The sequence below is a fragment of the Rattus norvegicus genome, chromosome 15 (genome assembly GCF_036323735.1).
Source record: "Rattus norvegicus strain BN/NHsdMcwi chromosome 15, GRCr8, whole genome shotgun sequence".
Taxonomy (NCBI): Eukaryota; Metazoa; Chordata; class Mammalia; order Rodentia; family Muridae; genus Rattus; species Rattus norvegicus.
The window spans coordinates 52,778,002-52,850,090 of record NC_086033.1 but is presented as its reverse complement, the minus strand read 5'-3'; the positions used below and the strand labels follow the sequence as shown (position 1 = coordinate 52,850,090).

Here is a 72,089-nt window from a genome sequence, read left to right as displayed (position 1 = left end):
AATTATATTCTATTTATATGTGTAAGGGTCTGTGCCCAGGAGCACAGTGCCTACAGAGGCCAGAAAAGTGCATAGGGTTGCCTTCTGATCTCCTGACATAAGAGCTGGAAATTAAACTCTAGTCCTCTTCAAAACCAGCAAATGCCCTTGATAACAGCCATTTCTCCAACCTCAGGACATTCTCTATAAAATGGAATCTTTCCAGATGTTTCTAACAAGATGAAAATTTACCATGGAAAAAATATGTGTTCCCTTTAACCCTTTTTACCACTCAGAGATGATAGTATGCCCAAAATCCACACTGAGCCACCTGAGATTATATGAGCTGCCAGGGTGCTGATGTTCTGAGATAGCAGGTAGATATTAACGATATGCTACTTAAGAGGCTGAGGGATAGACCAGTCAGTAGGCAGCACTGACTGGTCATTGAGTAAGCATAAGGATCTGAGTTTAAAACCCCAGGACCCATGTATTAGATATGGCTGTGCCTTACTGTAAAACGCAGTATTTTCTGAGAGACAGAAACAAGATGATGTCTGGGCCTTTCTGGCTTCCAGCCAACCTCTAAGTTTAGTTAAAGACTCTGTCTCAAGGGAATAAGAGGGAAAATGATAGAGCAGAACACTCAACATCCTCCTCTGGCCTTGTATGCATGAATAGGGATACACTCACACACAAACACACACACACACAAACACAAACACACGCACATGTGCATAGACAACACATACACACAGTACACTGAACACAAATAGGGTCTTACCAGCTAAACTTCAAGAAAAATCTTTATACATTTGTCAGACAAGATTAAAATAATTAATAACATAACTTAGATCAAGCATATATGAATATATATGCATAAATATCTTTGTCAATAAAGTTAAAAAGTTAGGTATACTCTACTTAGAAATAGATCTGTGGATTGATTTGCCACAAACAGACATGCTAAGACTGAAGAAATATCATGAAGGATATTCAATTATTTATATTTTGATACATTAATAAAGAATGTTAAGCACTATTTCATCTTTAAATTAATATTGCTTATTTCTCTCATATACATTTTGTATCATTAACATATATAATATGTTATTACAAATCATATGCTAACATTTGTAAAGGAAACCCAACATAACAGTCTAAAGATGAAATACTTCCTAAAATATATGATCATACATGAAAAATGAGATGACACATGACATAAATAATCTGACAAATAAGAAAATATAGACTTATAGTAGCTACTTTTCTGGTTGCTGTGACAAAATGCATGCTCAAAAGCAGTTTAAGTGAAGATTGGTTCATGGTTTGTGCTACACTCCATCATGGTATAGAAGGCATGATGACAGGACAGTGATGTGACTGGTCACACCGTGTTACAGTCAGGAAAGACAGTGGGAAATGGTGGTATTCTACTCTCCTATTTTATGCAGCCCAGGAATACCAGTCTATGGGATGGTGGCACCGACATTCAGAATGGGTCTTCTCTCTTCAGTTAAATCTCTCTGAAAATGCCCTCACAGACCTATCCAGGGGTGTATTTCCCAGGGGACCCAAAACCAGTTCAAGATGACAGTCAAGATTAACTATCACAATATTATATACAATATATACTGATTGTTGTATATAACATTATATATGCTGATTGTTCTTAAGACAATGATCCATATGTCATGTCATGTCCTCACTCATTTCCTGTGGCTCCTTCCTCTAAGATCCTTCAAGATCAGCACACAACAATCTTCTTTCACCCAAGAGGATCCAAAAGTCATTTTTGAGAACAGTGGAGTGATTTAAAGAAAGAGAGGAACAAAGTGGTAGCCACCAGGAAAACAAAGTCAACCCTTCTATTTCATCACTAAACGACTACAGTAGTAACCTGTCAGGTTCAGATGTAGGCCACACTAGAACCCTGGGCCATGAGCCCCAGGGATCCAATCAGTAAACGTAAGTAACGCTTCAAGTTCTCAGCTAGAGGACGTGGAAGATCGGAGAAGATGATCTTGTAGCCTTCAAGATTGTTGCTTAAAAATCTGTCAGGTAGATGCACCTACAACATCTCCAGAGATAAAGAGCATGAAGACAGTGGATTCGTGAGATTATAGAGGAGAATAAAAGGATAGGGAAAGCCTGACTAGAAATGCCAACTTTCCCCTGGGTCTTATATGTCATCCTGGAGTTATAGTAAGAAAGAAGTCTCCATGGCTGTGAGGAGTTGACTGTATTTCCAAGCATGGGGCTGTCGGGGAAATCTGCTTATAGAAGCAGGTAATGGTTGATACTGCTGCTATGAAGTACACTTATACTCATTCAGGTTCTAAATACAGCTATGTGGCAAGATATCTTTGCAGTATGTCAAATATCCCCTGGAGTGCTTGGAAGGAGATATAGATGTACCAAATGGCAATACTCCATAAAACTAACTACCTGGGAAATTATGTAGGAAAAATACATGTGATACCAGTGTTCTATGTGGTGAATAAGTTAGGATAAGCTGTAAATGAAAATATTGAATAGGCAGTGTCTATTAGCCTTTTGGTCCACAATTGAAATCACTGGTTAAATGCATCCTCAGTGCCTCAGTGCCACCAGCCATGGTGATTATGCCATGCCACCAGTCCCATTCTGTTCCATCCCAAGCCAGCAGTGAGAATTTAGGTTTGAGCTATATGACCCCCTTCCCCTAAGTATTTTATCTGGTCACCACCTCAGAATCTGAGACTCTCAGAGTCTGATGACTCTCAGACAAAGTTCCAAAGTCTCTGCTCCCACAAGCGGATCTCTAGAGTGGATCTCTAGTGACAAGTCTGGGTTTTTTTCTCCTTCCACAAAGATAACAGTGTGCAATCAATAAAAGAGTTGGGAAGTCATTACACTAAACAAAAAGGAATGAGCCATATGTTAAGAAATACAAACATACATTAAAGTAAGTCTTCACATCCTCCTCTACATAGGACGCTTAGCTACTTATCACCTATGCCTATCTCGATGATGTCACTGAGGAAGAAGGACAACGGGAAACCCCAGCTCCACCATGATGCACACAGATAACTACTGTCATGCAATCTCTTTATTGCCTTTCTTATCATCGTCCTTAGTTTATCTGTGTTCCACACTCTACCTATAGATGGAATTCTTCTCACCCATGCCTATAATTGCCATAAAGTTTCTCTCAACTATTTTATAGGTTTACTCTCTACTGACTTCTTTCCTATTTTGGGAGGAGGGAAAAAGAAAGAGGGAGGAAGGGAGGGAGGGAGGGAGACAGACACAGACAGAGACAAGAATAAGGCAGGAACGGAGGGAAAGAGAGAAAGACAGTATATGTGTGTGCCCACACAAGCATGTGTGCTGTGCTATATCATATATATATATATACATATATATATATATATGTATATGATACAACCTACAGTAATCCCAATGAGTCATCTTGTTTTATTCAAGCCAAATCTACCTATGTCATGATTCAATGACAAAGGTGATAGCATCCAAATTCCTGGACTGAATTATGCCAGATGATTAACCTCAAAACCCAGACTCTGGAATGCTTCAAACCATGCTTGCAATTCTTTTGAGGCTAACATGACACAATAATGAAAAAATCTACACCTGAACTCAAATAGTGAATTACATCTAAAATGAAGGCATATTAAACCATTGTATCAAATTATTTCCAGACTGTGTATATGAAGCATATATGAAACATACATGAACTTCTAATTTTATTTAATAAGGAATTAAGAACTTCATATGTTCAAAAGTAAGTTCAGATTTCTGTACTTCTGTGTCCTTCTCAAATTCAACATGACCAAACTAAAGCTTCAAATTCTTGCCCATCAAGACTACTGTCTCTCCTTCATTTCTGTCAGTGACAACCCTCCCCTTTTATAACTCTATCCCAAAGCATTAGAGTCAGTCTTATGTTATTCTTCATTCACGCACTATATCCAGTCTGTCAGACCCTTCTCCTGCCTCCAAAATATACCCAAAATCTAACTATTTTGCACAGTCTCCACTGATAACCTCTCTGTCCAAGTCAACAAAATGTCCTTTACATACTGCAATCGTCTCCTGACTGGTGTCTTGGCTCCTCTACTTCCCAGTTCACATCTTCTTAGCACAGCAAACAGACTGAACTGTCTATGAATACGACGTCATCCAGACCTAACTCCTCCAGTAGTGGCTCACCATGCCCCATGTAAGTTTGGGGTCCTTGCAGGATCTGTTCTAGGCTAAGCACAGACACACGTGGACTTCTATCACTTTCTCTTCCCATTTGATTCTGTGGTACCTTGGAATTGTTGATATTTTAGAGCATATCAGACATATTTTGTCTTAGGGCATGAGCTCAGTCTATTGTTGCCTATCTCTTTGATTTCTTTCTTATGATTATACAATGATGTCCTCCTTCAAGGCACAATGTGATTCCAATCTCACCTGCTTTTCAGTTAACCCTACAACAGATAACTTGCAGCACCCCCCAACACTCTTGCTGGTCTTCCTCTTGCTTTTCTCCTTTGGATTCATTACTATTTAATATATTACATGTAGTTGGCCCTCCACACCCTTGGGTTCAATGCCTATGGATTCATCCAATAACACATCAAAAGCATTTGCTAAAAGGACTGGAGAAATGGCCCATTGGTAACAGTACTTGAACAAACAAGAAGATGTGAGTTTGAATTCTAGTACTACCATTAAAAATAGATGAATATGGCCACACATACACTTAAACTTTAGCATCATGGCAGATGGCGACAGGATCTCTATGACTTGTTGGCTGCCAGCCTGGCTTTAGGTTCCTTGAGATATCCTGTGATAAATGAATAACATAGAAGGTATCAGACACATGACAATCTGCTTGGCCTCCCATGTACATAGGTACAAGCACTACACACACACACACACACACACACACACACACACACACACCTCAAAAGAAATAAGAAAAGTATATGGTAAATAATGTACTAAACATGAACAGACATTCTTTTCATTATTGTCATTATTTCAAAAACAATGAAATCTAAAAATTCTGCACACAACATTTGCAATGTATTATGGACACTCTTAGTCTAAGGGGACACTTAAAGAATATGCAAGCTTTATGTAGGTTAGATGCAAACACCACACCATCGAATATAAGGGTTGGACACATATGAGTTTCAGCATCTCTAGGAATTCTTAGAACTCTAATACTAAGGAATGCCTGTATGTTATCTGTTTGCTTTCTTTTGGTGTCAATTTATGTTACTAGAATATAAACTCAGGGAAAGCACAGAGTTTTGCTCTTTTTTTTTGAGGTTTGCTTTTATTAATTGATTTACCCATAATGCCTACAACCTATGGTCAGGAGTGCCAGGAGTACCTGTGGTCAAATATACTTATTAAGCGAATCACTGTGTGAGCATGTAGTCTTCAAACATAGCCTGCAGTGTGAAACAGCAAAGTAATTATGTCTCAAACAGAAATGCACCTTCTAAAGAAGTCCCAGTGTAGGGAACAGAAGAAAATAAGAAAATATGTCTCATATACAACAAAAACAAGAGAGGACTTTGGCAGTTTGGGATAGCAGAAGTAGAAACTGCAGGAAAACCCACAGCAGCCAAGTTACATGCCACATTTGATTGAGTACTGTAGAAACTCAAATAAGCTAGATAGCAATCTTCTAACAGAAAGGGGGAAATACAGGTATTAGGGATGGATGTGACCCGATTCTTTTATGCATAAAAGCAACATAAAATCATATTTTACATATGCTTTGTTTATGAAATATATTTGCATTCTCTTCCTGAAATAAAAAGTACTTAAAACATTCTCCAGGCCACTGGATTCAATAATAGAAAAATGCTGAGGAGATGGGGAACTCTGAAGCCCTATGATAAGCATTAAAACCAAATAGAAATCTAAATAATTTTGTGTGAAGAGTGGTTGTAAAATTGATGAACAAGACAAACAGAATAAAGAAATAGGAAGCAGAATTACGCAAGCTGTAAGAAACACTGGTCAAGAAGTCAAAAGCTTTACAATGCCTTAGCTCTTAAATAGTAAGAAATATAAAAATGTCTCCTAAAGCTTAAAGATATCTAATACTCTTAATTAAAAACAGGATATTAACTCTAAAATGGGAGATTTTCAAATTTTTAAGGTATAGATGATAAAAGTAAACTATGAAATGTGTTTCACAAAAGTGTGATTAAAACGGCTGTGAGGCACAACATTTAATAACATCTAATAAAGTCAAAAGATTTATATTCCATTCAAATCTCTAGTGTTCTTATTTGTATTTAATTTATTTGATCAAAGACTACAAATATTTATTGAAAAATATCCCATCATGTTTGTGACCTTGTGACACAGATAATTTCTGCATTTTTGATGTGTATTTCAGATCATCTTTATGAAGTAGTTTTTGTTGAATAATAGAGAGTATTTGACTCAACTCTCACTTCTCAAAAAAGGTGACCAGGGATGAAGGTAAAGGATGGAGCTTCAATAGAAAGGCTTCATCTGAGATGAGATATTAGAGATCAAGGAGAAAAGATTGAGAAAGTACAGATAACCAAGGCCAGGGGTGTGGAACGTATAGGAGAAAGATCAGTCTTGTTGGGTGGTGTGGGAAAGGTTACTTCAGGATGCTCAAAGGCTTACAGCAAGAGCTGAGGACAAGTAATGAATGCCAACCTGTTTGGGGTAAGCAGAATACCCTGCCCAGTGGCAAGCCTGAAGATAATGACAGTGATGACAGCCACAGCCAAGTCTCTCCAAACAAGAGGGAAATCAACAGCTTCCTCCTGGGTCTCAATCAGAAATATGTTGCTCTTGCACAACAAATGCTCATCAGCCTCAACAGTTCTTTGTCTGTTCTTTGTATTAACATATACATATTAATATACATATATAACATATATTATGTATCTTAAGTTTATATTGCTAGAGAAAGCTCGATGACCAAAGGAGTATTTATTCCCAAATAATCCTACCTCATGTTGAGTTGACATAAAAATTAGCCATCAGTGTGTGTGTGTGTGTGTGTGTGTGTGTGTGTGTGTGTGTGTGTGTGTGTGTATGTTGTCCAGTATATATTGCAGGCAAGCCTCAGTTGTAGGTTTCTGAATTCGTACTTGGGTGATACTGTTGCTTTCTTTCCTCCTCCATTGGCTTCTAAAGTTCCTTCAGCATCATAAATGCTACTCAATAGAAGTAAACTGTCTAGTTGGTACTAATTTCTCCATGTTCATTATGAACCCCAGATATCAGCTATAAAACTACAAGCTATTATGTTTTCTGTGGTGAATTTTTTTTATCTTTATTAACTTGAGTATTTCTTATTTACATTTCGATTGTTATTCCCTTTCCCAGTTTCCAGGCCAACATCCCCCTAACCCCTCCCCCTCTCCTTCTATATTGGTGTTCCCATTCCCATCCTCCCCCCATTACCACCCTCCCCCCAACAATCACATTCACTGGGGGTTCAGTCTTGGCAGGAACAAAGGCTTCCCCTTCCACTGGTGCTCTTACTAGACTATTCATTGCTATGAGGTCAGAGTCCAGGGTCAGTCCATGTATAGTCTAGGTATTGGCTTAGTCCCTGGAAGCTCTGGTTGGTTGGCATTGTTGTTCATATGGGGTCTCGAGCCCCTTCAAACTCTTTCAGTTCTTTCTCTTATTCCTTCAATGGGGGTCCTGTTCTCAGTCCAGTGGTTTAATGATGGCATTTGCCTCTGTATTTGCTGAATTCTGGCTGTGTCTCTCAGGAGAGATCTACATCCGGTTCCTGTTGGCCTGCACTTCTTTGCTTCATCCATCTTATCTAATTGGGTGGCTGTATAAGTATGGGCCACATGTGGGGCAGGCTCTGAATGGGTGTTCCTTCTGCCTCTGTTCTAAACTTTGACTCCCTATTCCCTGCCAAGGGTATTCATGTTCCCCTTTTAAAGAAGGAGTGAAGCATTCACATTTTGGTCATCCCTTTTGAGTTTCATGTGTTCTGTGCATCTAGGGCAATTCAAGAATTTGGGCTAATAGCCACTTATCAATGAGTGCATACCATGTGTGTTTTTCTGTGATTGGGTTACCTCACTCAGGATATTTTCCAGTTCCATCCATTTGCCTATGAATTTCATAGTCATTGTTTTTGATAGCTGAGTAATATTCCATTGTATAGATGTACCACATTTTCTGTATTCATTCCTCTGTTGAAGGGCATTTGGGTTCTTTCCAGCTTCTGGCTATTATAAATAAGGCTGCTATGAACATAGTGGAGCATGTGTCTTTGTTATATGTTGGGGCATCTTTTGGGTATTTGCCCAAGGTAGTTCACTGTCCAATTTTCTGAGGAATCCCCAGACTGATTTCCAGAATGGTTGTACCAGTCTGCAATCCCACCAACAATGGAGGAGTGTTCCTCTTTCTTCTGTGGTGAATTTTTATCTTGCTTTGGTCCACTCATTTATTATTGTGCTCTTTCCTCCTTATTGAAATAGGAGTACTTATTGTGTGCCACTGTATACTAGAACTATGTGGTTTCTTTTATGATGTCATAAGGACTTACAGCTAAGAAATAGCCTTGACTCTCAGAAGAGGCTTGGCCTATGGCATTTTAAACAACGTTGAAACTGTTGAAGACTACAGGAACTTTTTTACATGGTTTGAATGGATTTGGCACTGAAACCATCATGGGCTTAAGAGATAAGAGGGGAAATGATATGTTGACACATCAGGTTGACAAGGAGTAAGCTTGTTGACAATTTATATCAATTATCAACCTAATAGAACCTGGAATCACCTTTAAGACAAATCTCTAAGCATATATGTGAGGAATTTTCTATATTGGGTTAACTGAGGAGGTTATGTGTATAACACCATTTTATGGACTAGCTGAACAAAAGCATTCATCTCTCTCTCTCTCTCTCTCTCTCTCTCTCTCTCTCTCTCTCTCTCTCTCCTAGCTGTGGATATAATTTTTGTTGTAAAAATATATAATTAAAATGTATAGTTGTCTTTTTCCCCGCTAGGTCCAGCACCTCAGTGCCCCAAGATATCTGCTAGATATCTTGGCAGAAACACATCCCAACTCCACAGTGGCCCAGTCTCTCTTGCCACCACACACTTCCCTTCACTCAAACCGTCACATAAAAGAACACACAACACAATAACCTTTGACCCAAATGGTAAGATATAATTGCCCACTTAAACATACAAAGCCTGGTACCATCCATCCTTTAGGAACATTAATAACAACCTGTAAATACACAGAGTAGAATCTTAACATCGCCTGCCATGGCTTCTTACCATCTCCTCTCTCCTTTCTCTTCTAGTTTCCTCCTCTTCCTTCAAACTTCTCTCCCACCCTTCCTTCCTTCTCCTCCAATGACAGGCCTCCTTCTATCCTGTACCTGCCCCTCACCTGTACTTTACAAATTCAGTGGGGAGGTTCTGGTGAACTCACCTGAGTGTGACTAGGCAGCTGTCCTTGGAGCAGTGGAATTAGCATCAAAATACAGATAACTTCAGGGCAAACCACAACATATAATGTGACATCCAGCCCCAAACTCCACCTGCCATAACTTTCCTACCATAATGAACTGTACCCTGGAACTTTGAGCCAAAAGAAACCCTCTTTAGTTGCTTTTTTTTTACCAAATTGAAAGAAATAACTAATATATGGGGGAGATGGAACTAATCAATTAAAAAACATAGTCATGAATCACTCCAGATTGAAGGAACCTAGAAAGCCAAGAGAGGTATGTACACCTTGAGTTCCCTGGCAAGCTCCTCTTGTCATAAAGGACATGATTGGGACTATTAACAAAGCTTCAGATGACTTTCTGAGTAAAAACTGATGAAGGTTGTTAGTGCTGGATGGTAATATGTTCCCATGTGTTAAAAAAGATTTCAAAATGAAAAATTTACAAAACCATACATCAGTGACTTATCAATCCACATTTAGAATAGCAATAAACATTTTTTTCACAATGAGTCAAGTTTTACATACATATTTGATATTGCAGATATGGAGCTGGCAAGTACCACAAAGACAAACATGAAATACTTCAACCCACTTTCAACCTGATCTGGGCTTGTCACACTTATCCCACACAGTGAGTGCTGCTAGTCCAAGCTCCAGCTGGCCTTCAGGGTGGAGGAGGTACTAAAAGCAGTCACTAACAGCCAGCATTCAACTCTTCTGTTTTTGGTGCAGAAAGCAACCACAGAAAATGCTTAAACAAACAAGAGTGGCCGCACTTGTGAACACAGCCTATACTTTGCATACTTCGAGTAAGGGCTATGAGTGAGTTACTTTTCCAACACTATGGGGGAATGTCCAACAGTCCCGATAAGAGGGAGCAAAGACAGTTCAGATCATAACTTCAGCGGTTTCCAATCCATCATGGAAGACCTGAAAGAGTGGCTCAATTCATGGCAGCAGAATGTAGGAGACTGTTCCGATTACAATGGCAGACCAGGAGACTGAGAGAATGGCTGGAGGCTTTAAAGTCTCACCTCATAATGACCCACCTCAGCCCCATCTTCTAAAGCCCCAGCCTTCCAAAATGGCACTACCATCTGGGAATAAGAATTCAAAGAACATATCTATGGGGCACACTTCAGGTTTAAACTGTAAGAGGGTGTTTTTTATCACCCAATTAGTGTGTCTACAAACCTTCAAAGATCCAGGCTGCTTACTTTTCTTCTCAGGTCCAGAAATCTCTCCTCATGTTTTGATCATCAAACATGCTGTTCCTGGCTAATTTTATGTCTCCCACCTGAAGAAAAACAGGGATCAGTATAATTATTTATTTGCACTGCTATTTCTTTGGACTGTATGTGCATTAAACAGTGGAGGACTTCTTACCTCCACAGTTCCCTAGGATATACTGCTGTATTTAATGCTGTTGACATCATTCCATAGGATGCTGCATTGTTTACGTGCTGCCCTGAACACCAGCTTCCAATAACTCTCGGAGCTGTTACAAGTGCCTCGCTGAGGATGATCATAAATGCAAATCTTCCCTGAGTATACAGGAAAATGTAAATGTTAACTCATTTTCTGGCTGTCTTAGATTTACAATTGGAATTTTGTAACATAAGTGGAGACGTGCATCTTCAAACTATATCTCCTCTTGAACTTTGGAGTCATAATTACCGAGTTCCTGGTACGCAATCTGCTCTTTTGGAGTGTTTCCTGTATGCCCACATTCCTATGCTGCTATCAGGGTGGAAGGCAGGCAAGGGGGCCATGGTCAGGGTAAGAGAAGCATTTTTCTTCACAGCTGGAATGCCTACCTCTCATTAGACCAGCTTTAAAACCAAACGACAGAGCCCAGTGTAAGCACATAACACAGAGCAAGAAAGCATCACCAAGGAGACTACGAGAGGAAAGAAGTATAGTTCCTATTAGCTGCCTACCCTTTGGCCTTCCAGACAGATGGATCAGAGAGGGATAGCAATGTGGCCTGGGTACCAACATAAGTGCAAAAGATGCCTGCCATACGCCTGTTGTCTAAATACACTATGGAATGGAAGCAGTACCACAGGCAGAAAATATTTGGACTAGAGTTTCCATGAGGCTTGACCCCAAGACCTGGAAATGAACCACAGGTAAATTGGAACCCTATACTCTTTGACATGCATAGAAGACTCTATAGAACATATGACAGTATTGTAGTTCCTGTGGCTCAATCTTAATCCTAGGAATGCCGTGCTAGGCAGCAGAAGAAAGGCATCTACTAGAATCGTCTCTCTGGTATAAGAAACCATGTCAGAGTGAGAGTCCTATGTCTATTCGTGCTATCACTTCAACCTTATACATGAGAAAAATGGTCAGATCACCTCAAAGAGGACATAAAATTCTTGGGTCTACTTGGTCCCTGACCCAGGCTTGCAGCAGACTGTGTTGCCAGCCCCAACAGAGATGAAGGGTCAGTTTTCCAAGCCTACATATCAGTCTTTGCCACATCCCAAGGAAATTATCACAAAATATAAGACAAATTGAATTAGAACAGACAGACCAGCACTATGGGGCGCAGGGGGGTGAAGTTATTAATTCCTGCCTAGAAAGAAATGAGATTAGCTGAGTGAATTTAAGCAGAGCCTTTAAGCAGAGATGACCTGTGAACATTTGGGTATAGTTAGCAGAGGACCTGCATGCTGGAGGGACTGGCAGTGACCTCCCCTTGAGGAAAGGAAGGGTGAATAGTGAACCTACATGGCCATTTGGGGGTCAGAAGTACATCATCCTATGAATACTAGAAAATTCTGGGAAGGACTAAACATTGCATTAAGAAGGTGGCTGAGAAACACTGAAGGGAGAAAATAATTTGAGGGCAAAGAGTTCATCATAGAATGGCAGAGGCAAAGTGAGTTGTCAGTTATGTGTCATGAAGAAAACATTCTGAGAAATGCATCATTGGGTGACTTTGTCATTGTGCAAACACCATAGACAGTACTTATATTACATAGCCAACTACACACATAGCACCTTGCCTAGCTGTGTGTTCGCATAAATATAATAATATTTATATTTAATATTATATTTATATTTAATAATATTATATTTAATATTAATAAATATTAATTTAATATATTTAATATTATATTTATATTTAATAATATAATAATAAACATATAAATAAATATGTTTATGAACATCTATTATTTTCTTTTTTTTTGTTTTTGGTTATCGTGTCTTTTTTTTTTTATTAACTTGAGTATTTCTTATATACATTTCGAGTGTTATTCCCTTTCCCGGTTTCCAGGCAAATATCCCCCTCCCCCCTCCCCTTCTTTATGGGCGTTCCCCTCCCCATCCTCCCCCCTTGCCGCCCTCCCCCCAACAATCTAGTTCACTGGAGGTTCACTCTTAGCAGGACCTAGGGCTTCCCCTTCCACTGGTGCTCTTACTAGGATATTTATTTCTACCTATGAGGTCAGAGTCCAGGGTCAGTCCATGTTTAGTCTTTAGGTAGTGGCTTAGTCCCTGGAAGATCTGGTTGGTTGGCATTGTTGTACCTATGGGGTCTCGAGCCTCTTCAAGCTCTGCCAGTTCTTTCTCTGATTCCTTCAACGGGGGTCCTATTCTCAACTCAGTGGTTTGCTGCTGGCATATGCCTCTGTGTTTGCTGTATTCTGGCTGTGTCTCTCGGGAGAGATCTACATCCGGCTCCTGTCGGCCTGCACTTCTTTGCTTCATCCATCTTGTCTAATTGGATGACTGTATATGCATGGGCCACATGTGGGGCAGGCTCTGAATGGGTGTTCCTTCTGTGTCTGTTTTAATCTTTGTCTCTCTATTCCCTGCCAAGGGTATTCTTGTTCCCCTTTTGAAGAAGGAGTGAAGCATTCACATTTTGATCATCCATCTTGAGTTTCATTTGTTCTAGGCATCTAGGGTAATTCAAGCATTTGGGCTAATAGCCACTTATCAATGAGTGCATACCATGTGTGTTTTACTGTGATTGGGTTACCTCACTCAGGATAATATTTTCCAGTTCCAACCATTTGCCTACGAATTTCATAAAGTCATTGTTTTTGATAGCTCAGTAATATTCCATTGTGTCGATGTACGAAATTTTCTGTATCCATTCCTCTGTTGAAGGGCATCTGGGTTCTTTCCAGGTTCTGGCTATTATAAATACGGCTGCAATGAACATAGTGGAGCATGTGTCTTTCTTATATGTTGGGGAATCTTTTGGATATATGCCCAAGAGAGGTATAGCTGGATCCTCAGGTAGTTCAATGTCCAATTTTCTGAGGAACCTCCAGATTGATTTCCAGAATGGTTGTACCAGTCTGCAATCCCACCAACAATGGAGGAGTGTTCCTCTTTCTCCACATCCTCGCCAGCATCTGCTGTCACCTGAGTTTTTGATCTTAGCCATTCTCACTGGTGTGAGGTGAAATCTCAGGGTTGTTTTGATTTGCATTTCCCTTATGACTAAAGATGTTGAACATTTCTTTAGGTGTTTCTCAGCCATTCGGCATTCCTCAGCTGTGAATTCTTTGTTTAGCTCTGAACCCCATTTTTAATAGGGTTATTTGTTTCCCTGCAGTCTAACTTCTTTAGTTCTTTGTATATTTTGGATATAAGGCCTCTATCTGTTGTAGGATTGGTAAGGATCTTTTCCCAATCTGTTGGTTGCCGTTTTGTCCTAACCACAGTGTCCTTTGCCTTACAGAAGCTTTACAGTTTTATGAGATCCCATTTGTCGACTCTTGATCTTAGAGCATAAGCCATTGGTGTTTTGTTCAGGAAATTTATTCCAGTGCCCATGTGTTCCAGATGCTTCCCTAGTTTTTCTTCTATTAGTTTGAGTGTATCTGGTTTGATGTGGAGGTCCTTGATCCACTTGGACTTAAGCATTATACAGGGTGATAAGCATGGATCGATCTGCATTCTTCTACATGTTGACCTCCAGTTGAATCAGCACCATTTGCTGAAAATGTTATCTTTTTTCCATTTGGTGGTTTTGGCTACTTTGTCAAAACTCAGGCGCCCATAGGTGTGTGGGTTCATTTCTGGGTCTTCAATTCTCTTCCATTGGTCTATCTGTCTGTCTCTGTACCAATACCATGCAGTTTTTATCACTATTGCTCTGTAATACTGCTTGAGTTCAGGGATAGTGATTCCCCCTGAAGTCCTTTTATTGTTGAGGATAGTTTTAGCTATCCTGGGTTTTTGTTATTCCAGATGAATTTGCAAATTGTTCTGTCTAACTCTTTGAAGAATTGGATTGGTATTTTGATGGGGATTGCATTGAATCTGTAGATCGCTTTTGGTAAAATGGCCATTTTTACTATATTAATCCTGCCAATCCATGAGCATGGGAGATCTTTCCATCTTCTCAGGACTTCTTCAATTTCTTTCTTCAGAGTCTTGAAGTTCTTATTGTACAAATATTTTACTTGCTTGGTTAAAGTCACACCGAGGTACTTTATATTATTTGGGTCTATTATGAAGGGTGTCGTTTCCCTACTTTCTTTCTCGGCTTGTTTCTCTTTTGTGTAGAGGAAGGCTACTGATTTATTTGAGTTAATTTTATACCCAGCCACTTTGCTGAAGTTGTTTATCAGCTTTAGTAGTTCTCTGGTGGAACTTTTGGGATCACTTAAATATACTATCATAGTATCTGCAAATAGTGATATTTTGACTTCTTCTTTTCCGATCTGTATCCCCTTGACCTCCTTTTGTTGTCTGATTGCTCTGGCTAGAACTTCAAGAACTATATTGAATGAGTAGGGAGAGAGTGGGCAGCATTGTTTAGTCCCTGATTTTAGTGGGATTGTTTCAAGTTTCTCTCCATTTAGTTTAATGTTAGCAACTGGTTTGCTGTATATGGCTTTTACTATGTTTAGGTATGGGCCTTGAATTCCTATTCTTTCCAGGACTTTTATCATGAAGGGGTGTTGAATTTTGTCAAATGCTTTCTCAGCATCTAATGAAATGATTATGTGGTTTTGTTCTTTCAGTTTGTTTATATAATGGATCATGTTGGCGGTTTTCCGTATATTAAACCATCCCTGCATGCCTGGGATGAAGCCTACTTGATCATGGTGGATGATTGTTTTGGTGTGTTCTTGGATTCGGTTTCCCAGAATTTTATTGAGTATTTTTGTGTCGATATTCATAAGGGAAATTGGTCTGAAGTTCTCTTTCTTTGTTGGGTCTTTGTGTGGTTTAGGTATAAGAGTAATTGTGACTTCGTAGAAGGAATTCGGTAGTGCTCCATCTGTTTCAATTTTGTGGAATAGTTTGGATAATATTGGTATGAGGTCTTCTATGAAGGTTTGATAGAATTCTGCACTGAACCCGTCTGGACCTGGGCTCTTTTTGGTTGGGAGACCTTTAATGACTGCTTCTATTTCCTTAGGAGTTATGGGATTGTTTAAATGGTTTATCTGTTCCTGGTTTAACTTCGGTACCTGGTATCTGTCTAGGAAATTGTCCATTTCCTGCAGATTTTCAAGTTTTGTTGAATATAGGCTTTTGTAGTAAGATCTGATGATTTTTTGAATTTCCTCTGAATCCGTAGTTATGTCTCCCTTTTCTGATTTTGTTAATTTGGATACACTCTCTGTGTCCTCTCGTTAGTCTGGCTAAGGGTTTATCTATCTTGTTCATTTTCTCAAAGAACCAACTTTTGGTTCTGTTGATTCTTTCTATGGTCCTTTTTGTTTCTACTTGGTTGATTGCAGCTCTGAGTTTGATTATTTCCTGCCTTCTACTCCTCCTGGGTTTGTTTGCTTCTTTTTGTTCTAGAGATTTTAGGTGTGCTGTGAAGCTGCTGACATATGCTCTTTCCTGTTTCTTTCTGCAGGAACTCAGCGCTATGAGTTTTCCTCTTAGCACAGCTTTCATTGTGTCCCATAAGTTTAGGTATGTTGTACCTTCATTTTCATTACATTTTAAAAAGTCTTTAACTTCTTTCTTCATTTCTTCCTTGACCATGTTATCATTGAGTAGAATATTGTTCAATTTCCACGTATATGTGGGCATTCTTCCCTTATTGTTATTGAAGACCAGTTTTAGGCCGTGGTGGTCCGATAGCACGCATGGGATTATTTCTATCTTTCTATACCTGTTGAGGCCCGTTTTTTGACCAATTATATGGTCAATTTTGGAGAAAGTACCATGAGGAGCTGAGAAGAAGGTATATCCTTTTGCTTTAGGGTAGAATGTTCTATAAATATCTGTTAAGTCCATTTGGCTCATGACTTCTCTTAGTCTGTCTACGTCTCTGATTAATTTCAGTTTCCATGATCTGTCCATTGATGAGAGTGGGGTGTTGAAGTCTCCTACTATTATTGTGTGAGGTGTAATGTGTGTTTTGAGCTTTAGTAAGGTTTCTTTTACATATGTAGGTGCCCTTGTATTTGGGCCATAGATATTTAGGATTGAGAGTTCATCTTGGTGGATTTTTCCTTTGATGAATATGAAGTGCCCTTCCTTATCTTTTTTGATGAATTTTAGTTGAAAATTGATTTTATTTGATATTAGAATGGCTACTCCAGCTTGCTTCTTCTGACCATTTGCTTGGAAAGTTGTTTTCCAGCCTTTCACTCTGAGGTAGTGTCTGTCTTTCTCTGAGGTGTGTTTCCTGTAGGCAGCAGAATGCAGGGTCCTCATTGCATAACCAGTTTGTTAATCTATGTCTTTTTATTGGGGAGTTGAGGCCATTGATGTTGAGATATATTAAAAAATAGTGATTATTGCTTCCTGTTATATTCAAATTTGGATGTGCGGTTATGTTAAGTTGTGTGCTTTTCTTCTCTTTGTTTTGTTGCCAAGACGATTAGTTTCTTGCTTCTTCTAGGGTATAGCTTGCCTCCTTATGTTGGGCTTTACCATTTATTATCCTTTGTAGTGCTGGATTTGTAGAAAGATATTGTGTAAATTTGGTTTTGTCATGGAATATCTTCGTTTCTCCATCTATGTTAATTGAGAGTTTTGCAGGATACAGTAACCTGGGTTGGCATTTATGTTCTCTTAGGGTCTGTGTGACATCTGTCCAGGATCTTCTGGCTTTCATAGTTTCTGGCGAAAAGTCTGGTGTAATTCTGATAGGTCTGCCTTTATATGTTACTTGACCTTTTTCCCTTACTGCTTTTAATATTCTTTCTTTATTTTGTGCGTTTGGTGTTTTGACTATTATGTGACAGTAGGTGTTTCTTTTCTGGTCCAATCTATTTGGAGTTTGTAGGCTTCTTGTATGCCTATAGGTATCTCTTTCTTTAGGTTAGGGAAGTTTTCTTCTATGATTCTGTTGAAGATATTTATTGGTCCTTTGAGCTGGGAGTCTTCACTCTCTTCTATACCTATTATCCTTAGGTTTGATCTTCTCATTGAGTCCTGGATTTCCTGTATGTTTTGGACCAGTAGCTTTTTCCACTTTACATTATCTTTGACAGTTGAGTCAATGATTTCTATGGAATCTTCTGTTCCTGAGATTCTCTCTTCCATCTCTTGTATTCTGTTGGTGAAGCTCGTATCTACAGCTCCTTGTCTCTTCTTTTGGTTTTCTATATCCAGGGTTGTTTCCATGTGTTCTTTCTTGATTGCTTCTATTTCCATTTTTAATTCCTTCAACTGTTTGATTGTGTTTTCCTGGAATTCTTTCAGGGATTTTTGCGATTCCTCTCTGTAGGCTTCTACTTGTTTATTAATGTTTTTCTGTGTTTCCCTAAGTGTGTTCATGTCTTTCTTGAAGTCCTCCAGCATCATGATCAAATATGATTTTGAAACTAGATCTTGCTTTTCTGGTGTGTTTGGATATTCCGTGTTTGCTTTGGTGGGAGAATTGGGCTCCGATGATGGCATGTAGTCTTGGTTTCTGTTGCTTGGGTTCCTGTGCTTGCCTCTCGCCATCAGATTATCTCTAGTGTTACTTTGTTCTGCTATTTCTGACAGTGGCTAGACTGTCCTATAAGCCTGTGTGTCAGGAGTGTTGTAGACCTGTTTTCCTGTTTTCTTTCAGCCAGTTATGGGGACAGAGTGTTCTGCTTTTGGGCGTGTAATTTTTCCTATCTACAGGCCTTCAGCTGTTCCTATGGGCCTGTGTCTGGTGTTCACCAGGCAGGTCACTTGCAGCAGAAAAGTTGGTCTTACCTGTGGTCCCGAGGCTGAAGTTTGCTCGTGGGGTGCTGCCTCCGAGCTCCGTGCAGTGGCAGCAATCAGGAAGATCTGCGCCATCGTTTCCGGGAGCCTCCGTGCACCAGGGTTCCAGATGGCGTTTGGTGTTTTCCTCTGGCGTCAGAGATGTGTGCAGAGTGCTGTCTCTTCTGGTTTCCCAGGCGCGTCTGCCTCTCTGTAGGTTTAGCTCTCCCTCCCACGGGATTTGGGTGCAGAGAATTGTTTATCCGGTCTGTCCCTTCAGGTTCCGCTAGTGTCTCAGGTGCAGGGGTCCTGCCGCTCCTGGGCCCTCCCCCACGGGAACCCAGAGGCCTTATACAGTTTCCTCTTGGGCCAGGGATGTGGGCAGGGGTGGGCAGTGTTGGTGGTCTCTTCTGCTCTGCAGCCTCAGGAGTGCCCACCTGACCAGGCGGTGAGGTCTCTCTCCCACGGGGTTTGGGAGCAGAGAGCTGCTGCGGGCCGGGATCTGCAGGTTTGTGACTCCCGGTAAACACAGGAAGTGCCCGGTCCTAGAGGAATTTTGCTTCTGTGTGTCCTGAGTTCACCAGGCAGGTCTCTTGCAGCAGAAAATTTGGTCTTACTTGTGGTCCCGAGGCTCAAGTTTGCTCGTGGGGTGCTGCCTACGAGCTCTGCATGGCAGCAGCAACCAGGAAGATCTGCGCCGCCCCATCTATTATTTTCTTAATCATGGCCCTATGTATAATAAAATAAAGACATGATGTGTAAAATGAGATTAAGTAAAGGATAAGAGAAAATGATACGATCAATAAATGTAATGAAAGACTGAAAGGATGGCTCTGTGGATAAAGGGGCTTGCTGCTAAGACTCATGACCTAAATTCCATCCCCAGGACCTCCATAGTGGAATGAGAAAACCAGTTCCCATAAGTTATCCTCTGGCTTTCACATATGTTCTGTGGCATGCAGACATGATAAATGAATAAAATGTAATAAAATATTGTTGAAGATACCAAGTCAACCTGTAATACTGAAGGCTATTGCAGAACTAGCATGACATACTGTTTTATACTAAAACGTTCTTCTAAAAGTAGGCACACACTTTAATACTTAAAAAGTATACTATAGCAATCACTTTAATGCTAAAAGATGTGTACAGTAACCCCATAGACAGGAACACAATCATCATATCTATAGTATGCACTGTACACAGTTATATGTGCTACGCTTATGCACAACTATCAGTGAATGGGTTTGTGACACCACTGTTACCGTGATACACATGAGTGGTGTTTTTCTGGATGGTGGTGTTATGAAGACTGATGTCATAAGATTACATTGCAATTCAATGAGGCTGCTGCTCTATACCATTGCGGGACACACTGTGATGGTTTGAAGTGCCATTTTAGAAAAATAATGCAACTCCATCCTTTACTACCCTCACAGGTGGGGCAGAGAGTCCTTGAAAGTACTAAATGGGTCAAAGAACAGAATGGGTCTTCACTGAGCACACAGGGATTCGGCGTAAGCAGAAAGCCTTGCATGCATGGATCTTTCTTTATTCCATGCCACGATATTTGCCATCTTAAAAAGTAGGCATTCAAAACAAACAAAAACAAAAATAAAGGGAGAGAAGGAGGGAGGAAAGGAAGAGAGAAGAGAAAGAAAAAAGAAAGGAAGGAAAAAGAGGGAAAGACAGAAGGATGGAGGGAGAAAGAAGGAAGGAGGGAGGAGGCGAAGGAAGGCAGGCAGGAAGGAAAGAGAGTGGGATTTTTCTGGTTTCTTTGGAAAGTCATTTTTGTCATGTGATGTTTTCCTGGAAGTCATCTTATGAGAGGTCACATGATGTTTTTAAGGAAGCTGCTTGTGAGAAGACAGGTTTCTAAAGCAGATGCTTGACCGGGCACGTGGTATTTAGAAAGAGTAGAATCACAGACAGTGAAAGGACACGCATGCATTGCTATGCCCTGCAGCACTTTGCTGATCTCAGGTCTTCACTGGTTGTCACTTCGTAGAGAGAAGTGCACCAAAGAATTTCTTATGGTGTCCCTGCTGATTTTCACTACCTCTGCTGACTTGTGACCATTCAACAGAACATGTTTTTTTCTGGATCAAGCCACTGCTACTGATGTATGTTTAGTGTTTGCTGTAGGACCAGAGTGCTGCTATCATGATAACAAAGAGTGGGACTATCCCAAAGAACTACTACTAAACAGATCCACAACTCCCTTTTCCTATAACCTTTTCTCCCACCTCTGGTCAGTGGGCTAGAAGAGAGGGTGAAGTGTTCTAGAAACCTAAATAAAGTAGGTTTAGAAAAATCCAAGCCTTCAAGAAAGAAAGAAGGGGAAGAGGTGGCTCACACCTTTTATTCCAATGCTCAGGAGGCAGAGGCAGGTGGGTCTCTTTAAGCCGAGCCTGGTTTACAGAGGAGTTCCATCTTGAGAAACAACAAAACAAAACAAAACAAAACAAAACAAAACAAAAAGTGGGCATTTGAGGAGCAACCAGGTCTTAGAGAGAGCCAGGGTCTTAATCTCTACCAAGGGGTTGTCAGCCTGCACCTAGGGTGTATCATGTACACTCAGCATGCCACTCACACGCCTCCTTATGTAACTTTAACTATACCAGTTACTTTCAATGTAATTGAGGCAATACGCCTGACAGAAGCAGTTTAGAGGGAGGATCTATTTCGACTGACAGTTTTAGGAATTTCATACCATGGAACCAGGGAAGCCATGGTAGAATGGCTTAGTCCAAGACAGTGGTCCACATCATGTCTGTGTTTGCAGTGAAACTAGTATGAAAGGAATGTATCCACTGTCAGCTATATAAGAGAATGGCATGTGGGATATAAGCATGTGGGAATGCCTCTGTCCATAAGACACAAGACAGCTTACATTGTAGCTCCTAGGAAGTACAGAGCACCAACAAAAACCAGGGACTGATAAAGCTTTCGAAGGGCCACATGACCTATTTGACTTGCTAGACCACACTCTACCCCTAACCTCAATGTTCTACTTGGTTCCCGCAGCTTTCCTCAGCAGCATGATCCTGACGTCTCCAGCTCTCGGAATCTGTGTAGACTTCACCTCCACAGATGCACGTGTAGTCCTCAGATCCCGACAGTGAAGCTGACCCTAGTAAACATTACCTGTCCTCATAGACTTTCGGTGGTGTCTTGGTATAGCCTTTGCTTTTTTTGTCGCTTAAGCCCAGGAATACACTCTACCAGGAGACTCTCCCAGGGGACACCACCACTACCTCCTGCAGCAGCAGCATCTTTTTAAAGCACATACCTTTCAAAGGAAAGTGGGATGGGTTTGCATTCTTGTACCTTGCAGCTTCCAATGAGAAGGGCCTTTCCCCGCAGCACATCCCTCCTGTTCTGGAGCATTCTTGAACGATTACAGCTGATCAATCTACACTTATGTGCTCAACTTCTTCAAACACACTCCTGTTCCCCAAACTTACCATTTTTCAACTCCGCGGTTTGCTCCTGATTTTCGGAATAAACCTAGGTTAAAGCAGCAAGCAGACTGCAATCTGAAGGCTTTGCTGTCTTGAAAGGTCATCTCCCCAACAAGCTCCCCGCCACTTCTGGATTTGCCCTCATTCAAATACTAGAACATGAGCAGATTCTCAGGCAGAATGAGGCATGAACAGCCTCCAGTCCAGTAGGCAGGGATGCACTACTTCACTCACATCAGAGACCTCATGAAGTCAGTCTGTACTATCTTCAGATCTAATGGTATTCTGAGCTTCCACAGTTCCAATAAAATCAAGTTAAGAGACCCTTAGCATTCTAGGGCTCCTAAATTCACACCTACAAATTTTTTCACGTTTTTCCAACACACTAATTTCAATTTTTTTATTAGTCACTTTTCTCATTGCTGTAATGTGTACCTGACAGAAAACTTAAGGGAAGAAGGATTTATTTTTGACTCATGGGCTCAGAAAGTTCTATTCAGCACAGCAGGCACATCAGCGGGCCTCAGTCGGTGGCAGTGGCAATTTGTAGAAGATAGTTCCTATGGGCAGCAGCCCAGGAATCTGAGAGTGTCAGGCAGAACTAGATGGACAAAACCTTTAAAGAATGACTCTAAGTGATCTATTTTCTACAGCAAGGTCCTACCTCCTAGGTCTCAAGATCTTCAAAATAGCACCACAACTGGGAGATCACATATTCAAACCACAAACCTGTAAGAAACCTCTCAGATTCACACCAAGCCAGCATTCCTCCTTGTCCTGCTTTTCCTGTGGAAATCACAGACACAGCTAGTCTACACTTTCTTCTGAGCCTTCTTGGGTCACCTTGCCAGCAGCTGATAACAGCCTCTGTGGCCTTGCAAGGCATGTAGTGACTCCTCTCTAGGACCTAGGAGTATAATAAACTTATTTCTCCTAAGGCTATTTCTCCTTCCTTCCTTCCTGTGGCCACATCCTTTACCAGATCTAACATATAAATTCCCAGAGCAACAACTATTCTAATTCATTACTAAATAAGCACCTGCTCCCATGCTTAATGAGCCATTCCTTGCAGTGTTTAGAGGGGTTCGGTGGAATTATGGAGTATCCTATCATTAAATGAGGAAATTAGCAAGAAGAATGAGGTTGAAGGTCGAGGCAGTATGGCTGGTGGGTGTGGAATTGGGTCTGGGGGCTGCTGGTTAGTGAAAAATCTCTTTTTAAAAAGGAGACGGGGTGGTGGTCTGTGGTGAGTCTGGACATAGGTTGTCTGAATGTGAGACCCTGCTCTCCCCTTCAAGCTGTTTCTCTCAAAGCAGAAGAAACTGGTTTGAGGATCCCATCTAAGTACTAATAAAAAGCAAGAGCATAGGCATTAAGTATAATACCCTGCAGAGTGTTCAGTGTAACAACTTGTAAGCAGCCACTCTCCTACTCCTTACAGATGAAAATTAGCTAAGGGTAGCCCCTACACTAGAGGGAGCATAAACAGTAATTGTAGCAGTCTGGAAAATGCTCAGCCTTGTACCTTTGTGATCACATGATGTGATCTCTGCATTGGTGATGACAAAAGCCAACATTTCTCCGCACAGCACACAGCTCTGTGTGTGGATCTCAGCCAGCAATATCCAGGAGTAAGAGTGACCAAGGGAGTGCAAAGACTCTCTGTCCAGGGCCCTGACATAACCTTAGATCCAGGAATTCCCATTTAAGGTCTAGAAGCACTGAGTGCTTCTGGTCCATCCTAGACTCTATGGAAAGTTGCCCTTCCTAGTCAAACTGCTATAGCTGAACCACCATTCTGCACCCTCCACATTGGATTTGATTCCATAGATTGCTTGCCCTAAAAGGTTGAAATTACAGTGTTCATATTGCGATAAAAGTCCTTGCCTTAGCACTCCTGTTATTTGTTAAAATGCGTAATAGCCGTCTCTAAGAACCTGGCATTAGAGATGGAGGGGGCGCACTGGGCCCTGTGCCAGCAGTAATTGATGCATCTCTGAGTTAGCAGAGGCAGCTGTGTGTCTTGAGTATAGGGTCCTAGAAATGGGGCTGGATGGAAGGGTCATGAATTTGCATATTGTGGTAAATCACCTATCCAAAGAATACAAAGAGGACCCTGTCAGACCTCAGTATCAGTGGGACATCACACAGGAAGCCCATTTGCAGGTATTTGACCAGAATCAGGAAAGTTTTTCACAAGAGTGGCCTATCTCTTGTCTCCCTCAGCATGGGTCTACCTGGTTTTCTGTGTTCATGTCGCAATATGAACACTCTTTGGAAAGTAAGCTGATAAAATAAACCCCCCATCAAAGTGTTTAATTCAGTCATGTCTCACTAAAAGGTGTAGCTACTACTAATCAAATTTCAGCCTAGAAGTTCAAGAGCTCAGATTTTGTCCTTACCAGGGAGGAGGCCTCTGAGAGGTTATCCAACTCCGTGTGATCAGCCCTAAATGGAGCAACACTTAATTGACTTAGCAGGAGATGTGTATTCATGCAGGCCTGTGTATGCCCCCACCGTGTGTGTGTGTGTGTGTGTGTGTGTGTGTGTGTGTGTGTGTGTGTGTGTGTGTGTGCATGATGCTGGAGGAGCTTCAGAAGGGAGAATATGGATGGGAATGATGTAAACACAGGGTTTGTGTATGAAATTATCACAAAAATAACTAAGTAAATGTAAAAGGGGGGTTAGGAGAGATTTTGGAGCAGACTAGTTATCTAAGACAAGTTAGACCTCACTGGCTGAGAGTGTTCAATACCCCACCCCTTCATCCAGCTTTGCTCCCCACAAGGCCTGTGCAGAAGGATGTATCAAATCTGCTTGGAAGGAGGAAGGGTGGCTCTATTTTTAGAGTTCATTGCAAGATTCCCCTTCACCCTCAACCAACAGAACTACTGAAGTGTCAATGGTCTGAAGGGCACCTTTTCAGATGAAGGATCCCAAGCAAGCTCACCACTCATCTGAGATCAAGCTGTGCATGGATTGATCTCCAGAACCATGAGTATGCCTTCCTCCGAAGTGTGGAAGAGTCAGAAGCTCTCATCTCCCTCCAACATAGGACTCTAAGTGGTGTGAATACACCCAGCAATGCTTTGCTTGCCCCACGTTCTCCTTGAGACTCATTTAGTACAAAAACTAACAGTCAATATTTCCGTCACCCCACTTTTCCTGCTAACTGTCATGACTTAAGTACTAAGGGCAAGTCAGGGGTGCTCAAAAGGAAACAAAAAAGAATTCCAAAAGAGCTCTGGGCACAAAAACAGCTTTAAAAGATGGGCATTCATGGCTCATCTTTTTTAGTAACTGGGTGACTCACCCTAGTCCACATAAAGCAAAGAACCTTAATGTTACAGCCTGCTTTGAAGAAGAGCTGCCTCCGTTGAGTTCAAAGAGAATAAAAAAGTAGGTCAGTTGCCCAGGGTTTTTAAAGAAGAAAAAGGAAACACACACACACACACACACACACACACACACACACACACACACACACATTTCCAGTGAAGCCACCATTGTCTTGGTTCCTAACCAAATAAAATAAATAAACTAGTAGGTTTTGAATTTATATCAAAGTAGCAACACGAATGCCAAAGAAACACAAGTTATTTAAGCTGCTTGTGCAGTAACTCCCTCCATGTCTCCCTCTGGCTTAGTGTGTGGGAACATTCTGAGCCTAAGGAACAGGGAGAGGGTGGATCATTTCCTGGTATGCTGGTGTCAGCCTTGATCATCCCTCAGGGCCAGTCCTGGGACATGGTTACTCACAGAAACCACAATCTCTTCTCATCCCTTATCCACCCATTTATGTGTCAAATGCTCATATTCCAACTTATGAGGCATTCTTTTATTTCAACCACCCAGGACTCAGAGGAAGCACACCCTTGTCGATGGTGACCATGTTCTCATGAAAAGCCCCTGGCCAGGCACTGGCCTCAGAATGTCTCACTTTGGTCCATTTGATAATTAGGTTGAAAGCAAGATATTTTTCCTACATTGACCAAGTATTGTTCTTAAATACAGAACCTGGGGTCTAAGTTTATCTTCTTCCTGCTCAGATTCTTTCTGTCTGACTCTAGGTCCATTCCTGGAGTCACCTAGCTGGTGGTTTCCATATCAAGCTACATGTATCAAACCTCTGGTATATTTTTTCTCATTACTTATCTCCAGTAGAATTTCCCCATGGGTCACCTCTCACTAGTCTGTGAGTTTCTTGAATGGAAGTGGTAACATATTATTGTTTTAAATGAAACTGTCTTGCTTAAGCTAGAGGCCAAAAGATTAAATGCAGGGGATCCCTACAGGGTCATCTAAAAAGAGGAGAGAGGAAAGTGCTCATACATCCCTAAGTTCTCCCACATCCACCAGAGAGCAAGTTCATTGAGTCTGTGAATGCATAGCTTAGCCATTCCTCCATATTTTTCAACAATGCCAAAACTACTTGGTCATGGAAAATCTTCAGCCTCGCTGACATGTTTCTGTGACTCCCTGAGCTCTTGCAATCAAACCAGGTTCCATCAGAGACCAGCATGTTCCAGGAAGAAGTCAATAAAGGATTTACAAAGGGACAATCAACCTGGAATAGAAAGCATTGGAAACTAGTATTGACCGGAAGTCAGAATTCCCATGGGGCATGAGAAAGTTTAGGGGAAAGACAAGTGTCATCTGAACCAGGAAGGTTCATGGAAAAGTAGCTCCTCACAGGAACCATGTGTAGAGAAAGGTAGACTGGACTTAGCTCCATTCCCACAGAATGCAGTCAAACAGGTAACTCTACCCAGGAGAAGTCATCCTCTAGGACAGAGACACAGAGCAAGTATGGCAGGACTGTCCTCCTTCTAAGATCTAGAGATGATGACGTGCCACATTAGCCTTCTAGAGAAGCATGCTCCCTTCTACAATAAACCCCTGTCTGTGCTACCACTTGGAGCTTCCAAACTCAATTATTTTGTCCTTATATCACCATTGCTATGATGGATGGAACTGAGACTTATAGATAACAATGGCAGTTCTCATGGAAAATGACTTAAATCAATGCTATTTTATTGAATAACTACTATGTGACATAGATTTACATGTAGACAAATGAAATATTTTGTGGTCCAAGATTTCCAGGCTCATGATTTTGTTGCCTGTGTTGAGAAGACAAATAATAGTGCAAGTCTTGTGTCTGGGGCCAAATCAAGTCATTACATGTAATAGAAAAAGCAGTGGACTTGAGGCAAGCCATCTGCTATGGTTTTAATAAGTTTTTCCCAAGACCCAAGTATCAAAGCTTGGTCACAGTTTAGTTAAATTGCAAGGAAAAAGAAAATGCTAAATGGTGAGACATGCTGGGAGATTTTGTATCATTGTTCTCCAAGGAGATTATGTGATTCTATCTCTTCTTGCTTGCTTCCTGACCACCAACAGGTGAGCAGCTTTCTCTGCTGTACATTCTTACTGTGATGTGATCCTTCATCACAGGCACAAAAGCTACAAGGTCAAATGACAATGGAAAGGAACCTCCAGATCTGTGAACCAAAATAAACTTATTATTTTCTTAAGTTGATTCTCTTAAGCATGATGTTATAGTAACAGAGAGCTGACTAGTGCAACACTGGGAATCTCTTCCTGGCTTTGTTGTTCCCATGATGCATAACCTGACAGTGCATTTCTCCTCAGGACTCCATCTCCTTTAGGAGAGGAGGTATAGACCCAAGTGACCTCTAGAACTGGGCCCTCTGCTTCTGTGAGCCCTCAATGGCAAAAAATCTGAGTGGTTCTGAGGTGCATGGAGCAATATAGTCTGTTGTGGTCAGAGAGGCCACAGTGAGGGAATGTGTGTTGATCTGAGCCCAGAAGAAGTGTATATGGTGAATGTTGCAGCCAAATGGGGTGGTACCTGCCAAGTTGCAAGGGCCAAATGGATCTGGTCCAAGTGAAGAGGCAGCAGCCCACATCTCCAAGAGAGGAATAAAACTAGACCACAGGTAACAGGAGCATCTGTGGGGGCTGGCAGGAAGGAGGTAGTTGTCACAAGCAGATGCTGTGTACAACTGAAACCCAAAATGTGTTTTCCCTCGCTTAGCTAAGCTGAAAAAGTGAGATCCTCAGAAATCAGATAAGAGCCAATTCCAGGTAGTTAACTCAGAAATCAAGTGCCCTCTAGCTGTGTTTCTAAAACACTTAACAGTTTAAGTTACTCTCTTGTTTATAAGACTTCCAAGAGTCCCTCTGCCTGTGGGAACAAGTCTAAACCCCTTAGTGTCACACAATCCCATCCAATCTCTCACAGTAAGGCTGGTCAGTGCTGCACTGGGCAAGCTACTGGCTAGCTATACTCACTGTTGTCCAGATGAGCCTCTGTCTATGCCATGGATGATCATTCACCCACAAACTTAGACAGTACTTATTGAGCACTAACTATATGTTATTTCTTGTGTCCCAGTTTGAATATGAAATGTCCCTCACAGTCTTATATGTTAATGACTGCATCTCCAGCTGGTGATGCTATTTTGGGAGGTGGGGTTGATTTCTCAAGTCTCACTTTTTCCAGTTTAGCTGACTGGGCGAAAACAAGTTTGAGGCTTCAGTGATAGGCAGGTTCTTAATTTGACAGGAACACACTGGTGCTTGTGACTTCCAGCCTCACTGTGTCCAGCTCCTCTACTTAAACAAAGTAGATCCCAAAGTAACAAGCCTTTGAAAGTAATGATTCATCCCCAGTCCCCTCCATTCCCTCTGCTTCCTGATTGCCATGAACTGAAGAATCTCTCAGCTGTGTACTTCTACCACCACAGTGTTCTGTCCAAGTGAATGAGGCCAAGCAACCTGGAACTGACTGAGCCCTATGAGTCATAAGCCAAGTAAGTAATATCTCCTTTAAAAAGAAAGAAGAGAGATGGTGAGATGATTCAGTCAGTAAAGCCCTTGATGTGCAAACAAGGAGAACTTGAGTGTGGATCCCCAGTACACACACAAACAACCAGACATTTTGTGGGCATCCATAATCCTCTCTCTGGGAAGGTAGAAGCAAGAAGATTCCTGCAGCTTGCAAACCAGCTAGTCTTGTCCAGTCCGTAAATCCAGATTTAATGAGACACTTTGTCTCCAAAAAATAATGTAGACTAAGCCAATGAGTACAGGCACTTATAGCCAAGCCTGAGTATGATCCTGATATCCACTGATATCCACATGGTAGAAGAATAGACTCCCATAGGTTGTCCTTTGACATCCACATGAGTAGTGTGCCACATGCACTTGCACATAAATCAGCAATCATGAATGAATGAATAGATAGATAGATGGGTAGATAGATAGATAATGAATAATAAATGTAAAAATATTAAATAAGAGAAGTAGAGGGAGATAGCTGGCATTAACCTCTGGCCATTATACACATGCTTATACATGCACTTACACTCATGTATGCATGTTGCGTGTGTGCATACATACATACACACACATGTATGTGCACACACTCAGGAATACATACGCATGCATACAAAAGGTGAGGAAGAACAACTAACAGTTGTGTTCTTTTTCAGATGTCTTGGTCACAGCTTCAGAAAAGTAACCCATGTGGCCCAACTCCTCTGGTGATCAGAGAAGTTACTAGCCCTGCATTCCAGCCTGGAGAAATAATCTAAGTCTGCCTTTGTTGGTATGTGGAACGGCTTTCGCCTCCAGCGGTGATGTCGCTGGGTCACCTGCAGGCTACAGGGACCTGCACATCTGTTGCCTTGGCAACGGTCATATATTCCCAGCATACATTTGGTTCAGCCCCACCTTTACCTGGGAGCAGTTACATCACAGTTTAAATAAAAGGTAGACCTTTTCTGCCCCCTTCCTCTTTTTAATCTCTTCCTTTTTGATCTCCCCCAAACTTGTCTCAGTCATCCCCAATACATCTCTTTCATGTGGGACCATTAGAGCCCTCGTGTGGTCTGTCCAAATGCAAGTCTATCACAACAGTTTTGTGTTGTTGCAACAGAATGTCAGAAACTAGGCAATTTTAAAAGGCAGGGAAGTTCATGAGCATGGATCCAGCACCTGGCAAAGACCATGCTGCTATATCACAGCATGACAGAGGTCATCCCAAGAAAAGAGAACTAATGTGGAAGCGTTAATCCATCCTCTAAAGCCACTAATGCCACCACAGGAACCCCATTCCCATGACTCCACTTGTGCCATATTATCTCTCAAAACTCCACCTCCATAAACCACTAACAAATCAAGTTAAGGATTGTGTGTTCAACCTATGGACCTTTGGAAGACCCAGAATCCAGGGCTGAAGAACCTGAGAGTTAAATAATAATTTCAGCTCTGTTCATTGCTAGTAGAAAAAAGTACAGGCTACTATGTAGAGAGGGGATGGAGGGCTTAGCCCAATATGGCAGGCTAGGAATGCTGTGTAAAATGTCATGCAATGGCACAGGGAGCTGTGTAAGTAAAGAGAGCTTCCTAGTCAGAACAGCAGATGGGGTGTCTCTTTGAAGCTGAATCTGGCCAGGTGTAGACACCAGCCTCTTAGGTCAACCATCACAGAAGATGCAGGAGTCTTCTTGGTAAGGAACATATTTGTTATTCTGAGGGCAACAAGGCACCATTGGGGTTGTAAATGTGAAATAGCATGACTGTATTTCTCCTCTGACCACCCCATAGACAGTAAGCTTCTACTTTAACAGATGCTAATGGGGTGTTATGAGTTTCTGCTCTTGCTTCCCCCAGGTCATGACAACTTCCTTCAGGCAGTCACAGCACTAAATGTGTGTGTGTGTGTCTGTGTGTGTGTGTGTCTGTGTGTGTGTGTGTGTGTGTGTGTGTGTGTGTGTGTGTGTGTGTGTGTGTACGCATTTGCTTGATTTGGTTAGGTTTATTCTGTCCTTGTGCCCTTGAGACAAATCAAAGACCTGGAACCCCACAGATGGTCAATGATGGCTTATTAGCAACCAAATAAATGAGTGAAATACTAAAGCTGCAGAACTCATCTCCAGCTGGCCTCTACTTTCTCTTGTTGGTAGCTCTTCACAATAAATATAGAATGCTCGGGGACCCAAGAACCTGAGATGAGGAGAGACTGGACAAAACAGCCCAGGTTCTATTCAGGTCTTTAAATACACATACTCAGATATTATTTGCTTTTGCCTTTGAACTATGCAAGTCCTGTTTTTATAGCCCATAATAAACCCAAAGGTCTGCTAATCTGTGGCGTCCATCAACTGTGATGCAAATGGATCACACAGATGAAAGTTCAACTCCTTAGAAAGCGTCCCTGGGCTGGAGAGCTGCCCATCTATGACTAACAACTTGCCTTTTGTAATTCATATACCTTGTAAGCAAGGTTATTCTGTCTCTTTGGGCTCAGAGAAGCTTATAACCAGTCCACGGTGGCTTTGTTTCACACAAAATTCTAAGGGCCCCTCCCCCTCTGGTGGGTGGCCTGTCTTTGGAACTATTTCTTACACAAAAAGAATGTCTGTGAAATAAGCCAAGCACAAACATTTGAACACTTCCCTATAGCACTTATGCACAAAATCTTAAAGAGTCAACCTTAGAAGCAGAGAGTAGGATGTGGCCATGGGTCTGGTCGTCTAGAAAGCACAGGAGCTGTGAGTCAAAGGTCACAAAATTTCATTTAAACAGGGAAAATGAATTTCAAAAAATCCATTATACAATGTTATAGTTAATAATGATGACCTATTCTTGGGAAATTACTAATAAAGATGTTATGCTCCCATCACAGGAAAACAGTTAAGTTCCACAGCATTCCACAATGTATTCACAGTGCAGAGCTTTATGGGACACACCACAAATCTGTGTGATTTTTATTTGTCAATTTGAAGAAAAGAAAAAAAACGTCATTTTTGTCTCAGACTGAGAGATATGTTTTCATCCTTGCATGAATCCCATGCAAGCAAGAGCCTGATGACCCAATAAAAATGCCTGGTTTGCAAAGCAATGGAGGGTCATGTAAGAGTAGACAGTGTTTAGCTTTTTTTTTTCAACTCAAACACATAGAAAATAATTTACAGTATATCTCTTATTTGGTGGTGAATCCATTTAGGTTAAGAGGGAGGGTTAGGAGTGGGGCTCTTTCTAAGTACCTGTCACAAGAAAAACAAAACAAAAGATTACTTGAGTATTTCCCCTGGAGTTCAAGGCCAGCATCATTTGACATTGGGGTTCTTTAACTCCATGCACAGGACCAAAAAATACCCAATAGCATCAGTGTCACAGGTTTACCTACACAGGCCAGGAGGAAACGCCCACTGAATTTACATTGCTGGATGCTCACAGTGCTTTCCAGTCACGGGATGTGATGTTGATGAAAGACAGTTAATTCAATTTCTACGAAGAAATTGATTAATGGACTGGATTAAAAAGAAGTCCCTTGTGTCCGCAGCCTTTGCCAAGCATACCAATTCTGTGTGATCTGGCCTGGTTTATTCCTTCCTTTCTTAACTGACACTTTGACAATATATACTCAGGCACAGTGGGAAGAGGGAGGGAGGAGGGGAGAAAAGATGAGAAGCCAAAGATTAAGGATAGATGCCACCTCTATATTTAATTAGTTCTATTAATATTTTAAAAAATAATAAAAGGGTTCTTTATGGAGCATGCTTATCTTGGGATTGTTCTAGGAATTGACAGCTTTTCTGGCAGGATTCCACCAGAGGTCCCCAAGGACCCCATATTTCCTCCAGGGAGAAGAGGAATCCTTTTCTATGTGTAGAGTGAATGAATGAAGGGGTCACAGCTACCTTGAAATTCTACTTGTAAGGCCTAGGGTTGGCTTCTCTGTACTTGTCACACACAGAGCTCTTCCCCAAGAAATGCCTTTTATATTATTTATGTGAAGTTGGGAGGGGTGTTCATTTGTGTTTTGATGTGCAGAGGTACGTGTATATGTGTCTGGGGAGGCCAAATGAAACCCCAGGGGTAAACCTCAAGAAACGCACACCTTACTCTCTCATTTCGAACTGACTGTCCAGCAAGGCCAGGAGTCTACCTATCTCTGATGTCCCTGTAATGGCATTAGAAGCACAGTCCACTATGTCTGGCTTTTAATGTAGGTGCTGAGGTTGAACTCTGGTCTTCATGGTTGCATAATAAGCATTTACCAATCGAGCTATCTTCAGCCCCAACCCCAGTCTGCACTTGAGAGAAACCATGACTCCATCTCCAAATTCCAGCTAGCCCCACTTGATGAGTTTTTTATTTTTATTTATTTATTTATTTTTTGGTCTCATGTCACTTTCTCACCAACATGGCCATACAAAGTACCTGCTTTCCTCAATGTTAGAGGGCATTAATGACTCTAATGGCAGCCTCCATGCTTGGGTTAAGTTTTGTATGATCCCTACATTTTTCACATGCCTCAAACATCTGCAGCCAGTTTAAAAATTTATGTTCTGAACTGGGAGGAGAAGGGTCCAAAGAAATGACACTTCTGCCTAAGATCATTAGCTAACATATGGGCCCATGTGCATTCAATTATATAAGCCCAATTTCATAATCCTCCTGACAAACATGGAAGATTCTAGAAAATGGCATGCACACTACCAGGGCTGACTTCTGGCTCTACCCTTCCCACATTTTATCAATGATGATATCCATCAAGTATCCCTATTTTCAGCCTCGCCCTTCATGGCTTTAGTTAGGAGCAGCTTTCTCTTGGCTTCCCATCCTTTCTCCTTAGTGCTCGCCTCACCCTTTTATACTTGGCCAGTCAGAAGGAAGCTGATGGAACTCCAAGCAGGCCTGCATTGACTCTTCTCTAAAACCCAGGAAATCATGGTAAATAATTTATTCAAATGAGCCCGAGGATGTTGGGCAACATTTCATTATAAAATAAGTCAATTATGACTTTCTCAAAAGAGAAAGAAATCCCAGTTCATTGAAAAACATTGCAAACACAGACGGTTTTTCGTTTTGTTAGATTAAAAAGAGTGGGGAAAAAATGAGTGGAATCTCATTTAAATAAGAATAACTTACATTGACTAAGTCACTTTGGTGAGTACTTAAGAGAAAGCGCCTCCTAACCCAGCCACATCTGCCAGATGCCTAGGCTACTCTTTTTAATTAAAAGTCTGCTCTTGTTGGAAGGTTAACTTTGAACTCTTAAGGCTATATATAACACATTAGGACACAGGATCAGTTGCTTATAAATATGCATATATTCATATCATTTTCTCATGTGTGTTTTCTGGGGTGGATTTTGAGTGTCTCTGTGGGTACTGGAATAGGCTTCTTTCTTCCAGAACCAGTAACAAGGAACTGGATTTCAAGAACCTGTTTATAAACCAGACTGTAGCTCACTCCTGTAGTACCAACTGCTTGAGAAAGTGAGGCAGACAGGGTTTGAGACCGGCCTGAGCAACAGAGTAGTGAATATAGGAGAATCTCAGCAGGACACCATGACTTCGGCTCTGTAAACTTTGGTTAGAATATTCAGATTGCAAGTGAACAATCTTGACCAAAGAGAAGGGCGAGCAAGAGCCTGGGTTCCCAAGGTTTCAATCAAAGTTTGGGCTTCTCAAAAGCAAGAAACATTCCTATTAATTCCTCTTTGAATATCAGTACTACTGGTGACAAAGGAATGGTAATCAATAAGGATATGTAGCCTTGTAGCTCTCCTAGACTCCAAGTAGAGTGTAGCTGAATTATCCTGAGAACATTGGACTCAGAGTGCACTTTTGGGTGTTCTACTCCCAACCATCACCATGTCTGACAAACCCCAACATTTGTACTCACACTCACATGCACCTAGTCCCTTGATGGGTATGTGTGTGTGTGTGTGTGTGTGTGTGTGTGTGTGTGTGTGTGTGTGTGTGTTCTGATAAACCTATATGGCATTTGATTCTGCCAAAATATTTATCACCCAGCTAAAAAAGCCCAAAAACTCTTATGTATTTCCCTTTCCTACAGTAAATTGAGGTTTGGTGAACTGCAGCTGCAGCATTTATCTCTGAATAAGCACAAAGTGAGAGACGATAGGGTGGCAGGAAGGATGGAAGACGTGTACATGAGTGGGCGAGCAGGTGAGTGTGTAGCTGAGAGGATAGATGATTGATTAAGTGGATGAATAGATGGATGGATGGATGGATGGATGGATGGATGGATGGATGGATGGATGGATGGGTGGATGGATAATACAAAGCACCAGTATAAATTGGCATGAATAGTCAAGGAGGTCTCACAGTCCCATGCCACTAAAAGAAGAAAAAAGACTGGTCATAAACAAAGTCTACATCTAAATACTTCTCTTTTCTCTAGCACCAGAATTTGGCTTTTCTCTGGAGCCCTTCCATCCTTGGACAGGAAATTCAAAGAATCATGGTCTGCCTTCTTAGCAGACTGCACCTGAAAGTACAGGCTCTTGCCCACTGCCTGAAAATATGTCTAAGTGCTCAGTCGTTTTCCAAGGACCTGGAAAGGACTTCACTGAGCCTCTATGCCTGGACCACCACAACTGTAAGTGTAGACTCCATTATGAAGAAGTAAGAAAAACATTTTCAGAATAAAGGAGATAAAGGGATGAATAAATTGTTCTGAGAGTCCACAGAGGGCAGGTTCCTTACATAATAGATCTCTGCTGTAGAGTTGAAAAAAAAGAGAAGAAACGTGTGTGATAAGTACAATACCATACACGTCAGCAAACACATCTCATTAGGTTGTTCCCACAACCCTTCTGTCAGGTAACTAAAATCTTGTGTCTCTCAGATACCCAGGCACACAGCCTTACAACGACAGCAAAACTCAAACCTAGGACCGACTCCAAAGTCTAAGGGAAATTGTGTTTGTTGTTGCCAAGAGCATGACTTTGCCAAGTGACAAGCTGTAAAGAGGCCCCCCTTATTAAGATAAAACAGTACCTCCCAAGGTTTAATCTCAGCTATCACTGCCTCTGGGTTGGAAAAGCAAGCAGAAATAAGAGGCTCTTGTGGCTTTCTTTAAAGTTCCACTTCCCCTCTGAGTTCTGGCATCTGCAGCCCAATGTGGCTGCCTCACTCGCCCCAAAGGACTTTTTCCCGATTTTAAAGCACTGTCCAACTATATATGCAAGTCCAGCTCATGGCTCCAATTAGAACAACTGAGGCAAATAGCCTATCAGAAAAAAAAATCTACCAAATAGTACAGAAGAGCAAAAACAGAGGAAGTACACAGAGATCAGCATCTAACACCCAGGCCCCTAACCCCAACCCCAACCCCAACCCTAACCCTAACCCTAACCCTAACCCTAACCCTAACCCTAACCCTAACCCTAACTTGCCAAAAGTGAATCCACTGCATGGCCTGTCAGTTCTAACCACAAAGGGGATCCTTAGTGTCCACCTGTAGCCAAAGTCAACAGGCAAAGTTGGGTTAGGTGAATCTAGAGAGAAAAGTCTGGGGTACCCCAGCCCATGGGTATAACATGAATACTCAGTCAGGTTCACCCATGAGACAGGCACAACACCATATTTACTGGCACAGGATAGCCAATCCTGGCAGACTAAACAAGTGGACTCTCTAGATCCAGTCCCATCACTCTTTACTTCTAGTCTTCAAAGGTGGCCCCCCTGTGCATTGGTCACTGCTTTTCCATCAGAGACAACAGAATGGGCGTATTCAGAGAGAAAAAAAAGATACACTATAATGAATTAGCTCAGGTGACTACAGAAGCTGCCAATTGCAATGTCTGCAGGCAACAAGATCTAGATTTCAGAAGACGCTGGTTTATTTGAACCATCAAACCATCCCCTGCAGGCTTATGCATTTGAACATCTCAGTTTCTATTTGTAGGTGGTGTTTTTGGAGGCAGCAGAGATTCTACAAAATAGAGATTTGCTAGAGGATCCGAGTCACTGAGGAAGGGCCTTGGTGTTAGACAGACCAGTCCTACTTCCTGCCTGCTCTCTGCTTCATAACTGCAAACACAATGTGAGTTGTCTCACATTCCTGTGTCTTCCTCATCATATGGATTTTATCATTGCAAGCTGTCCTTAATAATCTGATCTTTGTTAGGCATTCTCACAGCAATGAGAACACTAACTTATATAGCTCCAATCCCAGAGACAGCAGACTTCAGTTTCAGGAAGATGCCATAGAAGTTGCAGTTTAAATCTAAGGACAAGAAAAGACCCATGTCCAGTTTGGCAGTCAGGCAACAATGTCCTCTTGCTCAGCTGCATGCAAATTTGTATCTGCTTATTCCAGTCCACAGGGCAGATGGATCCCAGTCTCATTTAAATACAGAAATCTGCACAGACACACCTGAATAATGCTTGATAGCATTTCCAAGTTCATTCATAAAATTAACCATCCCACCCTTTGGCTGTACACCCACTCTTCTTCCAGCTTTCACCAAGTTACCCCTGGACAAGCCATACTCACCCTTTTTTTCTTCTCAAACTTTTTTCCAAACAAGACCCATGGTTTAGTTCATCCCAACAGGATCTCAGAAACATTAACTTCGCCATACACTGTTTACGGTGATATAAGCACAAGGTGAGGCCAGTGCTCCTTCTGTATCTATAGGAATGAAAGAATCATGCTAAAAGACAATTTCTGAATTAAATACAAGAAGTTCCTAGCTGGGGAGAGAAGATGACACAGTTCTTTCTAGAAGGTCAGGCTTCGGGTGTGAAGTTCGAAAGATGATGGCATCTTATTCCTGGAAAACGTGAACCCAGAAGCAATGACATCAGCTGCTTATCTGCAGAGAGGAACAGCAGTCAGTGTAACAGAAGGGCTTGAGGAAGATGCTCAGGCTGCATGCAGGACGTTCATGAGACATGCAAGGGAGGATGGCTTTTATCCCAGCACGGAAAAGATCAAGACATCACACATACTGCTGTTTTTACACATATCCCACAGAGCTCCAAGACCTGTCCATCAAAGAGGCTGCCTCATGCTAATCTAAAAGCAAGGAACTTGCTTTAGTCAACGAGCAGCTCCAACATCAACACAGTGTCCAGAACTAACGACTTTGTCAGCAGATGATTGCATTATAGATGGAAGAAAGGAGGAAAAAACTTGGAAGGAAAGAGAGACAGAGAAAAGGAATGGAGGAGGGAAGGAGAGAGGAGGACAGGGGAAGGAAAGAAGAAAGAAGTAACAAAGAAAAAGAAAAGAAAGAAGGGAAGGAGAAAGAAAGAAGAAAAGAAAGAAAGAAAGAAAGAAAGAAAGAAAGAAAGAAAGAAAGAAAGAAAGAGGAGGAGGAAGGAGGAGGAAGGAAGGAAGGAAGGAAGGAAGGAAGGAAGGAAGGAAGGAAGGAAGGGAAAAGAAAGCAGTGTAGGTGATAAAAGAGAAAGAGATGAAGGAACAGGGAAGGAGAGAGAAAAGGAGCAGGGAATTCAGGGAGAAGAAAGGAAAGAGAGACATGGAGAAAGAGCAGGAGAAAAGGGAAAGGGAGAAAGAGGGAGGTAGGAAAGGAATAATTGTCTGCTGAGCTCTTACAGAAACATAAAGAGGTAAAGCCAGAGGCGTTATAATTCCCACTACACAGTGGCGAAACTGAGGCACAGAGCATCCAATGCTAACTCAGGCTTCCTCTTTGCTTCTGTCCTTACCACCCAGGGTCCTATGTCTAAAGTTATGCCACTTTGCAGATGATTCAGAGGAGGCTTGCAGCTACCACAGTTCTCGCCAGCCCAGTATCTTGCCAGCTTAAGTCTGGTCCTAGCAACTGATTCTCATCTCAGAGGCTGCTGTGTCCACTGTGGCTAGGCTATTTTAGGATTTGGGCTCCCCAGCTCCCTCTTTGCTTCTGCAGTTACACAGCAGGACCAAGAATAGTCTTTTCAAAAACTGAGCACTTTTAAACCAATTTTCTCAGTCTCATACTTGGGTTCTCATCCCCAAACTTGGTTTGTGTCCTTTTACTCGGATTGCTTTCTCCTATGTTGGCTGCTTCCCCTCACTCTCCCTTAACATTTCAGCTTTTCACTCTATCCTTTCTGTAAGTCCATCCTCCTTTCCCTGATTTCCTCCAGTGCAGACCTAGCTTCTGAAGGCCATGCTTTAAGCTCACTGGTTCTGCTCTGATTTCACCTGACCCTTGGAGAGATGGTTGCTGTCAGCTTCTTCTTCCAACCCAGGTTGTGCCAAAGCACTGACCACATGGACCACTTCTGCTAGCCCACAGCTGAGCTGGGCCAGAACCAGGAGGGTACAGAGCCATCAGGGAGCAGCTTCAGGAGGAAGCAATTTATGTAGTGTGGCCTCTAGTCTCCTACTTGACAGGCTTTGCCATTAACTGGTCTGGGTAGAACCTGCTTATTTCCAAGTTCCCTTCATTTTCATGATTTTACACTTCAAAGCTGGTTCAGGACTCATGTCTGCTCCTGCAGGATGTTAAGGTGGGTGTGTTCCTGCTATCTCCCAGCAGAAGCAGGCACTGGTCATGGGACATACTTCTTTATAGCCAGAGGCTCCTGGTTCAGGGTCAAGCAGGGTGAGCAGAGCCACTCTTTCCATCCAGCATCTGCACTTTCTGTCCCATTCAAACTCTGAGTCAGAACTCAAAAGAAGCCACCACAGGCAGGTGGGCGGATGTCATATGTAGGAAAAACATTGGCTCACACTACCCTTCCCTTCCTCCTCCCAGAAAAACCACAGAAAAATGTTAGGTACTTTGGGGTCCTGTGTCTTCTCTCATGTGACACAAAAGAAACAAATCCTTCTAGTTCATGTGCTGTTTGTTTGTCTGTCTGTTTGTTTGTTTGTTAGTTTGTTGCTCCTGCTCAGTCCTGGGGACTCAATAAGGTCTTTCACTTTCCAATGAAGAGCAAATTCTTAAGCAAACACATCAAACAAAAAAGACAACACTCATGGTTTTATTCTGACTCCAGGTTAAAAGTCAGTAGTGTTGCTATGTGTACTTTTCCTGGGTTTTGTCTGGGCCTCATGTCCTTGGAAGGATAGACCACTCAGACACACATAGCGGATGCATAAGAGAAAGCATTTGAGAGTGGCACAATCAGCTCTTTGGAAGCAACTCCATAGGGCTGAGCATTGCGCTCTCCCCAGCTATCAGAGGGCATACTTTTGCCCACTCCCAATAATAGTAGAAGCTACATCATTTGTGACATCTGCTTGGGCTGCCAAGATGTTGTAGCTGGGTTACAGGCCACCTCCTGTCCAGGAAACAACTACCCATACCTTATACAGCTATTACTGCAGAAGAGCTGGAGGTATTCTGCTCAGGAGGTCACACAGGTGTCTAGAAGGGCCTCTTCTCCCCACTCTGCCATATCTCCAGACAATAGGAATGAGGTAATTGGTCATAGAAGCCCAGCCTACCCCCTTCTTGCTTCTTGGACTTTAGACACCCTCTAAAGACCTCCATGGCCATTTATTTTTCTCTTCTCTTATTCAAACCTTCACAACATAGTAAATATTTCTAAGGCTAGGCAGTGCCTAAAAGCACTCAAAGGGTGGAAACTGGCAAGGACCCCTAGGTCACCACATGCTACTTTTGACTGTCATCTGTCAAGCTTCTGAGCCCCAGGAAAATATCAGTAGCAGGGAGGTTTCCACAACAGACAGAGAAAACATTTCCCTATCACAGTATGACAACAGCAGCATCCATCACTCTGTCATCTTCAGTCCATCCATGGAAATGACTGGGACTAAGGCTTAGCAACCAAAGGGCTTTCAGCTCAGAGATGCAGCCTCAGTTACCCAGGGAAAAAAAGCACAAAAGAAAATGGTGAAGGACAAGGGACTTCCTCCCCATTCAGGATGGGAACAAGGGCAAGGATGGAGACAGTGGATAATTAATTTACAGGAAGCAGAAATCGAAGTAAAGATAATAGGGTGCAGAAGACGTAGCTCATTTGGTAGAGTGTTTGCCTAGCATGAACAAACCTCAGGTTCAATATTTGGCACCCTATAAACCAGGTGTAAAGGTGCGCAACTGACATCACTGAACTTAGGGATATAAGTTGGAGGATCAGAAGTTCAACTGGTAAGTTAACATAATGAGTTCAATGCTACTGTGGAATATGTGAGACCCTGTAGATAGATAGATAGATAGATAGATAGATAGATAGATAGATAGATAGATAGATAGATAGATAGAAGATACCCCTGTTCACTATAGTGACAAATTTACCTGGTTGCCAAACTAAACTACAACTCAGGTCCCTGCCTTCTAATTCAAATCCACACAGGCCAGCCTCACTGTCTCCTCTCCTGATGGTAGCAACACTTGCCCTCCCAGCCTGTAGATCTCTCTGAATGGTTTCTGAGTAGCAGGTAGAGAGTCTTTGACATGGTTTGAGAACAGTTAGAAAGCCCAAAGACCCAGGGGCAAGAAAACCAATCATTAAAATGCCAAAAAGAAATACAGAAAACACAAAAGGAGGCAAAGGTTGAAGACCACAGACAAATATCTACTAGGCTATAAATAATGAGTGCTGTGACCCCTCCCAGAGGCGCTGGCCTCAATCAGCCAGCAGAATTGGTAGGTCACTGTCATTGCATGCCTACAACATGTTGGGTAGAGAGGTGGTGATTTGTGGAGACAATATGTATACATGAGATATGTAAAATTACCTTGGGAGACCATTCGAATGAGAAAAGGATAGCAATTGCCCCCTATACAGTAACCACTCTACTCTCTTTGAAATATAGCTTTCAATTCTGGGTTCAAGGCTGTGTTTCTGAAAATCATCTAAAGCTCTGGTCAAGTGCAATTGACCTATTCTTAAGAAAGAGGTCTGCCTATGATGGTCTGCCTATGTTTTAGAGGCTGAACCTCTAAAACAACCTTATTCCTGAAGTTGCCTTCAGAGTAGAACTTACACATAAGGAAGCACAGAACAGAAACCACTGTGCCGCCCCAAACCCATAGCCTTAGGATGTATCAGGCAAGAAGAGGCCTACCTTGTGTATGATGCTCTGATTTAAAGCTTTCTGATGTGCTATATTGTGAATGCTCTCACTAGCAAAGTGTCCAATAGATGTCAGGCTGTAGTAAGAACTAGTGTTCTAGGGACAACAGCACTATCTAGACAGGCTTAAGAAGCCTCATGAGCTTTTCACATCTCAACTTCATTTGATATATCTAAAACACAACCCCATATCTAAGGCCCAGGAAACATCACAGAAGAGAGGGTAGAAAGAGTGTAAAAACCAGAGGACCAGGACATCTGCTGTGAGATACTGTCTTTAACAGAGCACGGTGGAATTGTATCCACAGGATCTTGGTGATACGGCTGCCTAATCAGGACCTAAGCAGTGACAATACCAGTTGGCATGCTTGCCAATGTGGATAAGGGAAATCTCACGAGTCCCCTATTCCTAGATGAAGAGCTACAGCTAATTAAAGGTGACTTAAAGAGGAAGGATCAGTTTTCCCAAGGAATGAGTACCTAAATATTTATCCAATACTATGTGGTCAATCTTGAAAATTCATCAGGTGGTATTTGTATATTTTCATATATATATATATATATATATATATATATATATGTATGTATGTATGTATATGTATATATATATATGTATATATATGCCAAATCAGCTGAAGAAAACTTAGGTATACATATATATTTTTTAATTAATACAAGCAATATTTCATCACTAAAACTTAAATAAATCCCGTTCACTGGGGATTCAGTCTTGGCAGGACCAAGGCCTCCCCTTTCACTGGTGCTCTTACTAGGCTATTGTCTCTGACTCCTTTGCCTGCTCTTGGGACCCTTTTCATCATACTGGCTGCCACATCCAGCCTGGATATGAGAGTTTGTGCCTAGTCTGACTGCATCTTGTCATGCTGTATCAAGCTGGGTCCAGTTGATATCCCTGGAAGGCCTTTTCTTTTCTGCAGGTCAATGGAGGAGCAGTAGATCTCTGGAAAGGGGAAGTGGGAGCAGAACTGGGAGGAGTGGAGGGAGGGAAAACTTCTGTCGGGATATATTGTTTGAGAGAAGAAAATGAAAAGAAATATCTTTAGCCAAAAAAAAAAAAAAAAAAAACCTTAAATAAAAGCCATCGTGGCATTGTGTGAACAAGTTTGAAAACAAAGCAGTTTGGAGGCAGGGGTAGTCATGGGTCTGAGAAAACACATGGTTTATTCAAGGAAGAACACATATATACCATGCTACTGTAACAGCTAGATTTCTGAGCATTCCCTACAATGGGGCCTTCCCCGTGCTTATCTGGTCTCCCTGAGAGACACATGCCATGGATAGAGCTTGAGTGTCCAGCCAGCATCCTACCAATCTGTAAGCAATGATCCCCTCAGAGCCTTCCTGACTTGAAGCTGCTCCTACCAGCTCTTCTCCCACATCCTTTCTACCCCACATGGAATGGACTGCTGAGGAAACAGGGAATGAGACCTAGACTGGATCTGCTGGACTCCGACCAGGTAACTGGCTCTGCTCTCCCAGGCAACTCGGTGCCTGTGAAGGAAATTGGTGCCTTCCCAGGCTTCTGGGGTCTTGAGTAGCCTACCTGGAAAAGAGTAGACTTACTTTGCATCTGTTAGTTATCCATGCTCCCTAACTAACCCAGCACCTAACAGAATAAAACAGTGACATTATTTCTCATGATTTACATTCATTCTCTTCCAACCCCTTTGTTCAATTATATAGAAACATGGGAGCTATAAAATAAAATCAAAGAGGCTCAGAACAAGACAAAGAATGTTGAAGCATATGCCTTCCCAAGTTTCCATATAATTCCAGAAAAGGCAAAATGGCTAAACACTACAATTTTTTCAGATGAACATATGGATCAAGGATATGCTTTATGCAAAAGGGTCTTGAGGGTGCATATGGATGTCAAGTGGTAGGACCCAAGATTCCAAATTCCAATCTGGAGTTCAGTCTGGGTTTCACTCTGGTAACCCCCGGCTTCTTAACTAAGAAAGCCCAGTGGAAAAAGTAGGGGGCTGAAAACTCACATTTTTTCATGGAGTTTTAAAGAATATATTTGAGAGCAATCTAGAGCACAACCAGCAGTGGCTTCAAGAAGTCAGTTTGTTTTCTCTTATAAGAGTATGCCAGGGGCTGGGGATTTAGCTCAGTGGTAGAGCGCTTACCTAGGAAGCGCAAGGCCCTGGGTTCGGTCCCCAGCTCCGAAAAAAAGAACCAAAAAAAAAAAAAGAGTATGCCAGAGTAGTGGGCTTGGGAACAGGCAGCTGCTCAAGGCTATTGTTAAGGATCCAAACTCCTTCTGCCTCTTGGCTCTGCCACCTTTAAACACAACGCATTTCCTTCTCAAGCCACATACTTATAAAGAGATGCTGTACCTTCAGACATCACTTCTATATCACAAACAGAAAGAAGGGAGATAGGTTAAGTGAATCAAACAGAATCCCTCTCCTACAAAGGCTTGTGGGCTTTGCTCAAGAATGGAAGCAGACCCTCCAGAATCCAACCAACAGCATCCAGTTATCCAGTATGATCTTACACGGGAACCAAGGTGACAAGCAAGATGAGAAGTGGAGGTAATTTTTGCTTCCTAGAGTCTCTAAGGCAGAATGACAAATAAGGAGGGAATGGGGTGGACCTCGAGTGACCCAACCAGTGCTGTCAGTCATGAATTTAGGAAATATAACATTCTTCTTTAGAGAGAAGAGCACCTTGTCAACCTGGACCTCTCCACCCTGTTTCTGACACTTGGTCCTTCTCTTGCGGCTGGTCAGAATATTTGGATGAATCACTTGGCTTGCCTCCCAAAAAGCTACCTATGTACCTATGTATATAAGGGTCAGAAATATCAGGGGCACAAATACGTGCTGAACAAGACCTCTGGGGTGTAAATACTAGCATCCTTGTGGACTTGTGGAAGCCTACATAATATATATATATATATATATATATACATATACCAGTGAATTGTCATAGAGTAAGAAAAGAGACTTAAATTTAGAATATTCTTCAAAATAACGAAAGTTATAAATGACTGTTGGGTTAACAAGTCCGTGAAGTAAGAGACAGCGTGTCTGGAATAATCGGCCCATGGGTGTCTTGGGGAGAATACAGTTTAAGAGTCAGGCTCAATTGCTGAAGCCTTGTTCCTCAGATCGTTCTGAACAAACCCTTTTCAATGTCCAATAGCTTTAACTGAATCCAATTCCTCCTCAGAACCACTTAGGAGAAGCTCAGAAACTTCTGTTCTTTGGCAGATGGCTAGCGTTTTGAATATAGAGATAAAGTGTTACCAGAGGGACAGATAGAAGCTCAAGAAAGATCTACTATAAAAACAAAAATGGAAGAAGACAGCAGATGAGGGAACCAGCAATCATCATTTTACAGTTAATGAAGCCAACAATGGACTCACACTCCCACTCTAGAAAATTAGTTACCTTCTGGTCCAGACAAGCAGAAACCCGAAGCCGGTGCTGGGCCAGTACTCCGAGACTACACAGGAAAGAACAAGTACCTCCTGATGGCTCCTTTTGGTCTCAGGAGATGACAAGTCTCAAGCACTCAGAAGCTGACTGTATAGATACTATAACCTCTAAGTTGCAAATGTGGGCAAATGATATGGTCAGTGTCCTGTCTCTGAAGTCCCCAAGGTACTCACTTCCCAGGAGCTGTCTGTCACAAACCAGGACTCGCTGAACAGCATGGCTTCCTCAAAGTGACCCAAGCAAGGGGCCAGTGGAGGTTCCAGAAGTTTATCAGGCCTTGTCTTCCTTTCCAGGAGCATGCTAAAGCAGAAGTCACAGGATATGTAGCTCACAAAGTTAATTAACAGTGAGCTGGTGAGAGATACTGCTCAGGTCAAGGATGTCCACTTCGGATCTCAGCTCTACAACTAATTGGCCGTGTAACCCTGGAAGGGTCAGGCCCTCCTATTCCCTGAACCTCTGTTTCTTTTGTTTATAAAATGAGATTGCTAAGTTAGAACTGGAGATTTTGAAATCTTCCTTATGGGACCAGTTTTTTCCCAGAAGTATATTTCTAAGGAAGCCGGTATACAATGAAGGAAACAAAAACCCACTTGTCTGAAGCAGCAAAGGCAGCCTGAGCCTTGACAACATAGCCAGGCTCTGAATACCACTTAGAAAGTCCCAAAATTGGGCTTCTTTACGTTGAAAAACCACGTGAAGGCCCACCACCCTTGCACCAAAGCAAGTCTCATGTGCTGGGAATTCAGTGGTGAGAACAAAGTGATGCCAAAGACAGGCACCTGAGTAGAGCAGGTCAAGAGATTTAGAATGACACTAAGGGAGTCTGTGTGGACTGTTTATCACAAGTGCTCACCATAAGTGCACTGTGTAGCATCCTCAGATTAAGTGATGTATCAGTGAGTGACTGACTGTTCTAGAAGGCTCTCCAGCTCTCAGGTTCTAGTCTGCTGGGGGTCCAGTTCTCTCCCAGCAGGGCTGCACAATAGAGTTCTTCATGACCAGGAAAGTGTTCTGAGTCTATGGTGTTAACAATACAGCATTCAGGATTTGTTTTATCTAACCATTGTACACTGCAAATGTGACTATTTGGACTTAAAAACTGAGTTTGTCAATCTATCCTATTTCCATGTAAATAGCTATGTGAGGACGCTGGCTACCATGTTGGACATCCTATCCCTGATTTATCTCTATTCTTTTTCAGTCTTATCCACCATTAAACTGGATTCTCACTGAGAGGCAGATAAAATGCAACAGTGTCAACTCCTCATCCGTGATCCTCTCAGCACTGACCTGGAGTTCACAGAACAGTTACATTGTTCAGTTTGTTAGAAATATGGAATCCCAAGTCCCACCTCAACCCCAACTTTAACTACTTTATTTGTGTGAATTGCATGTTCACACATGTGCCATTTTGCATATGTCAGAAGAGAGAGGCCAATGGTAGGTGTTAGGTATTTTCCTTGATTGCTTCCCATCTTATAGTTTGAGATAGGGTCTCTCAGTGAATCCACAGTTCATCAACTTGAAGTTGGGCAGCCAATGAACCCCTGGGAACCTCCCACATCCACCTCAACTACTGTGAGATTATAGAAATACACAGGCAGCCACTGTGCAAGGCTTTTATATAGGTGCTGGGACTCCAAAATAAGAACCTTACGGTCATGAAGGAAGTGCTTCACCAACTGTCATTGGGATATTCCTTATGCCTATATTTTAGCAAGATCTTTAGGCAAAGCATTGTTGTAGTACAGTGGGTTGAGCAGAAACAAATGACTCACCATCTCACACAACCCAAACTGGTCTGTAAAAGTGATACTAAGCCCTAGTGTGGTTTGATCAGAGTTTCCAGCCTCTCTATACTTATTTCTCTGTCTCTGCTTCTGCACAGTAACATGTGTGTGTGTGTGTATGTGTGTGTGTGTGTGTGTGTGTGTGTGTGTGTGTGTGTGTGTATCAGGAGTCATTTAGTCTCCCAGATCACCAGCTAAAGTGTTAACACCTAAGGCCAGCTACTAACAAAGCACTTTAGCATAAACAAAAGGCAACATCCAGGCTTCCAACACAGAGTTAATATGACTAGACTGATGATTTTCAACCTGGGAGGTACTCCAGGGCTTTTGCAAACATTTGATTCTTATTAGAAACATATATTTATAGTTTGAAAGTGTAGTGCAAAATAGCACAAGCATGAAAATATACAACATCATTAACCTTAGCAAGTATATCCATGAAACCAAGTTTTAAAAGCAGCGTCACTTAGCTAAATTTGTACCACATGGGTCACCTGCTAGGATGTTGTCCTACAGTAAGGTATTTTGCTTGTCTTCTGTTTGGTTTATTAACATATCTCTATGTTTTTCCTTGTGCATAACTGTGTAAGCAGACATAGCCCTGCAATACAACAGACTACAACCTATACACAGTAGACAAAGCTCATAGTCCATGTGGGAAGCATTTCGATGCCATCATTGAAGAATAAGACATAATGACAAGGTAACATCAGATGGTGATAATGTAAATACTTATACAATAATTTGTTATTTTGCAACCATTTATGTTGGGGTAGAAATTTGCATACAATGATGTAAACCTACATGCCTGGGTAAACACCCAGGTCAAGTACACATTTCTGTCATTCCAGAAAGTACCCCGATGTCTTCTTCTAGTCAACTCCTCCAGTCACAGATAGAATGAAACTAGATTCATTGCCAGAATATTGCACAAGCTGACTCCAGCCCAGTTTCCAAGGTTTCCTGCTGAAACCTTTAGAGTCAGATTTCCACCATTGACTCTTAGCTCAGCATCCTGGTCTTCTGAGCTCCCAGGATTGGGATGAACCAGTGGTTTGTATCTATAGCATTCGAGCACTTTTATAGCTCAAAGTTCCAAGTTCTTCCTGCAACCCAGTTCCAAAGGCTACCCATGGTCAGATGATTAACAGCCAAAGATCTGGTTACCAGTCTTCTGAACTCATTGTCATTTTGGTGAACAAATCACTGGACAGCACCTTAATGAGGGAAGAGTTTCTTTTGACTTATATTGTGAGGATACAGTGAATTCACACTACTAGGAGCATGAGCCAGATGGTCACATTGCATATGCAGTCAGAGTGCAGAGTTGAATGTTAACGCTTAGCTCTCTTTCTCTCTTTAAATTAGACCGAGGTCCCAGCCCATGGAGTGAGCCCTCTCTTCTTGTCTGTATCTAGGTTTTCTCCACTGTCTTCTATCATCTGGAACGAACTGGTCAACTTCACAAAGCCCATGCAGAGCCAAAACGGTGAGTCACAGAAGCAGCATTCAGTATGATGTGGCCCACATGGAGCTCAAAACAACAAACCACAAGGACACAGGGCTTAGAGATACGGCAAGAGGTAGCAAATCAAGGAAAGAAAGCAAGATAATAATTTCAGAAATGCTAGGACAACTGTTCTTTGGAGGAAGCCGAAGGAAAGTAACCAGCAAAGAGAGCAAAGGAGCTTCTAAGGTCCAGATACTGATTTGCCTTTCTAATCTGAATAGGGGATCCCTGGTCAAGCTCCTCTTCCTTGTCCTTGTTATCTGTCATTGTTTTTAAATTGTGTATAATTGTGTGTTTTCTCTGTACACTTTGCCATTGTCTTACTATTATATTATTATTATATATTGACATTGATATATGTGTATGATGTGTAAACCTCCATACATAGTGAGCCAGCAGAGAGGAGACCTCAGCCTCTCCTGAGCGCAACTTCTGCCTCAGGCTTCTTGGAACATTCTCCTCCTAACCCTACCTTGTTTCTCCTCACAGATCTTTCTCCATTAGCCATTCCCCACATTTTACAGAGTTCCCAGGAACCTTCTTATCCTATTTGCTCCATGTACTTTTGTTTCCTTCTATTTATTAAATTTTTTCAGAGTCTAATTTCATGATCTTTCTCCCATCTCAAAAACATTATCAAAATAATATCATTAAGAAAAATACCAAATAAGTGAATGAATAAATAAAACAAAAAGCCTGCCAAAAAGAAATATGAAAGTAGCTCCCCATCTACAGCTGACATGGGGCCTATGCTGGAGTGTATGGTCGATACACTCATTGATATTTTCGCTTTCTCAGCAGGTATCATTTGCACCATGGCTTCCTAGTTAGGGATGGGATCCTGTGTCCACTTCTGCTCCCACTGCTGGGCCTCAGGACTTCTCTTGAATCCATAAGGCTGTGTTAATCCTGTATGAAATGTTTACCAAGCTGAAAATCAATTCCTTACCAGCATGTCTCAGGGTTCCTCTCTCTATCCACCTAGGAGGATGCTGGCATGCCAATGTGTTTTGTGACTTATTCTGGGCCACAGCTTGAAGTAAGCAGAAGGATTTGAACTCCAAAGTGGCTGACCCTAAAACTCATCCCACTATCTACCTTTCCTAAGTAACAGAAAAAGATCTACCCTGTCCCACATACTACGACCATTTGCCACCGCCTGACAAGCCTTCTCTCTCCATTGAGCCCCAACCAGAAAGGTGCTTCTAGCTTTCTTTGAGGAAGCACCAGGAGAGTCAATGGTGATCCCCAACATGGATACATCTCAGACTGACAATTGCCAGCCCTGGCATAAAGTGGTCTGCATTTTATCCCGACTTTGCCAAACATTGACAGTGTCATTCTAACGTAGACACAGTGTCTCTAGAAACCTGTGTTTCATTTCTTGAAAGAAAAAGTGCACAGCCTTTAGCCTTGTTCTGATCTATTCAATCACCTCAATTTCTCCCACAGCTCTGGTCCTTTTCCTCCTGATATAGTGTCCAAAATAAATCCAATTTCTCTGCTGATCTGAAGCTCATATCAAACTCCTTACTTCCAGGCATGTGAATTACCACAAATACATCCCTTGGGTCAGTCCCAGTTGAGCTACCTAACTCACAGAGCTAACAATTCCGCCTCTGAGAGAGAAAAGGATGTAAAAGCAGAACTGCTATCCCAGACTCCATTCTACCCAACAAGGAAGAACAAATTGATGAAGGAGCAGTGACGGGAACCTTGGGAGAAAGAAGCTGTGTCATGCTGGAGGTTGTTATGTGAATGAAAGAAACGTTGGCTCTGGTCAGACATGCCATTTTGAAAAGTAGGTATCAAGCATTCATGTCAGCTTGGTGCCAGGGAGACTCTAAATGAACAGTGGCTATGTCTCCAAACTGAAAGTTAGGACATTTTATAGGACAAGCACAGATTTTTATGCTGCAGCTGGTGCAAGGGGAACTCGGAAGCAAAGGCTAGATGACACAAGACTGCTTCTAGCACACATCTCAGCAAACTTTGGGAATAGCAGACTAAGGATATGGGTGTCTCAAATTTTATAACATTGGACTGTTAAGGGAGATGTTGAGAAGCCCCAAAATGAGAATTCTTCAGGATGCAATACGCTTGCTACCAATTAAAAATGGCATGGAAACATAAAACGAGACCAACATCTTTATTATTATTATTATTATTATTATTATTATTATTATTATTTGGGTGAACACTGGTTTTAGAAGAATGTGGAGAAGTAGAAGGAAGGGAACAAGAATACCCTTGGCAGGGAATAGGGAGGCAAAGTTTAGAACAGTGGCAGAAGGAACGCCCATTCAGAGCCTGCCCCACATGTGGCCCATACTTATACAGCCACCAAACTAGAGAAGATGGATGAAGCAAAGGAGTGCAGGCTGACAGGAACCAGATGTATATCTCTCCTGAGAGACACAGCCATAATATGGCAAACACATAGGCAAATGCCAGCAGCAAACCACTGAACTGAGAACGCAACCCCCCGTTGAAGGAATCAGAGAAAGGGCTGAAAGAGCTGAAGGGGCTTGAGATCCCATATGAACAACAATGCCAACCAATCAGAGCTTCCAGGGACTAAGCCACTACCCAAAGACTATACATGGACTGACCTTGGACTCCAACTGCATAGGTAGCAATGAATATCCTAGTTGGGGCACCAGTGGAAGGGGAAGCCCTTGGTCCTGCCAAGGCTGGACCCCCAGTGAATGGAATTGTTGGGGGGAGGGCAGTAATGGGGGAGGATGGGAAGGGGAACACCCATATAGAAGGGGAGGGAGAGGGGCTTGGGGGATGTTGGCCTGGAGACCGGGAAATGGAATAACATTTGAAATGTAAATAAGGAATACCCAACTTAATAAAGATGGAAAAAAATAAAACCAATCTCATGTTAAAAAAAAAAAGAAGTAGAAGGAAGATGTAAAAAGAGGAGGGCTTAGGCTAGAAAACAGAAAACCATCTCAAACTGACTTAAAGCACATTATACCACAGACCTTCATTAGCAGTAGCAGGCTTAGGGAGAGTGCAACCCCTGCTTTTTCTGTATCACCTGTGATTCTACCACTCTCCCTCTCTCTTTTGGCTTCCCCCTTAGATTGAAAAACATGACAATGTAATATCAATCACAAGTTTCCACAACACATTACCACAGACTGTATTTTTTTTCAAAAGAAGCATTCATTTCTTATAGAACCTGGTATGTTGAAGAAGCAGGTACCAGGGCTGGAAAGGGCTTATCTGGATTTCAGATGATGCCATCTCACTGTGTCCTCACATGGAAATAGACAGCAGAGAGAGAAAAGGGGTCCTTCCGGTCTCCCTCTGTATGGATACCATTCCCACCAAAAAGGTACAACCCCCTGACTACAGCCTCCAAGTACAGTCCCACTGGGAGTGTGTGTTTCGACATACAAATTCACTCCACAGCATATAGTCAACCGCAAGCCAATCAGTGGCAAGAACTGCTTCATAAAACTTGAGGATAATAATCTTCATAGATAAGATGGACCTGGAGAAATATGTTAACGTGATCACTACAAATGAACACATCACCAGGGAGAAAAACCAGAGTGGGACATACCGAGAAGAGCTATCTCTGGAGGGCACAGCTAATGATGAACTAGGGAGGCCCTGAGGAGGACAACGCAAATCTTCTCTTACATGGAGTTGAAGCAACAGAGTGAAGATCACTGGAGGATTTTAGCAAACAGTGCAGTATCCACCAAATGTAGAAAGCAGTCATAGACACGTAGTCAATGGTCTATGTCAGGGTAGATACTGATCATATAGGCACAAGATAATTAATGGGCCTCAATACTCACTATATCACTCAATACTCAAAAGCTCTGGGCTTTGGACTCTCTTCAATCTTAGTTTAAGAGAGTTTGTTATTGGAAGGGAAGGGTAAGACTTCTAATTGTTTCTTTAAACGCTCAAAGACTAGAGAGAAAAAAATCCAGTTATTAAATCTTTATTTAGAGAAAGCTATGTTCTGGAAACACAGTAACATGGATCACCAACAAAAGTTATCTAGAATAGCATAGTCTTTGAAAAGCTTCATGAAGTCCCTCACCCCTGCCCAGTTATCACACTATTTCAAAGCTCATCCTTAGAGACAAACTTTTTACCAGAATTTTCTACAAATCTTGGAGACTCAGAAAAGAAGACCTCAACTTATCCCATGTTGGCAACTGACAAAATCACAGAAGCAAGACAACATTATGATCTCCTGCTTTTCACCCCAAAAGTGTGGTCAAGAAGAAGCTGTCTGACCCATCTTGTAGCAGGAGACATCTGCTTTCCTTTCAGAATGCAAGGTAAGCCAGAAAATCAGACCCTGACACATTCTTTCTAGTCTATTACCCTTTCCTCCTGCACTCCCAGTACACACACTTTTGTAAAACCTAGTCACATTTCTCCACAACTATCTACTTGCTTTGGCCAGACTTTGGCTCTGTGGGTAATCCTTTCCAAAGGCTTCTGTGTCATCTAAAACTGATGAAATAATCCTGTTACGTCTTTCCTTTCCTAACCTGTCTTTTGTTAAGAAAGTGCCAGCAGCGAGCCCATGATGAGCATGAACCAGTTTGCTCCCTGACAAGGGATGCCTTCCATTTTTCCTTAGTTAAATTTCTACTCTTCTATCCCAGGAAAACAAGTCCATCTAAAACCAAGCTCATATGAACTCACATAGACCCAAGTAGCAATCACAGGGCCTATGCAATCTACACCAGACCCTTCTGCATATACACTAAAGCTTCCGGTTTATTACTTTCATGGGACCCCTGATTATGTAAATGAGTGGGTCTCTGATTCTTGTACCTTCCTTCTCTTCGGGATCTTTTCTTTTTCTGTTGGCTTGCCCTTTCCAACTCCAATATGATGGTTTCTTGGTTTTCTTATATTTTGTTGGCATCCCTTAGAAGCCTGTGCTTTTCTAATGAGAGAGGGAAAGGCAGTGGATCCAGAGGAGAGGGGAGGAAGAACAGGAGGAAAAGGAGGGGAACCTGTGTTCAGATTGTCTTGTATGAGAAATGAATCTATACTTAATAAAGGAGGGAAAATTCCAAGCTTCTGCCTGGAGTGGGTCTGCATACCAGCACTGAAGCTGTCACTGTCAAGATCATCTGAGTTTACCAACTCTGTGGGCCACTTCTCTTTTAGCTTTATGTGTTTCACACATTGTTAGCAAGATTTCCTGCCTAAACCTTCTCTCCACTGATAGTCGTCAGTCCATTCTTTTCTCACGGAGTAGATCTCCATCTTGTGCCCTCAGCCTCTGTTTCCCCCTCCTCATCTTGGCTTTAGGGTTTTAAATACCATGAATTATGGTACCAAACAGTATTCCAGTAGTTTTAGCTCCAGCTCTCACCCTTCTTTGACCTTCCAGATATACACATCCGACAGCCTACTGAAGAATCTCCATTGGAACGTCTGACAGATCATTCAAACACCTCGCTTGAAGAGGATGACATTGGTTACTTTTCTGTTGTTGTGATAAAACACCATAACTAAAAGTAGAACTTTTAAAACTTAGAAAACCAAAAAAAATCATATTGAAGTTGGAAAGGACAAGAAAACAGAAAAATAAAAGATCCTCAAGAGAAGGCAAAAGAATCAGAGAAAGGGATTATTTTGACTGATAGTTGCCAAGACGTAACCCATAATGGTAGGAGAGATATGGCAGGAGCCAGCCAGCCCAGATAACTGAGGATCACCATCTCGAGCCACAGCCATGAAGCAGAGAGAGAAAAGTAGGAAATGAGGATAACCCTCAAAGCCTGCCCCTATGTCTTCTATCAAGGTTGTACCTCCGAAAGGTTCCACAACTTCTCCAAACAGTGCCGTCAACAAGGGGTCAAGTGTTCAGTTCTGTGAGATCATGGAAGACATTTTGCATCCAAACCACCAGAGGGACTTTCTTTTCTCCTGAAATTAATCCCCCCTTCTCCTTATACCTGTAGCTAGAATCCCCATATCTTCCCATAATACTCAGGTGATACCTGGAGCAGTAGCTCCATACAGATACCTGGGCTTCCAGAGGTCTCAGTGCTTCTTTTACATAATGGTCCAGTTGCAGTGTGCTGGTGACTCTTACTGTTCCTGCTTCCTAGCCCCATTACTTACTTCCTACTTACTTCTCTCCATCTTCATTCCCCGTGTGAACTCACTTGCTTGTTTATTTTAGTTCATCTTCACTAATTCAGTAGTAGCCTTCCAACTTGTCCCTTGCTTCAGCTTATGTCCGCATATAGTCTATTCCTATTCAGCCAGCAAAGTTAAGGCTTTAAATACCAGTCAGATTCTCTGTTCAACTACTTGCTCAAAGCTTTTTAATGAGCACCCTTTGCATCCTTAATGAAATCCAAGCACTTTATTGTGGCTGAGACAAACTCTGGCCACTTCCCTGACACAGACTATGGCTTCTGCAGCTGGGCCACCTGGCACTGTATCCTCTCAGCATCTTGGACTGTGCCCAGGAGATGGACACTATACCATGTTTCTCAGTTGCCACTGACTTTTGTAAAGACTGGTCCTGTGGGAGCTAGGATGCCAGGTGTTCAGGGGAGTCGCATACACCCGCTGGGAGACCCGCTGCCCAGTTCTGATTGCACCTGGAGTCCTGTAGAGAGCTGAGGTCAGGCATTACCTTCCCTCTGAGGGTAACAGGGACACTACAGATGTAGTTCCATCTAGAGTTGGCAGGCAACATTGGGAGAGGCCCTGCTTTTCATTCACAGTCAATGCCTCCAAGTATTGCTAGATTCCTTCAGATCTTCAAGCACAGAGACACCACCAACAACTGCACCATAGGAAGCTTTGCACATATAGTCTTTCTCCTTGAGTGGTCTCTGCAGGGATTTCTGCCTGTCTTCTTTGTATTCCTTCTTGTATAAGCTGAAATGCCATTTCACTGACAACCATCTCCCATCCTCCTCCCTCGTTCACTCCTCTTACACCAGATTGCTTCCTTCATTACAAATAGCACAACGTCCATTTTACATTCATCCCTTTGTGTCTGCTTAACAGCTCGCTCTCACAAGACAAGAAACTCTAGGAGGGCAGCTCACTGCTCCCAGACCCGGTGAGAGAGAGACCCAACCGCCTGGTCAGGTGGGCACTCCTGAGGCTGCAGAGCTGAAGAGACCACCAACACTGCTCACCCCTGCCCACATCCCTGGCCCAAGAGGAAACTGTATAAGGCCTCTGGGCTCCCGTGGGGGAGTGGCAGGACCCCTGCCAGAGACACCAACGGACCCTGAAGGAAACAGACCGGATAAACAGTTCTCTGCACCCAAATCCCGTGGGAGGGAGAGCTAAACCTTCAGAGAGGCAGACAAGCCTGGGAAACCAGAAGAGACTGCTCCCTGCACACACATCTCGGACGCCAGAGGAAAAAGCCAAAGACCATCTGGAACCCTGGTGCACTGAAGCTCCCGGAAGGGGCGGCACAGGTCTTCCTGGTTGCTGCCGCTGCAGAGAGCCCCTGGGCAGCACCCCACGAGCAAACCTGAGCCTCGGGACCACAGGTAAGACCAAATTTTCTGCTGCAAGAAAGCTGCCTGGTGAACTCAAGACACAGGCCCACAGGAACAGCTGAAGACCTGTAGAGAGGAAAAACTACACACCCGAAAGCAGAACACTCTGTCCCCATAACTGACTGAAAGAGAGGAAAACAGGTCTACAGCACTCCTGACACACAGGCTTATAGGACAGTCTAGCCACTGTCAGAAATAGCAGAACAAAGTAACACTAGAGATAATCTGATGGCGAGAGGCAAGCGCAGGAACCCAAGCAACAGAAACCAAGACTACATGCCATCATCGGAGCCCAATTCTCCCACCAAAACAAACATGGAATATCCAAACACACCAGAAAAGCAAGATCTAGTTTCAAAATCATATTTGATCATGATGCTGGAGGACTTCAAGAAAGACATGAACACACTTAGGGAAGCACAGGAAAACATTAATAAACAAGTAAAAGCCTACAGAGAGGAATCGCAAAAATCCCTGAAAGAATTCCAGGAAAACACAATCAAACAGTTGAAGGAATTAAAAATGGAAATAGAAGCAATCAAGAAAGAACACATGGAAACAACCCTGGATATAGAAAACCAAAAGAAGAGACAAGGAGCTGTAGATACAAGCTTCACCAACAGAATACAAGAGATGGAAGAGAGAATCTCAGGAGCAGAAGATTCCATAGAAATCATTGACTCAACTGTCAAAGATAATGTAAAGCGGAAAAAGCTACTGGTCCAAAACATACAGGAAATCCAGGACTCAATGAGAAGATCAAACCTAAGGATAATAGGTATAGAAGAGAGTGAAGACTCCCAGCTCAAAGGACCAGTAAATATCTTCAACAAAATCATAGAAGAAAACTTCCCTAACCTAAAAAAAGAGATACCCATAGACATACAAGAAGCCTACAGAACTCCAAATAGATTGGACCAGAAAAGAAACACCTCCCATCACATAATTGTCAAAACACCAAACGCACAAAATAAAGAAAGAATATTAAAAGCAGTAAGGGAAAAAGGTCAAGTAACATATAAAGGGAGACCTATCAAAATCACACCAGACTTCTCGCCAGAAACTATGAAGGCCAGAAGATCCTGGACTGATGTCATACAGACCCTAAGAGAACACAAATGCCAGCCCAGGTTACTGTATCCAGCAAAACTCTCAATTAACATTGATGGAGAAACCAAGATATTCCATGACAAAACCAAATTTACACAATATCTTTCTACAAATCCAGCACTACAAAGGATAATAAATGGTAAAGCCCAACATAAGGAGGCAAGCTATACCCTAGAAGAAGCAAGAAACTAATCGTCTTGGCAACAAAACAAAGAGAAGAAAAGCACACAAACATAACCTCACATCCAAATATGAATATAACGGGAAGCAATAATCACTATTCCTTAATATCTCTCAATATCAATGGCCTCAACTCCCCAATAAAAAGACATAGATTAACAAACTGTATACGCAACGAGGACCCTGCATTCTGCTGCCTACAGGAAACACACCTCAGAGACAAAGACAGACACTACCTCAGAGTGAAAGGCTGGAAAACAACTTTCCAAGCAAATAGTCAGAAGAAGCAAGCTGGAGTAGCCATTCTAATATCAAATAAAATCAATTTCCAACTAAAAGTCATCAAAAAAGATAAGGAAGGACACTTCATATTCATCAAAGGAAAAATCAACCAAGATGAACTCTCAATCCTAAATATCTATGCCCCAAATACAAGGGCACCTACATACGTAAAAGAAACCTTACTAAAGCTCAAAACACACATTGCACCTCACACAATAATAGTGGGAGATTTCAACACCCCACTCTCATCAATGGACAGATCATGGAAACAGAAATTAAACAGTGATGTAGACAGACTAAGAGAAGTCATGAGCCAAATGGACTTAACGGATATTTATAGAACATTCTATCCTAAAGAAAAAGGATATACCTTCTTCTCAGCTCCTCATGGTACTTTCTCCAAAATTGACCATATAATTGGTCAAAAAACGGGCCTCAACAGGTACAGAAAGATAGAAATAATCCCATGCGTGCTATCGGACCACCACGGCCTAAAACTGGTCTTCAATAACAATAAGGGAAGAATGCCCACATATACGTGGAAATTGAAGAATGCTCTACTCAATGATAACCTGGTCAAGGAAGAAATAAAGAAAGAAATTAAAAACTTTTTAGAATTTAATGAAAATGAAGATACAACATACTCAAACTTATGGGACACAATGAAAGCTGTGCTAAGAGGAAAACTCATAGCGCTGAGTGCCTGCAGAAAGAAACAGGAAAGAGCATATGTCAGCAGCTTGACAGCACACCTAAAAGCTCTAGAACAAAAAGAAGCAAATACACCCAGGAGGAGTAGAAGGCAGGAAATAATCAAACTCAGAGCTGAAATCAACCAAGTAGAAACAAAAAGGACCATAGAAAGAATCAACAGAACCAAAAGTTGGTTCTTTGAGAAAATCAACAAGATAGATAAACCCTTAGCCAGACTAACGAGAGGACACAGAGAGTGCGTCCAAATTAACAAAATCAGAAATGAAAAGGGAGACATAACTACAGATTCGGAGGAAATTCAAAAAATCATCAGATCTTACTATAAAAACCTATATTCAACAAAATTTGAAAATCTTCAGGAAATGGACAATTTCCTAGACAGATACCAGGTATCGAAGTTAAATCAGGAACAGATAAACCAGTTAAACAACCCCATAACTCCTAAGGAAATAGAAGCAGTCATTAAAGGTCTCCCAACCAAAAAGAGCCCAGGTCCAGACGGGTTTAGTGCAGAATTCTATCAAACCTTCATAGAAGACCTCATACCAATATTATCCAAACTATTCCACAAAATTGAAACAGATGGAGCCCTACCGAATTCCTTCTACGAAGCCACAATTACTCTTATACCTAAACCACACAAAGACACAACAAAGAAAGAGAACTTCAGACCAATTTCCCTTATGAATATCGACGCAAAAATACTCAATAAAATTCTGGCAAACCGAATTCAAGAGCACATCAAAACAATCATCCACCATGATCAAGTAGGCTTCATCCCAGGCATGCAGGGATGGTTTAATATACGGAAAACCATCAACGTGATCCATTATATAAACAAACTGAAAGAACAGAACCACATGATCATTTCATTAGATGCTGAGAAAGCATTTGACAAAATTCAACACCCCTTCATGATAAAAGTCCTGGAAAGAATAGGAATTCAAGGCCCATACCTAAACATAGTAAAAGCCATATACAGCAAACCAGTTGCTAACATTAAACTAAATGGAGAGAAACTTGAAGCAATCCCACTAAAATCAGGGACTAGACAAGGCTGCCCACTCTCTCCCTACTTATTCAATATAGTTCTTGAAGTTCTAGCCAGAGCAATCAGACAACAAAAGGAGATCAAAGGGATACAGATCGGAAAAGAAGAGGTCAAAATATCACTATTTGCAGATGACATGATAGTATATTTAAGTGATCCCAAAAGTTCCACCAGAGAACTACTAAAGCTGATAAACAACTTCAGCAAAGTGGCTGGGTATAAAATTAACTCAAATAAATCAGTTGCCTTCCTCTATACAAAAGAGAAACAAGCCGAGAAAGAAATTAGGGAAACGACACCCTTCATAATAGACCCAAATAATATAAAGTACCTCGGTGTGACTTTATCCACGCAAGTAAAAGATCTGTACAATAAGAACTTCAAGACACTGAGGAAAGAAATTGAAGAAGACCTCAGAAGATGGAAAGATCTCCCATGCTCATGGATTGGCAGGATTAATATAGTAAAAATGGCCATTTTACCAAAAGCAATCTACAGATTCAATGCAATCCCCATCAAAATACCAATCCAATTCTTCAAAGAGTTAGACAGAACAATTTGCAAATTCATCTGGAATAACAAAAAACCCAGGATAGCTAAAGCTATCCTCAACAATAAAAGGACTTCAGGGGGAATCACTATCCCTGAACTCAAGCAGTATTACAGAGCAATAGTGATAAAAACTGCATGGTATTGGTACAGAGACAGACAGATAGACCAATGGAATAGAATTGAAGACCCAGAAATGAACCCACACACCTATGGTCACTTGATTTTTGACAAAGGAGCCAAAACCATCCAATGGAAAAAAGATAGCATTTTCAGCAAATGGTGCTGGTTCAACTGGAGGGCAACATGTAGAAGAATGCAGATCGATCCATGCTTATCACCCTGTACAAAGCTTAAGTCCAAGTGGATCAAGGACCTCCACATCAAACCAGACACACTCAAACTAATAGAAGAAAAACTAGGGAAGCATCTGGAACACATGGGCACTGGAAAAAATTTCCTGAACAAAACACCAATGGCTTATGCTCTAAGATCAAGAATCGACAAATGGGATCTCATAAAACTGCAAAGCTTCTGTAAGGCAAAGGACACTGTGGTTAGGACAAAACGGCAACCAACAGATTGGGAAAAGATCTTTACCAATCCTACAACAGATAGAGGCCTTATATCCAAAATATACAAAGAACTCAAGAAGTTAGACCGCAGGGAAACAAATAACCCTATTAAAAAATGGGGTTCAGAGCTAAACAAAGAATTCACAGCTGAGGAATGCCGAATGGCTGAGAAACACCTAAAGAAATGTTCAACATCTTTAGTCATAATGGAAATGCAAATCAAAACAACCCTGAGATTTCACCTCACACCAGTGAGAATGGCTAAGATCAAAAACTCAGGTGACAGCAGATGCTGGCGAGGATGTGGAGAAAGAGGAACACTCCTCCATTGTTGGTGGGATTGCAGACTGGTAAAACCATTCTGGAAATCAGTCTGGAGGTTCCTCAGAAAATTGGACATTGAACTGCCTGAGGATCCAGCTATACCTCTCTTGGGCATATACCCAAAAGACGCCTCAACATATAAAAGAGACACGTGCTCCACTATGTTCATCGCAGCCTTATTTATAATAGCCAGAAAATGGAAAGAAGTCAGATGCCCTTCAACAGAGGAATGGATACAGAAAATGTGGTACATCTACACAATGGAATATTACTCAGCTATCAAAAACAACGAGTTTATGAAATTCGTAGGCAAATGGTTGGAACTGGAAAATATCATCCTGAGTGAGCTAACCCAATCACAGAAAGACATACATGTATGCACTCATTGATAAGTGGCTATTAGCCCAAATGCTTGAATTACCCTAGATCCCTAGAACAAACGAAACTCAAGACGGATGATCAAAATGTGAATGCTTCACTCCTTCTTTAAATGAGGAAAAAGAATACCCTTGGCAGGGAAGGGAGAGGCAAAGATTAAAACAGAGACTGAAGGAACACCCATTCAGAGCCTGCCCCACATGTGGCCCATACATATACAGCCACCCAATTAGACAAGATGGATGAAGCAAAGAAGTGCAGACCGACAGGAGCCGGATGTAGATCGCTCCTGAGAGACACAGCCAGAATACAGCAAATACAGAGGCGAATGCCAGCAGCAAACCACTGAACTGAGAATAGGTCCCCTATTGAAGGAATCAGAGAAAGAACTGGAAGAGCTTGAAGGGGCTCGAGACCCCAAAAGTACAACAATGCCAAGCAACCAGAGCTTCCAGGGACTAAGCCACTACCTAAAGACTATACATGGACTGACCCTGGACTCTGACCCCATAGGTAGCAATGAATATCCTAGTAAGAGCACCAGTGGAAGGGGAAGCCCTGGGTCCTGCTAAGACTGAACCCCCAGTGAACTAGTCTATGGGGGGAGGGCGGCAATGGGGGGAGGGTTGGGAGGGGAACACCCATAAGGAAGGGGAGGGGGGAGGGGGATGTTTGCCCGGAAACCGGGAAAGAGAATAATACTCGAAATGTATATAAGAAATACTCAAGTTAATAAAAAAAAAAGAAAAAAAAAAGAAACTCTAGGAGGGCAGGAACTGTGTTTTTAAAATGATGATATCATTTTATATCACTTTATATCAGTTTAAATTAGTACCTTTGTATTACAAACTCACTAGTGTAAAAAAAACTATACCCATATTAGCACTTTCTTATTTATTAAGATTTTTAATGATCCATTAAATCAAAATCTCTGAGAATCACATGGCTAGAGAGAAGTACATTTCGAATATTCATAATCTAGTTGAAATACCAAGTACTGAAAGGGAAGACTGTGCACCATGACGGAGGTAGCCCTTACCCAACAGGAAACTCCTTAGATGGTGACCAGCACACAGGAAACTCCTTAGATGGTGACCAGCACACAGGAAACTCCTTAGATGGTGACCAGCACACAGGAAACTCCTTAGATGGTGACCAGCACACAGGAAACTCCTTAGATGGTGACCAGCACACAGGAAACTCCTTAGATGGTGACCAGCACACAGGAAACTCCTTAGATGGTGACCAGCACACAGGAAACTCCTTAGATGGTGACCAGCACACAGGAAACTCCTTAGATGGTGACCAGCACACAGGAAACTCCTTAGATGGTGACCAGCACACAGGAAACTCCTTAGATGGTGACCAGCACACAGATATTCTGTACGGAGACAGAAAAAGTGCGCCCCTTCTCCTCCCCTAGCATAAAAAAGTAAGTTGATTGCCAAAATCCTTTACAAAGGGCATCAGCAGGTTATGATCATGAAAAATTGTATTTATTACTGTATACTCACTGGAACACCAGTTGCCCAGAAGATATCAGATAGTCAATAAATATTTGTTGAATCAGTGAAGGTAACGAGGCATGCATTTTATTGGCATGCCTTGAAAACCTGTTTCTTCCCTGCCCTCTGCAGCATCTCTGTCCAGTTAACCTAATCTTATTCAATAATTTCATCAATACATTGAATAAATACAAAGAAGATGTGCCCATCAAATACACAGGTAACACAAAACTAGGAGAATAACATAGTGAATGATAAACCAAGATTCATGACCCTTTGCAATTAGAATAATGTTTTAAAAAAATCAAAATGAAAGCATTGGCAGCCTTTCTATAGGCACAGAAGGGCCAATGCACACACAATTGTTTCCTGGAGCAGTTTGAAGAGTTATATGAGCAAGTGATTCTAGTGGAAGGAGCCTCAACTTTAAGAGACATGATGCGGCTGTAGGGACAATAGAATTTTGAGTAGCAGATATTGAAGTGTTCCATCAAGAGGTTCAATGCAAGAAAGCATGTGAAAGTCAGTGTGTCTCCATGGCAGCATTTAAAAGCCTCTAATTGCTGAGGATGCTGACCAGAAAGAGGAAAGAGTGATGGCAGTGGAAGCCACCCAGGCTGCCCCACCTTCCTGGTGCAGGTGGTGACACCACTATGATGAACAAATAAGAGATGATAAAAATAGATATGCAGAGCGTGTGTGTGCTGTGGAGAGAGCGGAAGTGAAGATCTGATGAGATGTGGTGGCAGTGAGGGCCAGGCTAATGCAAGTGGGTTTCGGTGCCACCTAAAGCCATGGTAGTGTCTGGGCCTGTGCTAACTCTGAGAGCCATGACAGAACCCACAGTCCTGATGAATTCGGGATCTCTGTTAGTGTCCATAGCCTGTATTAGCACCTTATGGTATGCAGATACCCTTGTTCTAGACTGTTGCCTGAAAACATGATGTCTGTGGACTGTACTGCTACCTGGCACCACACTGATGTGAATGGCCTGTGCTGCTACAAGAGGCAATGGTGACGTCTGGGTCCATGCTGCCACCAAGGGCCTTGGTCCATGGTTCTACTACGGTGAGGGGCTGTGTCACAGTCCTGTTGCCAGAAACCATGTGGAGGCCCTTGACCAAGGTAAATGTGAAGAGAAAGCAAGATACGTTTGCAGTATCTCTGATTGCATAAGTATAGTTGAGAAAGACAGAAGGTTTCTGTGACAACCACTGCCCCTACTCCAATCTGCATTCCTTCCAAGAAAGTAGCAGCCTAAACAGGAAACCATTGAAGAGAATGCTTTAAAAGTATATTAAGAATGATAATGTTAGCTCTCTACATTGATGAGTGTGGGAGGGGAACGACTCAGTTCTACTTAAGAGGCAGCCCACTGAGAATTTGACCATTCACCAATGAGTACATAAATGACTCAAATTAGAGTTTTGAGGAGGTGGATAGTAAGAGTGGGGATACACATGGAATGACTGGGAAATGAATGTGATCATGTGCATGATATGAAGTTCCCAAAGAATTAATAAAAGTATTAAAGAAGAAAGAGGAAAGAACATGCCCAGAGCAGATTGCTTAGAAATCCCTGCAAGTCTCTTAAATAATGATCAGAGGGCCCTTCTAGGAAATGATAGGGACCTAAAATTTGGGATAGAGGCATCTTGAACTTGGGATAGAAAGTCTTGAAATTCAGTTCCTCCACAGCCTAGCAGCTGTGCATAAATGTCCACTGTGTGAACAGGCTATCAATCTTCAATGCTTAAAATTCATGGAAGCACTTCAAATAAGAATGGTACCTTATAAGATAAAACATATTCTCTCAGAATCTTCTCCTATTTCTTCTTCTATCAACTGAGAAAAATAAAGTAAAATTAAAATAAAATAAAATAAAATAAAATAAAAGTGCAAGACTAACAAAACCCCAAAGAGCTCTATTCTACTTTTCTGTGATCCAGTGACCAAACATTAATGGAATTTCCAGGGACCTAAGATATGTGTAATATCCCACCCCAAAAAGTTAAGGGTAAATTATATATTATAGTGTCCCTGATATTTCTTCCCTGGAAGAGACATAAACAATGTCAACCCCCTCTTCTAAGGTCCAAAAGATAAACTAAAGTATGATTCCACCAAGGTTAACCATGGGAACCCAATGGGTTTATTAGGCTTACAGAGCAATGGTTAGGAGGGTATGGCAAGAACATAGGTGAACCTGGATTATATATAATGGAACATCTGTTCCTCCATGGGGATGATAGCTTCTACATGACTGCCAAATGGAACTCTTTGTCTTCATTTTGCCCACCTATATCCTCTATTCCCTACCTCAAGACCAAGGGCAGGGACAAATTGCCTACAACTGGTTGGGAGTGGTGGCTGGATATTCAGGTAAGAGTCATATGACACTCACTACCCCCTCCTTCGGTGGAGGAAAATAAATGGCTAGTCAAAAGACCCAGCTATGATTATCTGAGCAACCCCATTAGAACTCACAAGGTGGTGGCACTGTGTCTCAGAGGATAGTCCTGTGCAATAGACTGTCGTGAAGACAGACGCAGTATATTTCAATGGCTTTTTCCAGGTTAAGTAACTGCGTATTTGACCCATGTGTGACTCACACATAGAAGGTTGTTGGCTGAGTCATCCCCTGCACAGGAAAGACTCTGCAGCAGGTTATAAAACCAATGCCAATAGCTTTTTTGAAGCCATTGGATCCAAAAGAAACCAGAACTGTGGGACGAGCAGCATGGGAAAGCCTGAAAACTCATCTCTCAGATGGGATACACTGATTCCAGGAAGTATGGATGAGCTGTGTGCACCCCATCAGCTTCCCTCTTTCAGACCATGCTACCTGCCCCATAACTGCTGGAAATACCAGTCTCTGAGAGGCAAAGGCTGTAAACCCCGTGGGTCAGTGACCCACGACCCAGTGACTCATGACCTCATGGGACAGTTCCATGTGGAGCCTCTGATAACAGTTATAAGCACATCACAGATATACATTCTTTTGACACCTTTGAAACTTCCTTAGAGCTGTTGTCCTGAGTAGTCAAGAACTGCCTTCTGCCAGCCGCTGTTCACCTCAAACCCACCTACAGGTAGCTCGATTGATATAACACTGTAGGCTGCCTACTCTATAGTCATGATTGTATTATTGCTTTTCCATTTGTCTTGCATGATTTCCTCAAGGTGTCCCATTTTCAGTTATTTTTGTTCTATTTTATGGCCTTTTGTAACTTTTGTCTCTGTGATATTTTGTTTGCGCCTTTGCTTTCTTCAGGAGCTCCACTAACTTCTGTGACATTTCTTTCTGTCATTTTTCCCCTTTGAACCATCTATTTCCTCTTGAGCTCTTTCTAGAAAGATTACACTGTGTGTGATGTTATAAGAATTTAGAAAACAGGTTAGGCTACACCAACCAAGTACACCTCTATCTTTGTGATCAAGGATTGATGGTTCAATGTATCATTTTCCCTAAGTTGTTTTTATAGTTCATTGTTGTATGTGTTCTTCTTTTTTACGCTCTTACTTTTTTTTCTATCCACAACCCCATTTAATCTATCATTCCTCTATCTGCAAAGATTGTGTACTTTTATAAAATGGCAAGTATTAACTTCTATGTGAATCAAGTTAATTATTTGCTAAGGAATATTAAGAAGTAGGGAAGTACTTGAAAGTCTCTCCATCCAACTTTGAGAACATTCTAGGGACAAATATAGAGGATTTGTGAGGACAAATCTAACATCCCTTCTTACCTAAAACCATGCTTCCCGTTCAGTGCTTAATCCATGCACGAAATCATACACAATATCTTCTCTAAAAGCAAAGTCTGGGAAAGGAATCCTTGGGTCAGGGACCTGCAATGAAATGAAAGAAGTCGGGTGGAACAGAAGGAGATGCCAAGTTCCTTTTTTATTTCTATTTTTATTTATTTTTTTGCTTTTATTGGTTCTTTGTGAATTTCACATCATCTCATTCATCTCTGCCAGTCATACCCAGCTTCCACCCTTGCAACCTCTCCCACAACAAAGGAGGGGATCTCATTGTGAAAACTGTAGTGCGTCACAGTGTGTACCACCGCATAACATTTGGTTCACTCTTCCCCACTTACAAATGTTCATTGCAATGACTCGTTGGGCTGATTGGAGGTCTCTGGTATCTGCTACACTGTCACTACTGGAACCTCACTGGGACTCCTCTTAGAAATCCTGTTGTTTTTCTGTTCTTGAGATCTGTAAGACTGGTTCTTCCATGTACTCCAGCAGTTCATCAATGTGGTAGATACTGGGGTGGGTCAACTCAAAGCCCTGCATCTGGCTCTGAAAGGTGTCTAAGCTGATCAGCCTGCTGACACTCCTGCACCCACAACTCAGCCGAGAGCTCTCCTGCCCTACTCCCACTGGTCCGGTCATTGGCACTACCAGCAAAGGGCAGAACTAAAGCCAAATTTCAATGTGGACCCCCAACCAATTCTTCAGAGGGCACTGAAATATAGATGATGTCACTAAACATACAGTGCCAGTAGCTGAGTTGGGCCCTCATTCACACCTAGGGTTGAATGTGACCTACCAGTTTTTCTTATACAAGGTGGTATCTTTCATGCTGGAGATGCTCTCTAAAAGAGGCAATTACAGAACTCAGCAGTCTCAATAGCTGAGGAGTTGATGCATTGGTCTGGTGACTGGAGCCTGAGCTTTCTATTGCCAGCCATCCCCCTTGCTGCCCTCAATCACTCCCTGGGACAGCCAGACAGTCACCAGTGGCTTGAGGAGAGGAATAATGTGCCTTCTTGTTTCTTCATCTATGCAAGGAAGAACTCCCCCATCCTTCTTAATACTAGGTCATACCATGGAAACACTTGTCTTGGAAAGTCTGTGTCCCAATCATAGCCAGAGGCTTGGAATGATCTCCATCTGCTTACTCCAGTATCTATCTTTGGGTGGGAATCTTCATATTTTGTGAGTAGAGATTTGGTGGTTTCCTTGCTTCTTTCAGTATGACCTGTGGGGTTTTCTTTTTCTGTTGTTTCAGACAGTATACTGTGTAGTTCAGGCTAGCATCAATTGAATGATGTAGCCCAGATTACCTTGAACTTCTACAGGCCTGAACCACCAGTTCTGAGCTTCTGAGCTTGGTGCAAGCTAGGCAGTCTACCAAGTGAGCTGAATTCCAACCGTGGTGTGATTTTTCTAGTCTCCTTTATGTGATGTTTTCAGAGACGCTTGGGAAAGGCCAAGGGCAACACTCACATTCTAAAATAGAAAACTCTCCCTCTACAGATTTTCTTCTTATCTTTGTACACTGAGAAATATACCACACACACAAAGTATTGCCCATAAAACATACATAAAAGAATAAAAAATCTGGCAAAACACTGTTTCATTTTTCCTGGCTTTCTATAGACAGAACTGTGTTCAATTTATTCTTCTGCCAACACTTCTTAGACTGAACAGCATTTGATACTGCTGATTCCTACATGTTCGGGCTCAGTTGCAATTCACACACAATCCCATCACTGTGCAGAATTCCTTCATACTACTGTAGCAATAATTGTGCTTCTCCATTTTGCTAAGTGTACGTTTGGGTCTTTTTATCTTTCTACTACTGAAATAGTGCTACCAATGATGTTTTTACTCATCCTCCTGGTGAACTTTGCAAGGGTTTCTGCAGGACATGCATATGAATAGAATTTCTGGATTTCTGGAATGTAGTGCATTTGTATTTTCAATCTTAGAAGGCATTTTACTCAGGGTTCTCTAGAGGGACAGAGCTAGTAGAATGTAATTATAATGGGATTTATTAGATTGGCTTATGTGATCAGAGGCTAGATAGTCCCACACATGACTGGTAATAAACCAGAGAGCCAAAAAAACTAATTTCTGCTTTTCTCAAGAATATGGAAACCTTCAAACAAGCGGAGGCGGGGGCTGGGGGGGTTGTCTAACTAGTGATGCAGCCCAAACTTATAACTGAAGACCCAGAATCTTCCTGTAGCATTGTTGGTGTGAATCATTGCTGCTCAAAAGTGGAAGAAGCTGGAATCTGATGTCTACAGGCATTCACAGACACAAAACTCACAAAGGCGCATGCTCAAGAAGGCACTTGCATGATGCCTGTAGGCTTCCTCTTTCTACTTTTAGTTCCATCCGAGCCCCTACCCTATTAGACAGCTCCACCTACATTCAAGATGAGACTCTCCCCACTTCCCCCATCATGGTTAACCAACCCACATGCCCATTGGAAACACCCTGAACATCTCCAAAACAGAGACTTTCTAATTTTCTCAATGTCTCTCTACCCAGTCAAGTTTGGAAACAAGATTAATGATCACACTGGCTAATGCCAAACCACTGCCCATGCAAGCTTTCCTCTGTTTAACACCCCGCCCTGATTAACTTGGTATTTTGAAACTCTTTAATTGCTGCTTATCTAAGACAGAAACAAATTATATCATGGTATGATATTAATGCACACTCTATGATTACTAAAGGGGCTACTCATTTTTTATTTTTCCTTTTAAAGTATGTATTGGCTGCTCAAACTCTACTGTAAAATTTCAGGATTTTTTGGACTGTTACGTGTTTGCTGTTTATCGTAGGAGGTCTTTATGGTATTGTGGACACTGAAGTGGTACCAGTTAAATGTGCTGCAAGTTTCAATTAGTGTCTTATCTTTTTATTCTCTGTGGTCTTCCCATAACTAGAAGTTATTAATTTTAATGTGCCCTGCTTTTACAATCTTTTTCTTTATCATTGGAGTTTTTCTGTGTTGTGTTTAAGAAATAACTATCCTAACAGTCATAAAGTGATCCACATTTCATAAACTTTTATCTTACACATTTAAAGACGTTAAACCATCTGGAATTAATTTTTGTATGTGGTGTGAAATAAGAATATATTTTTCAAATTTTTGCATTTAAAGGACTAGTTCCACATAGGGAAGACCTTAATTTTCCCCACGCATATACTCTGTGACTTCTCAGCTTCCACATGTGCACACAGAAGAGCACTTGCAAGCTCTTTGTTGGGCTCAGTGTGTTTGTCTATTCTGACACCAGAGCCACATTCTTTATTGTATGTTGTTATCTGATCAGACACATCCCCCTCACCTCCTTGCCCATACACTTCAGGAATGCATTGACTCTTCATGACCTTTTTATTATCAATATAAATTTTATGAAAAGTTGGTCAAGTTACATGAAGAACTTCTTTGAGCTTTGTATGGTATTACATTGAACATATCGATCAATTTGAGAGGGGCTGGTGTCTTTATGATATTAAGTCATATCCACAATTGCAGCTTAGCTCTCTGCTCTTCAATATCATTTTTGTACTTCAATAAAGCTTTGTATTTTTTCTCAAAAAATAAGAAATTATAGAATAGTAGTTAGGAGTCCATATTCTGAAAAACAGATGTTAGCTTTTAATTCCTGCTTAGCTATTTCTTTTCAATTCCTACTTATGCGTTCTGCTTATAATTGTTCTGTTTATGAACAATTTACATGAGCCTCAGCTTTTACCATTGCAAATACTATTAATTGTTGTACTTATCATATAAGGTGGATACAATAGGCATGCATACATAGATATACATATATAGAGATATAGATCGATCGATTGATAGATAGATAGGTAGATATGAAAGTTTTTAGAAGAGTGTCAAGCCCATGATAAATAAGCTTGCTTTTATTGTTCATAGATATATTTTTATCATAAGTATTATTACTAGTTGTACTGTACATTTAATATATTTTTATATTTTTATAAGTTTGCATAGATACATGGTCAAAATTTGTCATTCAAAACCTGAAATTTTATAAATTATTTTGTTAATACTCATAATTTTAATGTTATTTTGACTTTATCATAGTCTCTGATAATACTGCACTTTTTTCCTTTCTAGATCTTCTATATTTGTTTTCTTTTCTTGTTTAACTGCTTTGTCTGAGTTTATTAATTAAAATTCATAACATTAAATATTCTATCTTTTTCCTAACTACACAAAAGAAGATGTTTTATATTTTGATAGAGTAAAAAATTATTTAATGATTTCACATAGGCAAAGTGCATGAGACTAAAGAAATTGTCAAATATTTTGAGTTTGCCAAGAAATTTTATTACAAAAATGTTGCTGTTTGTTTTTTACATGTTTTATTTTTTCCCAGTGGTCAATTACATGTACAAGCTTCTAATTTGGAACTTGCCTAACATTTTTCTAAAATAATACAAACTTGGTTATCATGTATTACCTTTAGTTATATTCAATTGAATATTCTATTCAAGACTCTTCTATCAATTCTACTGTCAATTTACAGCATTCTTTCCCTAAACTGTCACCATCAGGCTTTCTTACTTAGGATAACCTAGACTTATTCACTCTGTAGAATACTTTAAGTCAAGAAAATATCTGTTCTGTGAAAATAGATCAATAAACACAGAGAGAGATAGAGAGAAAGACAGAGAGAGAGAGAAAGACAGAGAGACAGAGAGACAGAGAGAGAGAGAGACAGAGAAACAGAGAGAGAAAGAGAGACAGAGAGAGGCAGAGAGAGAGGGAACTTTCTCCCAGTTTCTATTCTCAAACCTCTTACAAATCGTCCCACCAACTCATAGTTTGTAGAACTCTCTTGTGCCTGTTGTGAATCAGTGTGAGAACATCAGTGTTATAATAAATGCTTTTCTTGTGCCAGTTACAGATAATTTTGTTCTTCTAATAATTTACCATCTTCTATGCTTTTATTATTAGCCACATTTCATGATATCCCTACCACATTCGCATCTCTGCTGTACTGGAGCATTGTTAGGCCTCCTTCATTCCTGATGTGTTTGTTCCTTTCTTCTCCCCTTTAATCTTTGGTCAACCTTGCAGAAGTCTGTCAATTTTATTAGAATTTTCAATAAAGTTCTATTTTCTAATAGTCTATGTGGTTGAACCCATTTTGCATTCTCTTAATTTTCCCCTTCTCTTTGTAATTTCCTTGAGGTTTTCTTTTTCACTCATTATTATAAACCTTTCAAAGTAGAGTACTTACTTGATTTCTTTTTAGAGTCTCTACTGTAAACTTTCAGGCTATAATTTTATTCATAAATATCAGCTCATCAGTTTAACTGTCTCACTCTCTCCATAAGGATTTATAGGCAGCTGATTGTTAATCGGAGAATGGACCAACAAGGTCCCACTTCTCTCTAAAGATCTGCA

General features: G+C 41.6%; 2 long non-coding RNA genes across 6 annotated transcripts in view; one reads left to right on the top strand and one right to left on the bottom strand.

The window, feature by feature from the left end:
• LOC134481984 (uncharacterized) overlaps nucleotides 1-4,816 on the bottom strand; it is a 12,873-nt gene extending 8,057 nt beyond the window's left edge. Inside the window, exon 1 of the long non-coding RNA XR_010057946.1 lies at nucleotides 4,731-4,816. This is a non-coding gene — a long non-coding RNA (uncharacterized LOC134481984). The remainder of the gene's footprint in view (nucleotides 1-4,730) is intronic.
• A 15,713-nt stretch (nucleotides 4,817-20,529) lies between these two features.
• On the top strand, nucleotides 20,530-51,395 carry LOC134481983 (uncharacterized). 5 transcript variants are annotated; one of them, XR_010057942.1, is made up of 7 exons: nucleotides 20,530-28,901; nucleotides 29,583-29,862; nucleotides 35,314-35,511; nucleotides 46,593-46,831; nucleotides 47,775-47,884; nucleotides 48,550-48,670; nucleotides 50,232-51,395. It is a non-coding gene; the product is annotated as an uncharacterized LOC134481983 (long non-coding RNA). The 5 variants fall into 5 exon arrangements; XR_010057944.1 differs by having other exon boundaries at nucleotides 20,530-29,862; nucleotides 48,600-48,670; XR_010057941.1 differs by having other exon boundaries at nucleotides 20,530-29,862.
• The last annotated feature ends 20,694 nt before the right edge of the window (nucleotides 51,396-72,089 follow it).